Below are 70,952 nucleotides of genomic sequence, written 5' to 3' on the forward strand. Positions count from 1 at the left end.
AATTAAAAAGAGGTACCCGAGGACAGGAGCGGGGAGGCGGGGGAGGCAGCCGGCCTCTGGGCCGGGGGGGCTGCAATAGCATCGCTCCCCGTAGCCATAGCGTGGGATGAACTTCACCGAGCACGTGCTTTACCTGTGGGGGAAAACTGCCAGACATTGTAGATTAGAGGAAGAAAAGTAAGGGAGGGGAGCTGAAAGTGAATAGAAAACAGCAAGGACAGGCTCGTTTTGGTGAAAGTAAATGCATTTTGCAACAAAAAAATTTACAATCTGAAACATAAATGCAGTGGCAGGGGGAATTCTAGGCAACTAGCACTGATGAAGACGAAGCGATAACGGTTAGAAAATTAGGTACGGCTGTGTTTTATGTCATGAGAAACAGCTGACAAGGCGAATTGTCTCTGCGTTCATACCTGACAGGGTGTGCAGGTGGCAGGGGCGCCGGGAGGAGGGGCGGGTGGGGGTAAAGCATTACGGGGAATCACCGGGGCACAGCAAAAGGAGAAAACACAATCAGCTTGGTGCGAGGAAAGCGGAAGGGGTATCGGGGAAACAACGGCAGCACCAGCTGCTAGAGGGGAACATCAGGTGGGAAAACTTTGTTAGGTTTGCATAAGCTATTACGAAACTTTATTGAACTTATTACAGAAGGGAAATATGAGAAAGCGCCAGAATCATTAGCTGATGCTCTGCCACCACCTTTCCCAGGGTATGCCCTGCTGCTGCCACCCCACACCATGGAGCTACCCAAGTTTTTTCACTTTGCCTCGCTACCTGATTTTTTAAGATCTTTTTCTGTGACTGCTGAAGCCAAACCACAGCAAAGTCTGGTTATTGCTTGTACCACGTACGCGCTCGGTCAGAATTTCCACAAGAGAATTTTACAAAACTGCCTTGAAATCAAACGTTTGAGCTGACATTATTCTCAGCTTCTTCAGCGTGCAGCCTTTGCAAACACACAAGGTCCATGTCCCCAGGTAAGGTAACTGCCCACACGTGGCTGGTGAGGGTTTGGGGATGGCTGTGACCCTCTTAACTCGGGCCCGTGCTGACCTCAATTGCTTTGTCTCTGAACTGGATGGTCCTCTGCTTTTGCTTTTTTTTTTTTAAATTAAAAAATGCCCAGTGGCCAAACATCCACTATACCCTAGATACAATTTCCAGATTTGGGGTCTTTTTTCTCTCTCGGCTTGAAAATATGTACTTGTCTGAATTTTTTCGGTGACTTTTCCCCTCCCCTCCCCGCCCCTAGCCAGGTAGGGGCTGCACTTTGTGTCCCTCTGCTATGCAATTGTGTCCCTCTGCTATGCAAAAGATCTTGCTGCCGTTTTCCCATCCACTCACCTTCCTGTGGCTGCTTCTTTTTGAGCGATGTGTATGAGCACTGGACACGGCATCCCATTTGCACTCATGTAATTGCCAAGTGCAGTGCTAATGACATGTTCTTCATCCCGCTTCTGCTTTGCTTCTGTCTGCAAATACCCGCCACGTGAGAATTTTTCCGATCACAACATAATTTTCACATTTTTCTGCCCAAGTCTTTCTCAGCCCCAGGCTCCCGAGCGGTGAGTACGGTGTGCCTTCATCCCACCGCGCTCACATCCGGCTGTGCTTCACTGCTCTTTGAACCGAAAAAGCAGAGCAGGTTGGTTTTAAAACACTTATTTTCCACAAACCCGAGCCGATGAACCACCACCACCCTGCCCTTTACCCTCTTACAGGGCTGTCCTGCCCATGCCCGTTGCCTGGCACGACGGCTGCCATGGCCTCGGCTGCTCGTTTCAAAGAGATGCTTCTCTTCTGTGCTTCGAAACACTGTTTCAGAGTGATTAAAACCGGCTGTTAGTGACCAAGAAACACTCAAATGCACCAGTTTTAAAAATCCCCTGTGCTAGGTACTGCGGCCAAGCCACCCAACACCCTCTGGGGGTACGGCTGCATCGCCCGGCTTTCCCGCAGACACTTAAAATTTTCAGCCTTCTGTGTATTATTGTTGGCAGTGGGGTTTGCAGAATTTTATTTTTTTATTTTTTGCTCTTACTAACAGGTCTTTTGAGCAGCCTTGCTGGCCGTAGGGCTTCCTGGTCCTTTTTGTTACTCTGCTATTTTTTTTCCGGTCCCCGAGTGCAGCAGGAGGGTTGGGGGGTGGGAAAGCCCTTCCCCTCTGCGGGCTGGGAACCTCGTTCAGCTTCTGCAACCGTAACAAAATAAAAACAAAATGGAAAAATATAAAAGTGCCGGAGTCGGGGTGCCCCACCTTCCCTCAGCCCTCCCGGCCTCCCCTCCGCCGCTCCCGGCAGGTGCCTGGGAGCCGCAGCCCCGTGGCAGAGAGGAGGAGGAGGAGGAGGAGGCGCGCAGGGTGAGGAGGGCGAGCAGCGCACTGAGGGTGCGGAGGGCGCCGGGCGGGCTGGGGCGGTGCGCGGTGCGGGAGGGAGTTGGGCAGAACAGACGCGGAGCGGTGCGCGGGGGGGGGAACCGGAGCGGATGGAGTTGCGCGGGACAGTGCGTGGGGCTGTGTGCGGGGGGGAGTTGCGCGGGGTGCTGCGCAGGGCGGCTGTGTGCAGGGAGCGCTGCGCGGGGCGGAGCGCGGGGATGCGTTGCGCAGGGGTCGCTGCGCGGTGGGCGTGGCATTGCGGCGGGCGGTGTCGCGCGGGGCGCTGCGCGGGGGCCGTGGCGTTACGCGGGGGGGCGTGGCTTTGCGGGGGGCGTTGTGCGGGGGGGCATTACGCGGCGGGGGGCATTACGCAGGGGGCGTTGCGCGGGGCGGAGCGCGGGGGGGGGCTTTGCGCGGGGGGCGTTGCGCGGGGGGCGTTGCGCGGGGCGGAGCTCGGGGCGGAGCGCGGGGCGTGCTCCGCCCTGCCCGGGGCCGCGCCGCCCCTGCCGGCGGCTCCGCGTGGGTGGCGGCCGCGCAGAGCGGTGCCTCCGCGCCCGCAGAGCGGCGGGGCCGGGGCGCGGGGCTGCGCGGGGCTGCGCGGGGCTGCGCGGAGCATGTCGGCGCTGCGGCGGAAGTTGGGGGACGAGTACCAGGTGGTGAGCACCTCGGCCAGCGGCGGGGGGCTGCCCCCCCCCCGGGCCGCCCCGCGGGGGAAGCGGCAGCGCTTCGTGGATAAGAACGGGCGCTGCAACGTGCAGCACGGGAACCTGGGCGGGGAGACCAGTCGGTACCTCTCGGACCTCTTCACCACTCTGGTGGACCTCAAGTGGCGCTGGAACCTCTTCATCTTCATCCTCACCTACACGGTGGCCTGGCTCTTCATGGCTTCCATGTGGTGGGTCATCGCCTACATGCGGGGCGACCTCAACAAGGCGCACGATGACAGCTACACCCCCTGCGTGGCCAACGTCTACAACTTCCCCTCTGCCTTCCTCTTCTTTATAGAGACTGAGGCCACCATCGGCTACGGGTACCGCTACATCACAGACAAATGCCCCGAAGGCATCATCCTCTTCCTCTTCCAGTCCATCCTGGGCTCCATCGTGGACGCCTTCCTCATCGGCTGCATGTTCATCAAGATGTCCCAGCCCAAGAAGAGGGCTGAGACCCTGATGTTCAGCGAGCACGCCGCCATCTCCATGCGGGACGGCAAGCTCACCCTCATGTTCCGGGTGGGCAACCTCCGCAACAGCCACATGGTCTCAGCGCAGATCCGCTGCAAGCTGCTCAAAGTAAGTGCAGAGCTGGGCCCCCCCGAGCACCCTTTTGGCCGGGGAGGGCTTTACCGCCCCTGGCCCCTGGCCCACTGGGGTTGCCCGCATCCCCCCGGGCTCAGCCCTCAGGCACCACGTTTGCCCTTGGCCACCCGATTTCCCGCAGCCTTGCAGGGTAACGGGCACATTCAGGACAGGGTTTACACGCGTATTTATATACCCCTATAAAGGGGCAGGTTTGGCTGACAAGTCGCAGCTTTGTAGCTGGAGCCCCTCGGAGCGTGCTGGCTGCTCGCCTGGCATGTTGCTGCGCTTCGGGGTGACGGCGAGGCCGCTCAGGCAGAACTTTATTTATGCGGTGCATGAACTTGACGGAAGGCAGGATGCTGGGGTTAGACCTTTAAAAATGGTGCTGGTGGCCCTGTAGGGCTTTGGGAAAGTGGGTGTTTATTTGAGGCTTGCTATAAGGGCTGCGTATGTGCTGGGGAGGTGAAATGAGGGTGGAGTGGGTGGAAGGGGATGGCTCGGGTGGTGTTTGACACATGCAGAGCATCCTGCATCTTTCCATGGCTGGCGGGGAATGTGGGTGCCCTGCCCCCAAGGTGGAGCACCTTGGGGGATGGGTGTGCCCTGTCCTCAGGGTGGGTGCTGCGCAAGGTATGTGGGTGCCTTGCCCTTGGGGTGGGCGCTCTGCAGGGGATGGGCGTACCTTGCCCTTGGGCTGGGTGCTTTGCAGGGGATGGGGGTACCTTGCCCTTGGGGTGGGCGCTCTGCAGGGGATGGGGGTACCTTGCCCTTGGGCTGGGTGCTTTGCAGGGGATGGGGGTACCTTGCCCTTGGGGTGGGCACTCTGCAGGGGATGGGGGTACCTTGCCCTTGGGCTGGGTGCTTTGCAGGGGATAGGGGTGCCCTGCTCTCAGGGTGGGTGCCTTGCCCTTGGGGTGGGTGCTCCACTGGGGATATGGGTGTCCTGCCCCCAGGGCAGGTGCTGTGCAAGGTATGTGTGTGCCCAGCCCTTGGGGTGGGTGCTCTGCAGAGGATGGGGGTGCGCTGCCCTTAGGCTGGGTGCTCTGCAGGGGATGGAGGTGCTCTGCCCTTGGGGTGGGTGCTCTGCAGAGGCAGGCAGGGTCCTCCTGCCAGGGGGGCGCCTCACTTGGAGGGCTGCCCTGCTTTTTCCCCCCTCCCCTGGCTTCCTCCCGTGGAGGGATGCTCATCCCCCGCCTGCTGCGCCCAGATCCAGTGAAGCACAAATGCATTTTGCTTCAAGGCTTCTGAAGTTGCCGTGTTTTGGCCCAAATACATGTTTCCGATTGGGGATTTGCAGGCAGGATCGTTGCTGCGTTCGGTGAGGGTTGCAGAACCCCCACGGCCCCCTGAACCATGAGTCCGTGGCCGAAAGGAGGGGTCGTGCTTGCACTTGACAAGCTGGGGGGAAGAGGAATGTAAAGAACCTCCATAATTTCACTTGTCTCCTTCCTGCCGTGCCTGGATGATCGCTGTATCTGGGGACTTACGTCGACGAAGGTGCAGCTGACCTGGAGACATCTGTTCCTGGTCTTTGCTTTTTGAATAATCGGCTGGAATCTCAGTTACGCTTTTCCCTGATAGGAGCTATCCCTGGTTGTTTCCTCCTGTCAGAAGTTTAGATGGGTAAATTGAATGACATGTAATTAGTCTGGTAAGTAATCATCCAGTCTTTAGGGGGCACCACGGTGACCCCTCCATCTGCCTTGTGGGAGGAGGCCATCCTGACTAGGGAGAGTCATATTTAACGTAGCTCTTTAATAGCGTTAAAGAATCAGATTTTGTCATTTCCATTACAAATTTTGAAAATAGCTTTTTGTATCCAGAGATGCCACGGGGGATTTTGAAAAGTTGGAGCTAAAAACTTAGTGTGGCTACAAAAAATTTCCTGAATATTAAATATGCGAAAGAGTGGCTTCACAGCCATCATTTCTTCTGCTTTTGCGAAAGCAGTGCTGGAGTTGGAGGGGTGAAGGTTTTGCAACTGTTTTAAAAATAGCAAGAAACGGAGAGGAGCCCAGGGAGCCCTGCCACAGCAGCGGCTCGGAGCAAGCTGGCCTCACATTGTGGGCTTCGCTTGTCATCGCAAAAGGCCATCCGTGAGGCACAGCAGCGGCGTGGGTACGGGCACTGGTGGCCATGGTGGCACACTGTGCTGCGGGCATCCCTTGCCTGCCAGGCCGAGGGGCTGCCCAGCCCCAGCAGCTCTGTGCAGGGGCAGCGACAAACGCAGAGGGGGAGGCAGGAGAGTAATAAAGGGCTAAAATGTGGCTTTTCTATGGATGCAGTTATAGCTAGCTCTGCGCATCCCCTACCAAACATCTCTGTGCGGTGCATCCTTTTGCTGCTGGGGGGGAGCAGCACTTGGCCAGGCCACAAAAAGGAGGCGAAAAAGGAGAAAGAGAGAAGAGAAAAGGGGGGGGGGGGGGGGGGGGGCGGGGAGGAAAAAGGAGGGGGGAAGGAAAAAAGAGGGAGGAAATAAAGGAAAAAGGAAGGAGGAATAAAAAGGAAAAGGGGGGGGAGGGAAAAAAAAAAAAGAACACCCTCCCCTTCACCCCCCCAGTTGCAGCAGGAAGAGCAGTCTCTCTTCCAGGGGGTGCTGCCACACGCAGACGGTCTTTCTGACTTGCAGGAGCATGAGTGTGGGGTCCTGAGGGGGGTAATTCCTGCTTCAGTGTCTCTGCTTTGCTTTGCATATAACGTTTACTGCAGGTTTATTGCAAAACTGGGAGGGTAGAGTTAATTACTGGGCTGCTCACAGATTTTTCTTGTGAAATGCTACTTTTTTAGTAAGAGGTCATTCTACTTGTAAAACCTATGTGAAGTTGGAAATCCCGATACAGTGGGGTTTTTTGTTTGTTTTCTTTTGTTTGTTTGCTGTTTTTTTTTCCCCTGGTAGGCTTAGATCATACTGGAGAAAAGAATCGAAAGCCTTAGAAGTGGCAAGTTAGTGCAAAGACTCATTCACTGTAAGACTTTTTTTTTTTTTTTTTTTTATGAATCTCCAAGATTGGAAAGAACTTGAATGAAACTTAGAAGCCCTGGACTGTTCTCCCTTACGTTACACTTGAGTCAAAAGAGTTACTCAAGGTCATTTCTTTTGATAAATGTATTGGCTCGAATAGCAAAATAGTCAGTCGTGTGAGTTCTTGCACCCTGCCTTGGGTTGATACTGCCTATACCTCGGGGGTAGTTGTAAAACAGTATTTGGTTTGTCTGTAACATTTTAGCTCTCAATCTTTATCTCGGCTCCCTCGGAGCAGAAGCGATCCCACATTGTGTGTGACTTCAGAGCTGTGCAGCTGTAAAATAGGGTTTTTTTTGTGGCGGAGGTGCTAGATTCCCCGGGAATCCCAGGAGCTCCAGGGTAGGTGGTGGTAGTGTGAGGGTGCCATGGGGGTGGGAGGAGGGTCCCCCCCAGTGGCACAGCAGTGGTTACAGCTCGCGGGCACCCAGGCAGCAGCCTGCCTGCTTTAAACCTTTTCTCCCCATCATTTTCTTTCCACCCCTGTCTGTAGTTCATGCCTGTTTCTCTGGTCTTTGCCGTGTCCCTCAAGTGCTGCATTGTCTTTGTCTTTCACTCTTTTTCATAACTATTTCATCTGTTAAGATGGCCATTATTTAGGACTTTTTTTTCAAAATAATAGTTTATCCCTGCTTCTTCCTCCTCTCCTGTGCATCGATGGGGGGGGGTTGGCTGGTTGGCTTGGACTGGGATTTTGGGGCAAGTATGGCTGGGTGGTCCTTGGGAAGCATCCGTGGAGTAGCGCCACGCAAAGCCAAACATTTCGGACAGCAGTGGTGGTAGCTGAGGACCTAAATAAAGGAGCCAAAGGGGAGAAGTAGCAACGATTTTACAACCAGACCTTTAAAGGGCTTCTCCAAACCATTTGCATTCATAACAAAGCCTGGTGCGTGCGATTCCGAATTGCATTTTGTTGGGTCCGACCCAGGGCCACCGTGTTCCTCTGTCCCAAAGCCAAGCTGAGGGCACAGGTCTGGGTGTCCCCAGCGCGACTGTGTCACCCAGAACCGGGCCAGCCTTTGCCTTCCCTGTGGGTACAACAATATTGTAGGGGTGTGAGATGTCTGATGGGAGCAGATTCCTCCCCAGAGCTGCTCCTTGCCCTGCTTACGGGTGTTACTTGGTGCTTGCTTTGTGTTCTTGTCTTTTTATTGGAAAGTAGACTTCTCTCTAAAGAAAGAACAAACAAAACCCTGCAGGCAGGGTATTTATGCAGATGTGCTCTAGATGTTTCTTGGCTCTGATGTCTTTAGCTAAAACTGCATGGCGTATGCTAGGATGGGGGTAGCAGAGGCAGGTGTGATAAATCTGAATTTTCACACACAAAAGTAAAGCACAACCTCTTAGCCAAAACTTCAGGGCAGTGAAATACACGATTGTTTGTTGGGATTAGATCTCCTTCAAATCCAGCCACCATTCAGGGAAAATTTAAAAAATAGAAACCAAATTCTAAGAGAGGTGCATAATCCGTTTTTGCTCTGTCTGCTGCCTTTTGCTTTTAGGCTCCTGACTGTGGGGGTCTCGGCTGGAGCTGCACCCCCACACCCTTGCTGGGGGCTGTCCCATGCCATGGGGGCACCTGCCATCCTCCCACCCCTGCAGCTGCCACTGTGGGGCTTTTCTACGGGTGGCATGGGACTGGTTTTCTCTGGGAGCTGCTGGTGTCACTGGTAGGAACACTGATGGTCTGGAGGTAACAGCTGTGCTGGTCCCTGCCCGACGGGGCATCCACCCCCCCGCAATTACACACGTAGCGCGGCAGATCTGAATAATGACACAAATGGAAACAGAGGAAAAGTTTATCCTGCAAGCATAATTGTGCTCCCATTTAAAAAAAAATAAAAATCCCATTTCAAGTCAGTACTGTGGCTTAAGATGGGAAGTTTCACATCAGCTCAAAATGTCGGGGATGATGGAAATGCATCTCAGGTGGTGATTTAATGTTTGGGTTTGGCTGTGTGTGGTGACTACAACAGTTCGTAAAACTTCTTTTTAAAATTTCAATAGCAAATAATGGAAAATTCTGTAATAAAAGTAATGACCAGGAAGGGCTATAATGTTCTCTTCGTGCCTATTCATAACAGAGGGAGAAGCAGTAAAAGCCGGAGAGGGGGCGTTGGGGCAGGGCTGTGCTGGTTACAGGGCTCCTGGAGGACTAGGGATGCGAAGCGTGGCTTGCAGCAAGGTGCCGGAGCGCTGAATTTGAGGTTTCAGCTCCAAACGTGACTTTATAGACTTGTTAGGTAGCTCTTTAGTTGGGGTTCCTAGTGTCTTAGCAGGCAGCATCCCCTTCCCCGGGCTTGTTTTATCAAAAAGGCGGTGATCTAAAAACTTCCATGGAGACCTGTGTGCTCAGCTGACACGGGGCTGACGTTAGCTGTCGTTAGTGGGTGGTGGGGAACGCTCTCCTAACGGGAGGAGCCGGCAGTTCATCTAACTGCAGCCTCTTCCCATGAGGAGCTCGTGGAGGGTCCCTCGTAAGAGGGGCCGCAGCTGTGAGCCCTCAGCTGTGGTCGCTGTGGCAGCGTGGGTTTTGTGAGGTTTGGGGTGTCTTGAGGGATGATGTCCCCTCGTTCGGGCACACTGCTCTGGGCATGCTGGTTGTACAAGGGGTGATGCGCAGCGCTGGGTGAAGGGCGGACTGGATGTGCGCCTGCTTTGTCTTCTGGTGGGTGATGCTGTGGGGCAGTGGCTGAGCCATCATCTGTGTCAGTGGCCAGCGTTTCTCCAGGGCTTCTGTATGGTGAGCTACAATTGCAGTAAGATGTGTAGTAGAAATGGTTCAGCCCTGCTCTGCACGGCCAGGCGGGCTTTCCCCCCATTCCATGGCCATGTGGCTGGCCCAAGGGTTTGCCCCCTGTGACGGGTGGTGCCGGGCACTGGGAGGGATGCGGGGTGCCGTCAGGTGCCTCGGTGATGGCTGCTCCAGTGTCACCTCTCTCTCTGTCTCTCTCTGCGCTGCCCATCCAGTCCCGCCAGACCCCAGAGGGTGAGTTCCTCCCGCTCGATCAGCTGGAGCTGGATGTGGGCTTCAGCACAGGGGCTGACCAGCTTTTCCTCGTGTCGCCGCTCACCATCTGCCACGTGATCGATGCCAAGAGCCCCTTCTATGACCTCTCCCAGCGCAGCATGCAAACGGAGCAGTTTGAGATTGTCGTCATCCTGGAGGGAATCGTGGAGACGACGGGTGAGTAGAGAAAGCAAATGCTGCACGAAGCAGATGTCACCCCACAGGTCTTTCCATCCACGTTTGAAAAATAGGGTGCTTCAGCTTGCCGTTTAACCCGACGAGGCGGTCACATTTTGCAAATGCTTCGAGACAGCCGAAGTCATGTTTTCCTACAAAGTGGAAGTGTTTGAGGGATTTTTGGTAATGTGTCTGTTACCAAGGTGATGTACTTCGGTGCTCCCGGCAAGGCGGAGAAACCTCCGTCGTGGCTGCCACCGTGGCTTAGTGGTGCGGGGATGCTGCGGCAGGGTCGGGTGTGCTGCGTGCCCTGCTGCATCGCCCGGCATCGCCCAGCCTGGCCCAAGTTAGATGCTCCCTCGGCCAGCGAGCGCCTCGCTTTGCTTCCCCAGCCGCTGCCTAACATGGGGGAGCACTTAGCAGGGATACTCAGAATATCTTTAATTTTTTTTCTTCAGTCCATATGCTGGTGTCCTGGTGTTGCTGCGCTGTGCTGCTTTTCTAGCACAGGAGGCCACCTCCAAGAGGCTCAGGCTGCGGTATTTCAGTAACTCCGCGTGGTACTCGGGGAAGCTGGGGCTAGCAGGGGTGAATCATCCAGGCTCTCCAAGAGAAACTCCCTGATATTTCAAGGAAAACTCCCTCCTATTAGCATAGCTGGCTCATGTAAAGATTGCAGGGCTGACAGGCAGACCAGAGGACTCCAGGTGGTTTTTTCCTAGCAGAGCTGTTTCAAAACACAAAAGATTGAAGAAAAGGCATTTTGTAAATAACTCATTAGAATTTTAAAACAAAGTGGTGTGCTTGTATACTTTTGAGTTTATTTTCTTACATATTTCAGGCTTAGAAATTATACATGGAACAAAAAAAACCCCAAACAACCAACCAAAGAGACATTTTCTGGAACTGTAAAGCCGAACTCATATAAGCTTGCAAATTTTGTGACCTAGTTAGATGAGATGAGATGGATATTGGGTAAAATAGGGCAAAATGTGCTCTATCTTGATGAAACAGGGAGGGATGAAAGGGTTTTAAAGTAAAAAAAAAATCTTCAAAAATGTGACTAAATGAGAGAGGAGGAGAGTATAGAGCTGGAGGGCAGCTGGACTGGAGGAGAACCAGTATCTGTGATGGCAAGAGCATGTAAATACAAAGATGGAGGTGCTGCAGGTGGTGTTGAGGAGGCAAATTTTGCCTTGCTTTGTGGCAAACACTGGGGGTCAATTATAAGCTGCAGCACTTCTTCACTGATGGTTTCCATTAGGTAATTTTATTTGAGCCTGGCTCAAGAGAGGAAAAGAACAGATGCGAGAACAGGGCAATCTCACCTAAAGGATGTCCTTTTTGTTTGTTGAAGAGAGGAGGTGTGGACACTTAGGTTTACAACTTGCAGAAGGTCAGGACCCATCCTGTCTATCCTCTATATATCTATATATAGAGATATCTCTCTCTCTGTCAAAGGTGCTCTCCCAGCAGATTCTATATTACTGTTTCTGTCCCCAACATCATTCACCTTAAAGCCAAAACACAGCTGGCAGGACTGAGATCTGGCTCTGGGAACATACGTTTCCCTGCGTACACGGGTGGGTGTGATTCGGGTTTATGAATGCATTATAATTCAAGAAAAACGGGAAACGTTTCTTAGGGGTTACATACCTCTGCTAAGGTAAAAAATTCAGAGGTAGTTTTCTGAGAAGTTGGGTGTCATGCTGCAAAGAGTGACTGCTGGAGCAGGGCTGGCTGACGGGCAGGGGACATCAACCTCAGCGTGGATTGTACAGGTTACGCAGAAGAGGTTTCTTCTCCTTATGGGAACAATGTGTTGCAGAAATCTTCCACTTAAGCTATCTTAACTTACGGTTTACATCTGACAGTGACAGTCACCCCAGAACAGAAGTGACAATTTGAAGGGGATTATTAGAAATATTATAATTTGCAGCTTGCTCTGCTGGATGTTTTGTAGATAAAATGGATAGGAGACTTGGTCTGTGCCTCCTTCCTCCTTGGTGTAAGACAGTTTCTTGCCCTCACTGTAGTGTGTCCGTGGTGTCAGAAATGCAGTACAAGTCTGAAATGTCTGTTGGCATTGAAAAAACAGAAATAACTTGCAGTTCTTTGGAAACCAGGGTGCTATTTTTGGTTTGGTGTAAAAATGATGCTCGTTTTGTTTTTTTTATTTTATTTTATTTTTCTTTTTTTTTTGCCTTGGATATTCAGTGAATAGGTCATACATTTGAAAAGGTTTTTCCAATTGATCTCGGTTGCATCTAGCTGGAGATAGAGCAGTGATGGTACTGGTGGGTCTCACAGGGGCTGGGCGAGCCCCATCGATCTGCATGTGGTTCAGGAGAGTCCTGCAGATGATGGATATGTAGCCTGCAGGGTGTAGGTTGGAGGAAGATTAAATAAACTGCGGTTGATTTGCCAATGAGCCAAAGTTACAGCTGAAAGCGTTTGAAACAGAGACTGACTTGTACTGAATGGGAGAGGGAGTTAGGGTTTCTCTTTGTGTCTGGTCCTATCGAGGTCAGAGCCAGGGCTGGATGGAGGGGGAGGCTGGGTTAGGCGTGGGGTGGCTCATGCTGCCAGCATCAGCCCAGCTGGTAGCTTGGGCGGTGCTCCTGCTTCCAGCCCTTCCAGCTTCCCACTCGCTGTGGAAGTCCCTTCTGATGGCTGCCGTCTTAGACCTCGGCTGCGTTGCCTTATTATTTGAGTTTTGAAGTGCAATCACAATGTTCTGCTAATCCTACTGGGAGCGGTATTTAATTTAATTATGAGTGAAACCTGTGCAGATAGGACAGCAGCCTCCGGAGAGCAAGTCTTTTCTACAGTCCTGTTCTTATGATGGGTTTCTTTTGCATCCCAGGAGTAAAATAGGTGTTTACTGCAGAGTGAAGAACTCTTTCAACCCTTTACCGTTGAACCCGTTACCCTCCTATCAATTACTACATGAAAAAAAGTCATCATCATTTTGTATCAATGAATTGAAATGGAATTGGATTTTGAAACACAGAAGGCTAGATTTCAATACTAGAACACAGTGAAGGTGGATGAATTTGTACAGTGGCATTTGGTTTCTTTCCAAAGGCAAGAGGACCAAAAGCCAAACTGAAGTTGGGTAGGGATGCGTGTCCTCTGCCGTGCTGAAGCAGTGACGGCTGTGTCCTGGTGCTGTGGCAGGACAGGGCAGCGTTCTCTGTTAGGGCATCTTCTGGCAGATCCTGCCTGGGGACTGTTTCTTGGGTTTAAAATTGAATTCCAGCTCTAATGTTTCCCTATGAAGATAGTTAATTTCACTCAGATGTCTTCAGCAGTTTCAGGAGACAGTTTCCCCCCACCCTAGATGTGCTGCTTGGCTTCTGTGCCGCGTCTCCTGACCTGACAACCAGTTCAGGGGATCTGATGAAATTGCATGGCTTCTGCACGTAGGCGTTAAGTAACCTTATAATACAGCCAGTTTTCTAAAGCTGATGTGGGTTTTTCTGTTTTGGTTTTTTTTTTGGTAAAATTGACTTGAACAGCATCAATTCCGTGGCTATAGGTTGTTTTCTTCCCTGCCCCAGAAATGCAGAGCGAAGGAGCTGCAGTTTGCTCCCCACTGCCACATCCTGCAGCGTGCAACAGCCGAGCAGCCCCTGCCTGGGCTCTGCACGAGGGTCCTACCCCTGATCTTTGCTCGTGGTAATTTGTAGCATATTTAATAGAAAAAAGCTTTGATATTCATCAAAGTTCTTCAACTCACAGAGTTTAAAGGGGGAGCTAGTGCTTTCAGCCTACACTCCTGGTTGCTTTTTCAAGGAAATTATTTTCGGTGTGAAAAGTGCTGTGGAGCTGCACTCAGCCCTACAGCATCCTTCATAAAAACCCGAGTTGCTCACGCGTTTTCTGGGCCCTATGGACATGTATGTGCTGGCCCCGCTGCCAAGAATTAGACGGCAAGTGAATAATAATAAATAAGAGAGACATTTATTTCATGGTGTCCTCTTAGCACTTCTTTTCTTTTGTTTGTACTGACGTGGCAGAAACAGCCTTTGGTCTGAAACTGAAGGAGGCAGAACTACCTGTAAAAAAACAAATGCAGACTTCTGGTTCAAGAAAAGAAAAATAAGAGAGAATTAAAGTCACTGGAAGGACCAACGGGGTGGATTCAGGGCTCTTGACATGTTTTAAAATGTTTCAACCTTGAACTGTTCTGTAAATCATGATTTCAAAATATATTTAGCAATACTGTCGCATTCCTGTGTTGACGTGTGATCGTACGGTGCCACAGGACATAGCGTCTGGGACGCGTGTCACGCCGCTTAGGTCAAGCCAGGAGAGTGCAATTCGAGGGTAAGTCGTTTGAAGGATCCTCTTTACTTTGCCATTTCCCCTGTTATTCTTGTCCCAGTCCTCAGCTGTCACCATGTGGTGCAGGCCAGGGTGACAGTGCCTTACAAATTGTAAAAGGTATTAGAAGGTACTGAACGTTTCCTGCTCTAATATAGCCCTTGTATTTATAATAAATAGGGATTTAGGCGTCCTAATAGCATTTGGTTTGAGGCAGCTCTGTCTTTTGGTAGGGACTTAGAGCCTCTTGGTTTTCTCTAGCAGGTGCTTATGAAGATTTTTTTTCTTTAACTTTGTTTTCTGCTTTAATCAGTTGACTTTTGATATGCAATGTTACCAAGGGATTTAGAGAATTAGTAAATATATACAATAAATTTTGTTTTGACTGTCTGCAGAGACAGTAAAGACTTTTTGGAGAAGTTTAATGAGTTGTTTAAACAGGATCTTCTTGCTTATAAATCCCACTTGGCTGATTAAAATCACCATTTCCGATGCCTTCTCTCATTAAATCATATAAAAATGATTTCTCATAGATGCCTCCCAACTTGATTAAGTTAATTTACTGCCTCGTCACTGAAATTTTAATTTCTGAAAGTATAAACATTTCTTTATGCCTTCCTTACCCTTCTTAATTACAGCTTTTGGGTTGTTTAGATAACAACAGATGGGGAGTGGGAAGCAGCCCCTGTGCATCCCCAAGGAAGGAAGCCAGGGTCTTCTGACCCCTCCTGGACCTCCCTGGGGGGAGCCGGTCTCCCCTTCCCTTCCCAGAGGAGAGGTGTCCCTTTCCAGCCAGCCATTTCTTTTAGGAAACAGAAGCAAAACATCTCAGTGGACAGATTTTTTTTTTTTTTTTTAGGAGGTCACGGGAGGGGGCATGGCCATGGATTCTTGGTGTAAGTATGGGTGGCTCTGGACCCTCTTCTCTACCTCCTGCATGGCCTGTGGACTAAATGTCGTGCCTGGGGAGTGCTCCAGGGTCATCCCAACAGCAGAGCCCAGGAGCTTTCCCTGGGAATGCTGGAGGATGCTCAGCACCGGCTCTGGAGTTTGGTTTATTTCCCTTTTATTTTGGGGTTGGGTTTTTTTTTTTCCGGCGTGTCAGTCAGCAGTGGGAGAGTTTCACAGCTGAGATGTTCAAATGGCTTTTCAGAATCCAAAGATCATTATGATTCATAAGGGTAATTGCTAAACTTTTAGGATTATTTTTTATATATATTCAACCCCTCCATTATTATGATAACATATAATTTTGAAGAACACTCAAAGCGTTTATTTTCAAAGCCTATTGTCCTGATTTCACATTATTGTGATGGAGAATTTTAAGCTCTGTTGTCAGCGAACCTTCTTGGTGGTGTTCATGGGACAACAAGTTTTGACTTTTACTCTGGCTTCCCCTTCTGGGGCTTTGCCTCTGCATGCGTTCAGGAGTACATCCCCTTTTACAATTGCTGCATTAGCCTGTGACTTACCGATAAGCTGCTGAAACGGCTAAAAAAATTAACAGCTAATAAGAACCTGAAACATACAGAAACCTGGCAGGAATGGCATATGGATCCTTTTTCAAAACTCATTAAATGTTATTTTGGAAACCTTTTAACATCATTTTCTGATTAAAGAAATCAAAAAGCCTGCCAGGCTTTTTAATTAAACAAATAAAGATGGAATCAAAGGCATATTCCACTGGTTTTACTTTAAAAAACATGAATAGCTTGAATTATGAAACTGTGGGCCTCCCCGGGAAGGTTTCTCTCAGAAACAGATACGTGGGAATGATTTCAGAACTGAAACAACTTGAGTGAACAAAGCAATGTAATACAGATCTGAAAACTAAAGTGGTTTAGACAATTTCTACAGCCAATTAAAAATGTCTTTCCTATGAGTTATTCTCAAGATTGCTTAGCTTTAAAGAAACCCCAGTATGAATTTAGCAGCTTTAAAGGCAGAGCATACATTTGTTCGGGTTTTATCTTACCATTCAGATTTGGGTATTTTTGTGCAAAGTGTTGTGGGCAGAGGACAAGGACAGAAGAGAGGGGAAATACTCCAGAGTTCATGGAGGAGCTAACCAAAATCAAAGCATTGCATCACTTGATAGCTGGTAGACTTCATAAATTAAACCTGGTCCATCCCCTCGCTCTCCTTCTTGCCTGTTTCAGAGTAGATTTTGTGGCCAGGTCTTGGTGTTCATAGGGTATCATCGATCTTGTTGAGTTGATGGGGCAGAAACTTGTGCAGAGAGGTAGAGCGAGGAGCTGGAGGTCCGGAGCAGAGGTTGTGCAGCACTGTGACTGCTGGCGTCGCGCTGCCACAGATGGGTCCTTGCTCGCTCTGCGTCTGCCTGTCTGCATGAGCATGGCTGGAGGCCATGGCTAGCTTGGGTCTGGTGGAGTATGGACCTGCACGTGTGCTGTGGACCTGTTCGTCATGGGGTTTGGCAAAGGGTGAGGGAGTCCTTCCTTACCTTCTGCGTTGGTGGGAGGAGATGGGGGTCTTGGGGACCCCAAGCCAGCTTTCACTGAGGAGAACTCAGTGGCTGAATTTGCTTAGAAACCATGTCTCTGAACCACTTCTCTGCAAAATGTCGCAGATTCGCAAATGGTTGAGGTTGGCAGGAGCCTCTGGAGGTCATCTGGTCCAACTACCCTGCTCAAGCAGGGCCACCAGGACCCCTGGCTGCCCAGGACCATGTCTAGATGGCTTCTGAATATGTGCTGAGACATCAGAAAGGTGTGTTAGACGGGAAGGTGACAGGAAAAGAACAATTCAGCAGTTCTACATAATGAAAGTGGCTTTTTTTTCTTTTTTTTTTTTTCAGCATAACCTAAACATGACAAAATAGTTAATTTAAAAATCTTGTGGTCTTAACAGTGCAGCAAATCTTTTTCCAGTGCTGCCATTATATAAAACGTGTTAGTGGAAAAACCAATATTTGTTGGTCATGCAAGCAAAGACATTTGTCACTGTCAAAGCATGGGTGTGCTGAGACTGGGACCTTCATCATCCAGCCTCCCTCTGCCCCTCCTGCAGCTGCAGCACAGCCAAGGGGCTGAGCTGGACCAAAAATGAGGGGGGAAAAAAGTGGGTTTAATCCTAATGAAAAGATTTAAGGTTCTGGGAAAATGTAGCAAAAATGTATGTGTTTGGGTGCTGGTTCTAAGGAGGCACAACTTGGAGAGAAGGTTTGTGGTAACTCCATCCCTTAGGTAACTTGCAGCTGTTGTGTTTTGAGTAGCATATCCCTTCTCCTGAGTACGGCAGCAATTCACCAAGGTACTGAGTTTCACTGCAGAAAGCCTTCGTGGCTCTTTCTCCTTTTTCCCCTTAGATCTCTTCGGAGATACAGCAGAGAAAAATGATAGTTGTTTTTAATCTGGAGCTCTGCAGAAGCTTTCCTTTCACCATATACAATCTGAATAACTGGTGATTCATCAGTAGTCATGTCTTTGCAAAAAATACTTGTTCACGCTTAATCAAACAGAATACATTCTCCTTGAACAAGCCTTCTTGTGCTGATCTTGTGCTGCGTGTGCTGGCACAGACGGACCTTGTACCATCAGTCTACATGTGTACTTCAGTTTTTTCCATGAATAAGTATTGGCGGTCTAAGCACAAGCTGGTAATCTCTGGGTGAGTGACACGTGTGATCATCCAGAAAACTCAGGAGCACTAAAACTTGATCTCTGATACAAATCTGCACCATGCCTCCAGGAAATTGAACATATCTCAGAAGAAAAATAGGCATACCCGGTCCCCGCAAGCGTGCAAGCCGTGTTCCTTCTGCGGCTGGAGCCGCATGGGTTCGCTTGTGGAGGTGCTGGGGGCAGGATCTCCCTGCTGGGGTGGGGGGACAGCGTTAGCACACGCTGAGTCCTGGCAGGTCAGAGATGCTGGCTGGAAACGTGTGGAAATCAAAATGCTTGAGAATTTCTCATGGAGCAAATGCGCTGTGGCTGTGAGGGGTGTTGCTTTCTCGTGTTGCAGTGCTGGGCAGGGAATACTTCGCTCCTGTAAACCCACCAGCAGGCAGGGATGCGGAGATGCTACTTGCTAAATATAGACCCGAATTGCTCCTCTCTGAGAAATTCATGAGCAAATAAAAAAATTCTACAGTGCTCAGATTGTGCTCTTTCTCGCCTATTGTTTTCTCAGCTAATAAGCATAAATTGGAGGTCTTCATTTTATTCTTGTCCTCTTGTCATCACCGCCTCTCCTACTGAGTTGTATAAATGATTTACTGGTTTTTCATATTTCTGGACAGAAAAAAAGTTTTGGCTATAACAGCCCCAGGATTGGAGTCACAAGGATGCTGTTGTGGCTCTGCGAGAAGATGGGATTAAAGACCTGTTCAACTCATGTGCATGTACGGGTTGTGCTGGGATCTGAATTTGAGCCACCATGAATCTGATGGACATTTCATTTGCCGGGATCTGGAAGCAGGGCATGGCATAAGAAGGTTGCTGCCAAATATTTTGAACAAAGAATGAAAATACTCATCTGAAGATGGCTAATTTTTTCTTAATGCAGGAAACATTTTAACTGCTGGTGCAGTTTGAATGCCTGGTTTTGCCACGTCTGTATTTGCTATAATAGCTCTTTCTGTGGTAGCTCTGCTTGGGGTTGTCCCCACATCTCCCCGTGCAGGAGCTTTGCTCAGAGAAGAGCAGCTCCTCCCGGGCTGAGCGTGGGTGGTGGTACCCGAGGAGGAGATGGCTGCTGGCTCAGGAGTTCCTGCCGTTTGCATCAAATGACTTTATTGTTTAACCCTGCCTTAAACGAAGCCCTCAAAAATGACGTTTGCTAATACTGATCTAATTTAAATGCAGTCAGGCCAAGTTGCCTGTGTTTTAGTTGCTGCATTTGTGCAGAACAAGCACATCTGAGCAGCGTCAGGAGCAGCAGTGGGAGATACCAGTGCCTGGGGGTCTGTGGTGCCAACCCCTGGATGGGACTGCCTGAGGGGCTGTGGGGTCCAAAAATACCCCAAATCCCAGGTGTGGCCACTTTAAAGGCTGGAGATGCTCATTTCTGAGCGGCAGTGCTGCAGCAGGGACCACCCTAGAGACCAGGCTGGGGTTCCCAGCAAAGCTATTACCTTAAATAGAATTTAATGGGAAATAAATGGAACATCTATTTTCTTTGGTGCGACAGATGCATTCCTACTTCCAAGAGCCGCACTTTTTAGCTGTTTCCTCATGTACTGCATCTTTCTCATTTTCCCCTCTAGTTTGTTAGTATTATTATAAAATAAATTTTAAAAAAATGTCATCTTGCAGGCAGTCCAGTTCTGTTTGACTCAGCAGCCTCGTTCCTCTGCCTTAGGAGGAAATTAAGTCCATTTGACCTGATTTGCTCTGACAAATCTGTTTTGGCCTTTGCTTGCAACCTTGCTATCTTCTAGCTAATGAAAATTGTTTGATTACTTTGCGTGGTGTTTTTCCGTGATGCGGTTAGCCTGATGGGCTGTAATTACCCATCCCCTGCCTTGCCCACCTCCCATAGTGCAGGCTCTGCCCCTCGCAGGTCTTGAGACCCATGTGCTGCTCCGCTGCTCTTTGCGAACATAAGGGGGGCACGGAGCTGTGGGAGCGAGCCCAGCGGGGGCCACGGAGATGGGCAGGGGCTGGAGCCCCTCTCCTGGGAAGCCGGGCTGGGAGAGCTGGGGCTGTTCAGCCTGGAGAAGAGCAGGCTCCGGGGGGGCCTTAGAGCAGCTCCCAGCACCTGAAGGGGCCGGCAGGAAAGCTGGGGGGGGGCTTCTTACAGGGGCACGTGTGACAGGGCACGGGGGTGGCTTTGAGCGCAGAGAGGGCAGATGCAGGTCAGAGATCAGGAAGAACCTCTCCCCGTGAGGGCGGCGAGGCGGTGGGCCAGGCTGCCCAGAGCAGCTGTGGGTGCCCCATCCCTGGCAGTGCTCCAGGCCAGGCTGGATGGGGCTGGGAGCAGCCTGGGCTGGGGGGGTCCCTGCCCGGGGCAGGGCTGGGAACTGGGGGGGTTTAAGGTCCCTTCCAGCCCAAACCTTCTATGAAATGAAGGGTGGTGGGTGCATCAAGTGCCGCCTGTTTCTGAGGCAGTGGAGGAGCAATGGGGTGGTAAATGAGTAAAAATTTCATAATATGGATTCCATAAGAATGGAAAGTAAAGCTGCAATACTGGTAATGCTGGGAAAAGGCTTGCAGCTGGTAGCCATCTCAGTGAAGCCCTTCTAGCTTTACTTTGGTTTGTAAACCAGGGTTAATTAGTGTTACCTTGATGCAAAACAAGGGGTTAGGGCAGTTTGTACTTTGCTGCGTTCCTTTCTTTCACGTGATCAGAAATATTAATATTTTCTGAATTAATATAATTCCTTGTACCTTTTTGTTACTTGGAAATTCTGGAAGGTCACTGCTGAGCATCAGCATCCTTCAGTCTTCAGATGTTTTTTCTTGCTTTTAATCTTACTTCTTACAAACCCAAGGTTTTACTCTTTTGCCTGAGTATTCAGCTGTGAAGATGTGAAGTGCTCATCATGGAATGATTCCTAGCTAGACCTAGTAATCCAGTCCTAACCCATTCACATAAACAAGCACAAGCACGGGGCTGCCTCTGGAGTGGTCTAATGTAGCAGCAGTGACCAGATGAACCTTTTCATACCTTTTCTGTTCAGATGCTTCTGCTCCTTGTAGATCAAGGCTTGTAATTTGCTGTAACCTTTGCCAGCATAGCTGCTGCTGCTTACGATTTACATCCTTCTGTTTCTCATAGTATGTACACACAAATTTTAAGTAAACAGTCCTAATTCAGGAAGGCATTTACCAGGTGAGGCTGTGCCATGTGCCAGTCCCCAGCCCCTTGGCAGGCAGCTATGCTATTGTATTATTAGTAGGATTTTCCTAAATTCTGCCATTGTACGATGCCGAGGAATGATCTGCCCAGGGATGGCATGGGAGGATTTGTGAGTCTGCATTGCGTGGAGTTTCCTTGGGAGTTTCTCAGCCAAGGAGCACTTTTATCAATCAGGTGGCAGGTTTCTTCTAAGGGGACACGATGGTGGAAAGGGGGAAGGAAGGAGCCTGATTTTCTGACACTTCCTACATTTATCTGATTTCTTGCAGGATTCGGTATGAATTGTTACCGGGAGGAGTGATAGTGCCAATTTTATTTTTAAATTAATGAAAAACTTTAAAAATATTCTTTAGGAGTTTCCAGGATGCTTCTGAGCTGTCAAAGATTTCCATGTGTTCCCAAGAAGTAAATAAGTGGTTATTCTCTGTGTGCTGTGGTTATTAACAAAGGCTTTCCATCCGCCTTACCTTCTGCCTAATCACTAACGTGGACTTTTCAAACTTGTTAAAAGTTGTGTAGGTGTTTTATTCTATACTGAAATTACTGAAGTTACAGTATTTCACAACCCCTCCCAAGACTGTTGATATCAAGGCACTGGGGTGAGCTTCAGCTCTTAGAGAGTCTCTTGCTGCTTTTGTATGTTTATCAGGTCAGTCTTGTTGGCTGATATTGGGCCAGATCATAGGGTGATAATGTAGTATAATAAATATAGTATGTAAATGTATATAAGTAATACGTATAGGTATATAACTATAGCAAATTCAGTCCTGTGGAGGGGTAAATGAGGTGAACATCCCTGGCTGATGTCCAAAGCTGTGATCTGTAGTGTACAGTGTATTTAGTGCGTTTGCTGCTGGCAGGGTGCAAAGGGATGCCATGTCCTAATGGCAGCCTTGTGGCTGCGGGCGGGAGCAAAGAGCATGTGGAGGTGGAGGAGCAAACCTGTATGACCTCTCACCGAAAAGACGCTTTTTTTAATTTATGTCAAGGATGTGAGTTGAAATCTGGAGTGCAGAGGAAACCTGTGCTGTTAAAGATCTCCTGGTTAAGCAGCACAGTGGAAGGGTCTTGTGAAGATCTATTTCTTTCATTAGGTACAGAAATGCATTCTCTTTAATTTCCATTGCTGCAGCCAGGTCTCTGAAAACTTGTTCTGTTTTAAATTTTTTTCCCATAGTGAAACTTCATATTGAAGCTATTCTAACTCACAAAAGTGTTGCAAAAGAGAGAAAAAATGAGATTTTTTTTCCCCTCCTACTTTTTCAGATATTGCACACGTGCCAGTTCTGTCTGCACGTGCACCACGGCATGGGTGGGTGATGTTTCTGCTTGCTAGGACAGGGACTGCTGTTTATCTGGGTGCTTTTGCATCCAGGCAAACCTGGTATTTCTCATAACTGCACCAACAGTCAACATCAGGCAGGGAAGGAATGCCCCCAGGAACCTAAGGACCACCCAGCTACCCGTATTTTCACCATAGGTGGCATGTCTTGTATGACTGGGGAAGTGTCAGATAAAGTTTCAATGCTTTGGAATAACTCATTTGGGTACCATTGCGAATTCAGCTTCCAGGACTAAGTAGGAAAAAGATTTGTGGTACCAACAGAAGACAATTGTGTAGCGGATAGACATGTCTTCGAACTGGTGCGGCCACCCCTCGAACCCTGGGGTCAGTTTTGGCCCCTCACTGCAGGGGGGATGTTGAGGGGCCGGAGCCGGGCAGGGGCAGGGGCACGAGCCTGATGGGGGGCGGCTGGGGGAGCTGGGGGGTTCAGCCTGGAGAGGAGGGGGCTCAGGGGGGCCCTGATCGCTCCCTACAGCTCCCTGGAAGGGGGCTGCAGCCAGGGGGGTCGGGCTCTGCTCCCAGGTAACAAGCGACAGGACCAGAGGGAACGGCCTCAAGTGCACCGGGGCAGGGTCAGACTGGGCACTGGGGAACATTTCTTCAGGGAAAGGGTGGTCAGGCACTGGGACAGGCTGCCCAGGGGGTGGTGGGGTCACCATCCCTGGGGGTATTTAAAAGACATGCAGACGTGGTGCTGAGGGACATGGTTTAGTGCTGGGCTTGGCAGCGCTGGGTTATTGGACTCAACAGTCTTAAAGGTCTTTTCCCACCTCAATGATTCTGTGCTTCTATACCAATAATGTACCTTGTGTAAAACATTCAATGATATGTATATTATCTTAATTTCTGCTTTAGGTAGAGAGAAACAGGTTATTTGGTTGGAAAATACATGGCCAGCATCTAGAGATTGCTTCATCCTGGGGGAAAAATAAGAAATAAGTAGCTGCATTTCACCCTTTTTAAGCCCAGCCTACCCTCCTTCCAGCTTCGGCCGTTGAGTGAAGTGCAGCAAGAAGGGGATATGGGTCTTGCCCTGCAGGGCTGTGGCCTTCCCAGTGGGAAGGATGGAGGGAAGAGTCCTCTGGGATGAGGGAGTCAGGGAGGAAGGGCAGGCAAGCCTGTTTGAGAAGGCAGAAACAATGCAATTATACTTATTAAACTTAGTTAAGATAAAGTGATGTCTGCTGGCTCTCTTGTGGGGCTGCTTTTCATTCATCATGGACTTGCTTGTCTTCATTGCTCTTGAGAGCTCAGTCTGTATAGCCTGGCTTTTCCCTTAATTTGTAGCTGCTGGGCAGCTGCCCAGGAAGGTGATGGAGTTTGGGTCATCCTGAATCCTGTGATGTCTTTGCTGGGACAGTCCCAGTGAGGTGTTTGGGGGGGCAAACCCTGGGTGAGACCACAAACGGATGGCCCATCACCCATTTGTCTCTATCATCAGAGCTGATACGAGTCCCTAGAGCTGCCCTGTTAGAAAAAGAATGTGCTGCTGTTTGGCAGGGAAGTCAGGACCTGCAAGTGAGAAATAAAATCTGCATCCTACACATCCTGTATTGATGTTGGAATTCATTTTTGAAACTGTTTCAGTGTTGGAAATAATGGGCACAGGTCATGAGTCTCATGGAATTAAAAATATGTCTTGGAGATACTTAGCTGGAAAAGGAGAAAAATGAGCCAGGGAGCATTTCCTGATCACTGTTGGGGAATAAGGAGAGATTTACTGTGCCGTCTTAGAATCACAGAATGGTTTGGGCTGGAAGGGACCTTAAAGCCCACCCAGTTCCCAGCCCTGCCCTGGGCAGGGACCCCCCCAGCCCAGGCTGCTCCCAGCCCCATCCAGCCTGGCCTGGAGCACTGCCAGGGATGGGGCACCCACAGCTGCTCTGGGCAGCCTGGCCCACTGCCTCGCCGCCCTCACGGGGGGAGGTTCTTCCTAATATTTAATTTACATTGACTCTCTTCCAGCATAAAGCCACCCCCCCTTGCTCTGTCACAACATTCCCTGTAAGAAGCGCCCCCAGCTTTCCTGTCGGCTCCTTCAGGCACTGGGAGGCTGGTGCACAAAGGGCTTTATCTGCTTACAACTACAAATAGTATTTATGTCAAAGCTTTCCTCGTCAGAAACCAGCATGCTGGATCTATCTTCAGCATAGACATTGCTTGTCAAGCCAAAACTCGTAATCACCGAGCAAAAGGCAAGTTTAGATGAAATCCTACAGCTGCAGTAAGAGAAGCAGTGCTGTCCCAGTTCTGCCGACAATGCAAGCATCCGGATGCGGAGGGATGCAGTGCCTCAGCATCCCTCGCTGGTTCACTGAATGTGGTAGTTTTGCGTGACCGTAGTTTATAGTTGCTTCCTCAAAACCTCCCTGCAGAAGCTTGCTTGCGTGGGGTGCAGCATGGGAAGGTCTCTGAAGGCTTCAGCTGTTTTCTGAGTTGGAAAACTGGTTTAACCCCAGTATTGTGTTCCCAAATTGCTGAAATGGATTTCCCGGTGCAATTAGTGTCATCACTGAGCAGCAGCGCTTGATGTACGTTTCTGAAAAAGGCTTCATTGGCACATAATCCTGTCCTCTTCCTTCTGATTAACTTCTTTGTTTCCTTTGCCATTTGGAAGTTTTTAAACCTGAGGGGCATGCAGAGGGAGCATGCAGGGCGCAGGCTGCGCTGGCCCAAGTGAGGGGCTTTCTGTGCTGGCGGCAGGGCACCAAGCATCCTTACATCCCAGAGCAATCAGGCAAAGCGGCCTTACCATAATCAAAGTCACACCAGCTTCCAACAGCTGCCAGCAATCCGTAACTGGGTTACAAAACCTGGGGGTCCATCTCTAAATGGAAAAACCTCAACAAGGGTTTGTTCTTGTGTCTGCAGGTGGAGGAGCGATTTGCAGCCTGCTGCCACCACTTTGTACTAGCTGCTGGGCTCCCATAGTTTTAGGCGTTGCATAAAGTAGTTGTAATTTCTGTTTAAAACCTTGTTATGTGTCTGGGGTTTGTTTGGTTGTTGTTTTTTGTCAAGGCAAGGTGAGATTCAAGCTGAAGAGGACAGCTGTTTTAGCTGCGTGTGATAACAAAATCAAACCTTCACTGAGTGCTGTGTTTAGCTAACTAATTTACAATAAAATTGTTTGGCAGGAAGAAGGGGGAAAAGCCTGTCGTGGGTATAATGCTATGGTGGTTCAGGAGAGCGCCGGGGAGGGAGTCATCCAAAATGTAATTAGGAGGTCCTGAATTTTAGGGAGGGAAAACCATGCTTGGGCTGAGAACAGCTCCGGGGGGGGGGGGGGAGGGGGGGGGCGGGGGGGAGAGCATCTGCGGGGGGAGAGCATCTGCGGTCTGGGTTTGGGGTGAGAGGAGCAGCCTGCGGGCACTGGCCGTAGGTGGGGAGGCAGCCCTGGGCAGGCTCTAACACCCTCCCTTTCTGGGGCTGCTCCTCCTGCCTGCCTCCCCTGCCTGTCTGAGTTGGCTTTGCGGGCTTTGGAGGGGGCAGCTAGAGGAGCGAGTGGTGAGGAGGGCAGCGTGGGGTGCTGCCACCTGGGCTGTGGGCTGCATCCCTGCGGGCACAGTGCTGCGGGGGGCGGTGGGCTGTAGCCCCTGCCCGCCCCCTCGGGTGCAGCCCGCCTGCTGGCTCTCTGCACGCAGGAGCCATCCTACCTTCCGGAGACAAAGTCCGATAGAGGTATTTCAGACTGACCTGGTATTGGAGGTATCCAATAAAGATTATTATCTCGGCTTGTTATACTGACTTAATCTCAAAGTCAAAAATTAAGCCATTAGCAAATGTGATGGGGATTAAAGCTTTACTGATTCTCCCCCGTGAGGGCGGCGAGGCGGTGGGCCAGGCTGCCCAGAGCAGCTGTGGGTGCCCCATCCCTGGCAGTGCTCCAGGCCAGGCTGGATGGGGCTGGGAGCAGCCTGGGCTGGGGGGGGTCCCTGCCCGGGGCAGGGCTGGGAACTGGGTGGGCTTTAAGGTCCCTCCCAACCCAAACCGTCCTGTGATTCTATGAAAACTTTCCTGTGTGGCTATCTACAATGGCTGCGCACTTTTGATCTGACCTGCTTCTGGTGTGTCACCTTACAATGAGTGAAAGGCTTCAGGGCAGGCTGGATACATGGAGGGGCAAAGAATTTTTTATCTGTATGTCATCACAGCATTGATAGAAGATACTGGGGAACCTAGGAACGGTGTGTCTTCCAATTGCAATATTTATTATAGGTTCATTGTCTTTTTTCCCTCAACCTATTAACTTTCTGTAGCTCTTCAACATATTACTTGTGCAGTAGATTAATAAGTCATGAATCTCACTGCACTGCATAGCAAACTCAGTCCTTCTGGTTTCAGCAGTGGTGTGTAAACCCTTGCAGACTGGGTCTGGGTAGGTTGATGTGGAGGGCAATAGGATGTGGTCACCCAGAGCAAGGCGTTGGGTCAGGGTGTCCAGATGCGTCCGGCGGGTGTGCAGCTGGCTGGGACTGCAAGCACTGACGGAGGTGGGATGGCGGGGTGCTGGTCCCCACCGGTGTCAGACCATCCCACCCACCGGCCGTGGACCTGACAGCGCTGGGTAAGGCACAGCTGCAGGTGGCGAGTGTTAGGCAGCCAGCCCTGCCTTTATGGGGATGGCCGAACCTCGCATGAAGAAGCACATTTCCCCTCTTATTTCAGTAAATTCTCATTTTCTGAATCAAAGTGAGGAACGTTTCTTCTTGTTGGGAGATCTGCGTAGCCACTGGCTGCCCTCCTTCCTGCTAGGGTCAGGACTGTACTTGAGCTGTAATTCTCTGCTTCCAGTTATTTATAACTTTCCAGCCAGTTAACTTCCAAGACTGAAATTCTTTATGCTTGGTCTTTGCTTGGAGGAAAATATATTTTGGCAAGTTGTTAGACAAAAAAATATTTGCCTTTTGTGGATTATGCATTGGTGGTATTACAACTGCACATTCCCTGGCCAGTACAGACAGCTCTCTTGGTAGGCAGGGAGCAGAAATGCAGCAAAAGAGATAGAATTAACTTTGCTAAAATAATTTTGTTCCTTAATTTGACCTGATTTCAGTCTCCTGTCATGTATGACTTGCTAAAAGGTTTCTTAATCACCTGAGGATCCCTAAATACTGATAGGCGTTTCATATCATGAAGCACAATTTCTGATGTATTTCTGTGGAAAAATGTTTAGGAGCTTGTGGAATTCACCTCAGAAGTTCTAGAAAGTTTCAATCTTCTTAAAAAAATAGTTATCTGATATCTAAGAGTTAATTTCTTAGTGAGCATTAGGAAGAACCTTGCTTGTTGTTTGATATTCGGTGTCTACAGTATAGAAGCTTTTTGGTAGGAATTGCTGTTTTGGATTACTTGTGTAAAGAAAATACAAGGCGGCACCTTTGCGTGCGCTGCTTGGGTGCTGGCGCACATTGCTGCTGGCCAATTGTTTATTAAGGGCCTTTATGCAATATATTGAATTTTTGGAGATAAATATGCAGTGTGCTAAGCCATAGCCAAGGTGATGCATGGTTGTAGGGGCTTCAGAGAGGTGTTTGATCATTGTACTGTAACTGCTGTTGCATTCAAAAACATCGATAAATACAGTGATCGGGTAACTGATGTGCCTGGTCTGATTTTTCCAGCTAAATATAAGTGTTAGCAGAGTTATGACGAGCCTTCACTATTGCCTGTCTACCTATGGTGTGGAAGTGAAGTGTCTCGGAGGCCATCTGAGTATAGAGCTTTCTTCTGCACACTCAAGCTCTCCTGTCTCCTTGCCAGCCTCCTTCAATGAGCAGCTGGACCTGAGCCCTGTTGGCATCTGCAGCATCCACCGAATCACCGGTGGCAGTGTGACAGGTCACCAGAAGGGCAACGGTGGTTTATTTTGTAAAGAAGATACAGAACTCAGCCCATTTTTCTGTTCCCTGGGGGAGATGACCAGACATTTTCTGAGAGGGGATAGGTTCTTGGTCTGTGGTGGTACCATGGGAACTGCGTTCGCTGGCAGTGCTGTCGGGCGGCAGCTGGAGGGGAGCAGGGAGCATCTCTGCTCCCGCAGTGCAGGCAGCCCCCGTGCTGCTCAGGGGCAGTTATCACAAAGACATTAAAATGCTTTTGTGGATTATTAGCAAAAGTCAACATTTGTGCTTTATTGGGGCATTTGGGAATTCCGTTTGGATCTGATCATCATGTCATGGTTTAAATACTTCCTTGCATCTATGGCTTAATTAATTGGCAGCTCCTGCATGCTTTTCCAGTGATGCTCCTCACACGCTGTGCCATGCCTTGGGAGCCGGCCGCATGTTCGCCCTGGGGCCATGGCCTTCCTTGAGCCCCAAAATGCGAACTGTGGGAAGTGGGGGGGGATTAATTTCTATCTTGTAGCAGTGGGGCGGCAGTCTGGTTACACACTCCGACTGGAACGGGCATGTCTCCAGCATGGTGATTTGGCACTGAAATATTGCAAGACAGAGAAGAAAAATCAGCATTTTGGGGTTCCCCCAGGCTGTCCTTTCGAGTAGGTCGTATTTGCATTTCTTTCTTTTTATGACCCCTCACAAATGTTGTCCGGAACTCCTTGGCCAGGTCTGTGCTGTGAAGCCTTGGATTGGTGCTACTGAGCTTCTCTATGCAGCGAGTGCCTGCACTTTACACGTAAAACTGTCGTTATCTGTGCCTGGACACAGGATAAGGAGATAACATGGTATTTTGTGTATCAGGGAGCGCTACACTCATGTAAGCACACACAATTCATTGCCAAGGTCTTAGCACCTTCGTCATACAATGGTTCCATGAATCTTTATCATTTGTGACAACACCTGAGCACAAAGAATCCTTCTAGGAGAGGAATGGAATAAATTTCTAACAACAGGAAGAATTTAAACACAATTGGTAGGGCACATGCATAAAGCAAATCCAGAAGCTGAATAAACAACGGATGATTTCCAGCCCAGGACTGCATCATGCCTGCCACGGTCTCACACAGATAACGCGCTGAACCAGCACTAATCCCACAATCAATAAATCTCTGGATAAAGAGACTTTATAGACCTTTTTACTGTCTGGTGGTGGAATTGCTTGTTTCTTTTGGGTTTTTTGTTCTGCCAGCACCATATGTGCTTGCAAAATTTGTGTACTCACAGAAAGTCAACTCCTTGATATACTTAAGGCAAAAAAAAAAAAAAAAAAAAAAAAAAGGAAAGTAAAGAACTTAACATAATATGCATGAAATATCACTAGCAATTACAAGAATGCATGTGCCGGTGACAGAACATTAATCAGGAGGTGTGATGTGTGTACAAAGATGTTTGCAGCCCAGTGTGAGCACAGGGAACAGCTGCAGGGGTGCAGAGCCACTGCCCCCCCTGCCAGTAGCACCCTCAGGGTCCCTGCACACTCACTGGTGGGGCAGTGCAGGGTACGGCAACGTCGGGTCATGCTCAGCAAGGGAGGGGAAATACGCCTATATGTACTGAGGACTAATGGGATGCTGATTAGCAACTCTTACTATTTTTTTAATTTTTTTTTAAATGTATATCATGTGCAGTTGGCTCTGCCCCTGCAGAGCCGGTAGCGCTTCTGCCAGCTTAAAATAAAAATAAAACTAATGACCTATGATTGAGCTAAGCAAACAATATGAAAAGCCTACTTACCTGTTAAAAAGGCAAAGGTTTAAAAAAGTAGTTACCCCCCCAAGCCGTTCACCCTAACGGGCTCCCCCAGCGCCAGCAGCGGCAGTAGCAGTCCCTGGCGAGGAGGTGGTACTGTGACCTGCGGGGAGAGCACGGGGTCAGGGGCGAAGTGCATATGTGTGGGTCCAGTGGGGGCTGTAAAAATACCTGGAAAATGGTTGGAACATCTGGGAGAGGTGAGCGCTGCCCTGCCCGGCTGCTTCCAGCCCGTGCCAGGGGCTGCGGGGAGCAGTGTTGGCATGGGGGGACGCGCGTTTTGGGTAAAGCCGTGAGGAGCAGGGGCTGCGGCTGCACTTGTCGCTACTGCAGTGGGAGTTCGTGTCTGCATCCCTTCCACAGGCGGAGAGTGGGATTTGTAGGAATATCAGTGGGAGTGCTGCTGCGGGGTCCCATGGGTGCTTCGGTGTGAGCTGGGCACCCCAACCCCACTGGGAACCAGCACATGTCTCGTTCGGGCAGGTCTAAGGGAAGAGAACTCAGAAACGCAGAAATAAATGTAGTTAAAAATGAAGTGGCCTCTTGGAGCAACAATTTTTCTAACAAGATTTCCTCTGCTCCTCGTTAAGATATTGATCTGCGTCTGCAGCAGGATAATTCAGGACAAAGCTGAGCGCTCCCATCTCCTGCATAAAGAACCGAGGACACAGCGTGACTAATTGTTTGTGATTAAGGACATGTCTACGCCACCATGTCGGACTAGGCTATGTGGTGTTCAGGTCTTTCAGTCTCTCTTTGATCGATTGCTGTTAGCCATTTCACAGTTTTGCATTGCAAAGTGGCTTCTCCAGCAAACCCAGGAGGCTTTCCCTGCCCCTCGCCGTGTTTTTAACGTGGGGTGGGTGTGGGTTTCTGGCAGATCTGGCTCCCAGAGTGCTTTGGGGACTGGAGTAACTGGGAGCTGGAACAACTTCAGAGTTAAAATTATGACCTCAGAGTACAGGAAGGTGCAAGGGTAGTAAAGAGTTGGCTGGACGGAGCTGGGAATCAGTGAAGTGCTGCTTTCGGTGCTGAATTTAGATTCCTTTCCATGTGGAGAACATCCAGGTGGATGTTCCCAGCCCATTGACTGCCTGGGCGCTTTCTGCTGGTCATCCCCCTTTCACCGCCGCTCCCAGAGCTGTAATTTTAGTTCCCACATTAAAAGCTGTGTTTCCACCAAGTTCACAGCTGTGAAGATAAATGCTGTAACAGCACTGGAAGTGCAAGATCTCTAATTTAGGAATCGTTACCCTAGCTAAGAGGCAGTAAAGAGGCCAAAACTGATCCAGAGGTGATCCAGTGCAGAAAGCATGTGCATCCGCGGCGCACCCGAGAGGCTCTGGCTCCCCACCCCCTCGTCGTGTTTAATGTGCTTTGCCAATAAGAACTTGCGAGTTACCAAAGAAATGCAGAATCACACAGAACTTGACAGAAATGTCAGTAATTAATGAAAAATAGATGCGTGAGAAAAGGTTTGCAAAAAGTAAACTGTTTTTTTTTCTCTGTGTTTTGTTATTCCTATGGCTAAAGTTGACTTTTGTTTCAAATACACCAGTTATTTGGATGTGACTGACCAGCAGCAGAGGGGTGGATGTCCCACTGAATCCTCCCCAGTTACTGCCACATCTTTAGGCAAAAAATATCCGAGGAAGCTGTTGGTTTGCGGGTGGCTTGGGGCCATGGAGCAGTTAATCGTTAGTTAGCTGGTACCTGGCGTCATCCTCTGAATTCCTCTCTCTTGGAGTTTTGCTGCCAGATTGGAGCTTGAATGTGCCAATAAGTATTTTGCTGGTGAAGGAAGGAAATGGCTTAAGAAAAAGAGAGAAAAGAATTAGAAAAATATTTAAAACCAAAAGGAGTGTGGGCAGGAATAATACATAGCAAAAAATATTTTTCTTAATGTAAACGAGACCAATTTTGGTGCTTGAAGAGCATGCAGATTGCAGTGTTCCTAAAGTGGCTCCCTCTGGCATTAAGATTTATTGTTCAAGTCATATTATTACTATTACTCCTAATGGGAAATTATGTTTCCAAGTGGTACTGTTGGTGTTGGGTTCATTTGGATATGAATTTTCTGTTCTCTTATGACAGCCTTTCCTCTAGTTCACCTGTGAAAACACAACTCTTCACCTCCTGTCTTTTCAGGAGAGCAACATAGAGGGACTTTGCCCAAGAAAAGCTGAAACCCATCTGTTGCTTCCTAGAAACACCTGATCAAGGTGATACAGAATAAGCCTTCTGGCACCTGAGGCAGCAGTGCTTTCTAGGAGTGAATATCTATGTCTTTAAAATTTAAAGCCAAAATATTCCAAGTGGATTTTCATGTCTGCCCATGTTTTCAGCTTATGGGTCAGAGTTTGAGCTGGTTCTGCAGGGGTCCGGCTGGGATGGGGTGTGCAGTGGGTAGCAGGGGTTGCTTTGGGCAGGGGTGCACAGGGCGTGTTTTGGAAGCTGAGAAGTGTTAAGGTTATTGGGATCTCCCAAAATACACGGGGTGGGAATAGGCAGGAGAGTCTCTGGTGGCCTTTACTTTGCGGTGGTGTGCAAGTTGGTGTCATTGCCCCCAGGACTGTCCATTTAAATAGCTATTGCCCACAGGGGGAAATACTTGAAATGAGCTTTTAATGTCTAACTATGGCTAGAAGCTTGTGCCTCCATCCCATGGCACGTGTTACTGCCGTATCTTTTCCAACAAGTTGGATGATGCATTGCATGGGAATTAATTCTTCAGCAATCCACGTTCACCAGCAAGTTGCTCTTTGAAATGTTAATTTCCGTGAGTTCCAGTTGTGGAGAGCTGGGCAGAATTGATCGCCTCCCTTATTTTCTGTAACTGGCAAAGAGCCAGGCTGGGGCTGAGTCAGGGACGTGCCTTCTCAATGGTCTGTTAAGAGTTGCTGGAGACATCTTCAGCACACTGAGCTACGATAGCAGTAAACCCGAAAAGCCCCAGTGAGCATCTTCTGAGGTTGGGGGGTTCCTGCCTGGATGTGGGTCCTCACAGCGGTAGCGGTAGCTCAGCTAGGTGTGATAGGGTGATGCTGCGCCGTGTGGGTGCTGTGCCACTGGGTGCCCCTTGCCTGGGCTGGCAGTTTTCTGAAATGGATTTCATCTGCCTTTCCCTTCAGCTCAAGGTGGCTGAACCGTCCGTCTTGTCGTGACATGACCAAGCCTAGTGTATCTCACAGTTTTTGCCTCTCAGCAGGTTCTGCAGCACAATAATTAGGTTGGTTTTTGCTTTTCTTCTTAGTTCCTCGTCTCCATTTTGTCACCTTCCACGTAGCACAGAAATTGCTCCCAAGTGTTTTGCATCTCAGAACGGCAATTTTACCTTTTGGAGATGCTGATGGCTACAGTATAGAAACTTCACTGGAAACATATTGGGGTTATCTACCTTCTCCGGGGCTACCTGGGCATCCTTCCCTTGCACTGGTGTGCCCACGAGCTGGCCCATCATCTTACAGCCATCGGACCTGGAGCTTCATCCCCAGGAGCTGTGCTTTGGCACAGAGGAAGGGGCCATCACTTCCAGCTGATACATGCCTCAGCGCCTGAAAAATATCTCCGGTGGCACTGTCTCGTTACAAGTTGGTTGTACCCCAAGTTGTAATAACATTCATTAAAACCTCAGGTGTTACTAGCAGTGGTGGGGCGATGCATCGCAGTGCAGTGGTTTGCAGGGCGCTCGCTCCATCTGCAGCGACCGAGGGTCCACAGCCCAAGTACCGGATAGAAAGCAGACCCTAGAGCCTCTCTCTAAATATAGCTATCTTCCAAACTACCCTTCAGGGCCCTATTAATTATTCATCCTTTTTTGCCTTTTTATTTTGTAGCATGACACTTCACATACATTAGCTGCAGCCATCTAACGGGATGCAAACCGTAGTGCTAAGCATATTCACAGTATTTCACTGGAGCTCCTTTCGTCTTCCTCATTATGCTGCAGATGCTTTAAATTCACGCGGTACACAGTAATGGGGATGAAATTTCCCACAGTGGAACATTGCTGACTTAATGTTGCGTGATGAAATAGCACAGATTTATATTAATATTTCTTTTCAAGCAGGCATCCCAGTGCAGGATTTTTCTGCTTGTGGCTGTTTCTTACAGGATTGCTCAGCAGCCAGACCTGGGCAGGATTTTAAAGCTGTGGGAAATTCATGTAATGCTTTATACTAAGTACCTCATACATAACAAAAAGCGGAGGGTTTTTTATATATATATATATTTTTTTTTTTTTTTAACCTGGAAGAGCTTAAGACTTTAAAGCCTGCCTGACAAACATGCCTCAAGATGTTGTGTGATCCATGATGCCCGTGAAACCATCCCGTCTTTCCACTTTTAAGTATGTTTGTTGGTGTATATTACTTATGCAAATGTGTCGCTAGCAGTAGCGTTAAGGTAAATAATATTCTCTGGGTGCCGTGGCTCAGGGGACCTCACTCCGAGGGGAGGAGAGGCTCCTGCAGAAGGCTGAGCTCACATTGTAATTAATTCATCAGCAAAACTCACTGGAATTAGAGCTCTGTTCTGAGAGAGGCTTCTTAATTGAGAGTAAATGGCTCATTAGTGTTGAACAGATCAACCTGAGAACATCAGTAAACACAAACAAAATAATTAATGACTTTCAGGTAGTGCAATACGCGATTCTGGCTGCTGCGATTGCTCCTCCTGAACACGGAGGTGGGTCTGGCCCAGGTGCTTTGGAACAGCCGGATTTGGGGGACTCTGGCTGTGCTACTGAAAAAAGTAACTTCCCCGGGGTTTGTGGAAGGTGCTGAGATGGTGATGTGCACCCGGCACTGCACAGAGCGGGTAAGATGCCCCTACTTGGGTGCCTGCAGCACTGCATGAACACCTTCCTCCCTGTGAGACGCAAAACAGGTGTGTGGAAATAACAGGCATGTGTTTTTTTGGAAAAAAAAAAATGTGTAAAACGAGCAGCAGTGCCTGCTATCCAGAAGGTTATAAAAAAATATAAATATGAGATGGTTTGCTGGTGATAGTGAGGTAGGTGGCCATGGTGATGAACCCAGCACAGTGGATGAAGCAGACCTTTGGGCTTTTCCAGTGCTACATGAAATGATGCTCACACCTGTAGTTAGTGCCGTACACTGTCCATGAGGTGCACGTACGTGTTGTGGTTTATGTGAGGGGCTGCAACAGAAAAGCAGCAGCAACCCAGCAGCAGAAGACCCCGTCCCTCTCTTTGGTCTCAGGAACATTGGATCTTTCGGAAGAAGGGTAATAGCTTGAAAATGCACAAAATGGCTTTTCATACCTCAGTGCACAGAGAAGTGAGTAATAGACAAAAAAAAGAAAAAAAAAAGAATGTGGTTTTTTTTTTTTTTTTTGCAAATCGCAAAGAGCAGAAATACACTCTGGAGAGTATCTGGTCACATCATTGGACAGTTCCTGCTAGAAGCCAGGCTTTTTGAGATGCAGTTGGACTTAGTGATTAAAATTAACAACGTTTTAATTCAACTTGTCCCTACACGAGCATCCAGATTGTTGCAAAGCTGAGTATATGAAGTGTAATGTTACTGCTTAAAACTACAGAAACTGAGCAATGGCATTTTTTTGTACTTGAGAAGCTGGGATGTGGGGTTTGTGGAGAAAAACTGCACATGACCCCATGCCTTTGTTGCAGAAAGTGCACAAGGCCATGCAGACAGGAGCTTGTAAACTCATTTATTTTATTTTTTCTGCATTTAATGTATTCCCCACCAAATGAAGCGGTCACTTCTCTGTGCTTCCTGCCACAGCGTGCTGCTTAATCCCGCCGAGGAATAGCTGGGTGAGGGTGCGTGCCTGGGTTCGGGCACAAGCCACACTGCACAGCCGGGTGCAGGCACCGAGCACGGTGTCCCGTGAGGTGGGACCTTGTCCTCTGTGCTGGAGATGGCTCATCTGATACCTGGGAGCTTGAAAAGCAGCAGCATTGGTGCCAAAACAGCCAGCACGCTGAGGGTGCTCGGAGGGGAGGTGTTGCTGCGTTTCTGTGCAGAGGCAGCCAAGGGGAAAGCCCGAGGGGAACACAGCTTTCCGTTTCCTTCTTGGGTATATGATACTATACATATATATTATATATGTTCTACACATTAACACAAGTGGCAAACCAACCCAAGCCTGCAGTTAAGGTGACCACTGCATTTCCTTGTGGGTCATTTTCCCAGGGTTATTTTTCAGTATCTTGTCAGATTATTTTTAATGCTGCAACTCTATTGGCTATGTGCTGTCCGGATCCAGCCTCGGCGTGCCAAGGAGCGTGCCAGCCGGCGCCGGTGCTGGTGGGCTGGGGTGGAGGATGCTCAGGGCACCCGGGTAGCCCACGATGCAGCAGGCGCTTTGGCTCTTGACAAAACACTTTTCCATTTTTTTTCACAGTGCATTTGTGAGGAAAACCTGTGATGGAATATCTCAGCCGTTAAGAGTCGGAATCCCCAGGGGAAAGATGGTGTCTAATGCAAAGCAGTCAGTCTGGGCCGGATTCGTGGTTGCCGGAGTGGCTTTGGGTCTGGAGGGGGGATTTGGCCGCACACCCCTTTCCCATGGCAGCGCAGGAGGGATGTGTCCACTGCACCCAGCAGCGACCAGCAGCCTGGGTAGGACCGTAGTTTTGGGAGAAGGATCCGGCCGTGTGCCGTCCTCCCACTGCCATGGGGGTGATGGTCAGAGGAATATGGGTGCAGGCGTCACCTTCAGGCTCTTCGAACTCCTCTACTTCTTCCCCAAGCCCCTCTTCCTTGTGTTCACTAAAGACCCTCTGAGACTGAAGGTTTGTCCTCAGCAGTTACCAGGGAGAGTGTCAGTCTGGGTATTTGTCCTTGGAATTATATACTTCTTTCTTCTGTTGGCTATACTTTGTGTTTCTAAAGTTGCTGTACATGACTTTTAATACAGGAAAAAATTACAGTAAGGAAGAGGTGGTGAAAAATGGGAGTCGGATCTGCAAGTACCACTTGCTTCATTATCTATCTGGAGACTGATTATTCATTAAAATGCGTATCTTTATTAAACCTGGAAAGTTACGTTTTCCTAACAATAATGCAGCTGCAAATTGGACTAGATAAACAAGTTTATTGGTCTGCTAAAGGCTGTACCTCAGCTGCTGTAGCAGTCCACCTGCATGGCCTGGGTTGTTTGTCCTTGGAGGGATGGAGGAAGAATTGTGTCAAGGGCAACATTATTCACAGTGTTTATTGTCAGAGTTAAGTTTTCCCTACTTCAGCCTCCGGGCTCCAAGCATAAATCCCCAAAATATAGGTAAATCAGATTTATCTTTTCCTGAAGTGAAATCTTGGTTAGCTCTCCAAGCACGGTGCCAGGTTGGAAGCAGCTGCCCTTGGGGGGGGTGTGCATCACGCTCTTTCCTTCCTTCCTCCCGATGCTCAGGATATCACTAGAAAAATGTTCTTGCTGTAACTCAGTCTGGGATTATAAGATCAGCTTTTCTAGTCTGAGGCTAACACTGTGTTTCCTGGCTGCGGCATTTAACCAAAAGGGCAGTTTGCAGTTTTATACGTGCATGGTGCCAGGCTAACAAACAGCGACGTTCTTCTTGGTTCACTTAGCTTTAAATTACTCTTGATAAATGGTGTATTTATTGAATGGTTTTGTTAATTTCTTTCTGGTCTTGTTTTTCACAAAAATCACTGAATTTTGCCATAAAAGTGCTGTGTTCCTTGCCTTGCTAAGGGAAGGAGGTGAGTGCCAGCCCCTCTGTCCTGCTGCCGTGCATGCGGGGAGCGCAGGCACCGCTTGGCGGGCTGTGTAAGAGGGATTAGCTGTGATCTCAGCAGCAGGTCCCCAGCCTTCAAAACTGCAGTGGAGTGTCCATCTTCACTGGCTCCAGCATGCGGAGTTCAAAGTAGGAGAAGAGGCTTCGGTTTTGCTGTAACTCACCCTTTTTCGCCTAATAATTCAGAATATTTACATTGTATTTTTTTTTATAATGTCTCTGTTGGAAATCTGATTCATTTTGGCATAGCATTGCTGCTGCTGCATTGAAAAGCAGTGTCTGGGGGGGCTAATCAATGCCCTGCAAATCTGTGGGTATCAAACGGGCTCTGAGGAAAGACTGGAGCAGCTGGAAGTACGTGGAACGAGGAGAACGACCACGTGCCGCAGTGCTGGCCCAAGGTTGTGGGGCCCCACTTGGACATGGGAGTAGGGCGGTTGTAATTTGGCACATTTGGTTGTGTCGTTCCATGGGTTAAAAAGCTGTATGTCTCAGAAGAAAAATCTATACCACCTTTAAATGACTTTTCTATAGCAAAGAATGATAATTCACACAGTCCTGGCAGTGTTTGTGCCATCTTGAATTTCTGAACACAGTGATATCATGAAAGGGAGAAATTGGGGTGGGGGGTGAAGGAGAGGTGGTTTTCCGTAGAGTGCTTCATGGTGGTGGTGGTTTTCCAGAGCACTTATTGGTGAACTGAGTACTTTCTGGCAGCCTCTCCTCCTCCACATCCTCTCCCACATCCTTCTCCTCCTCTTCCTCCTCCTCTTCCTCCTTCTCCTCCTTCTTCTCTTCTCCTCCATTCTCTTGCCCATCCATCTCGATCTCTTGCCCTTCTCCTCAACCTCTCCATCTCACCCTTGCCCAGACAGGTCTCTCCTGCAGCCGTGGGCAAAGCCAACATGCCGCCTTCCCTTGGTGGCTTGGCAGGTGCTTGTCCCCAAGGAGTCAACCCATTCCACCAGCATATTTTGAGAAATATTTAGCAATTCTTTGAATTGGGAAGAGTCTTCAGCTCTGTCATGCTTGCTAGATTTTAAGTGTACGTCAAAGGTTTTCTTATTACTTTCTTGGATTTACTTCATTTTTCACATTTAACCTAAAGCTGGGCAAGTGCTGGAAACTGGTGAATGCTGGTCTTGAATTTGATCAGGTCTTTGGTGGTGATTGCCACCTAAACAGCTCAAAGCACTTCTTGTTAACTCCTTCGGCTTCGGACTGTATGAATGTGCGGAGGCACCTCTGCCGCCCAACAGGTCTTTTCCTGGAAAGAAAGCCATACACTGGCATTTAGGATTGGAAGTGAAAAAGAATACCATACAAAATTCACAAGGAAATGTCAAAAATACTGACTCACTTTTGAAATTTTCAGAAAGAAAACTCAACGATTTTCCCAGAAATGTCAAAAAGGGCCCAGACTTACAGGATTTTAAACCAGCCTGTTGAGAGTTAATACCAGTGCGATCCGAATGTAAGGAAGAGTGTTTGTATATAAAATTAGAAACTCCTCATAGGCATATGGCTATTTGTACAGTACAGCTTTGAGTTGTGGCTTGTTTATTCTCCTGGGGTGCACATGGAAATAAGGAGTACGCTGCATGACATCACATTGCAATATATATAGTCACTAATTAACCTTCACTGACTGCTGTAATAGTCTCACTCCTGTGCACGCCGCAGGAAATTATTTTCTGCTATATTATCTTCTTGATGCTTTGTATATAAACCATAATGGAAGATGAGGCCATACGAAGAAAATGGCATTCAATAACTCCAAGCCTTATCTGCCTTTCCTGCCTTTGCATCAGGAAATGTTGGCCCTGGTTTATTTTGAGATTTTTATTTTTATTTTAATATGGGAGAGGTTTGATGACGTGGCAAATGAAGGATCTGCTCTGAAATGTTGTGCACCTGGTGATGTGAATGCACCTGTGAAATCTGTAGAGATCAGTCAAATATATTACCAAAGGGGAAGAAAAAAAATGTGGAGTTGCTGAATACATGAAGATGCTTTTTTGGAACTTTGTCCGCAGGGAAGCGTGGGTTTAGCGGAGCAGGAGCTCTGTAGGTAACGCTGAGGTGCCCTGCTCACCGCGTAGGAAGGGGAGACCTTGGGTTGGGAGGCTGATTGTCACATCTCCAGTCTGTGGAAAGACCCACTATTTATTGGTTACGAGTGGTAAGGCTTCTTGACATCTTCTTGACATGTGCCATTGAGACCTTGACCCGGTACATTAATTCAGAGGGAAGAAAGCTGCCAGGTGGTCCCTGTATCTCTTCGGGTCCTTCACCCTACCACCAGTCAGCTTCCACCACGGCTTCTCCAGGAGGACAGAGAAGTTGAAGCTCTGTTAAGGGAAAACTCACCTTTCCAGGGGGCCATGAGGCCTGCATACCCCCGTGGTCCCCAAGGAAGGGGTTATGGGTGGGTCCTGTGGGGAGCTCCATGCAGAGGGTGGGATGGCTGGTACAGGAGGGGATGGAGAAGGACAGACCAGGCATCTCTGGGCAGAAATACTGAAGGTGAGCTGTCCCTTTTAGCTTCTTTTTTTGTCCTAAAACTGTTTATAGAATCAGATAGTTTGGAAAAGCTCATTAAGATCATCGAGTCCAACTGTTAACCCAGTACTGCCAAGCCCACCACTAAACCAGGTCCCTATGCATTGCAGCTGCACATCTTCTGAATACCTCCAGGGATGGTCATGTGTCGAGAGCTCCAGTCTAAGCCTGCCTCCAAACCACCCAGATAAAACACCTCTAACAGCTCATCCTCTGGGACCGCTGGCGCATAGCAGTGGAATGCTCTTCACTGGCTCCTGTGGGGACCGTGGCCAGGACCGTACCTTGTGGTGTCCTCCTGCTCACTCCTCAGGTTAACACTCCCACCGCTACGTCCTTGGGTAAAAGGGGTAGCGGGGTCTCTTGTTTGTAAGGAGGAGCCCAGGGCTGAAGTTGCAGAGCACCCCTGCGTGGGTGGAGGGCCAATCCCACCACTCACCAGCTGGAGGGCTTCAGCCCACCACTCGAGCTCTTCTGGGCTTTCGTCTGAGGCTGCCGAAGCTGTGCCATGGGCATCGGAGACAAGACAATGTTAATCTCTCTGTGCTGGGTCCATTTTAAAATTGTTGTTATTAAGATAACATGGTGCGTGGTTTCACGTCGCCAGCATCTATGTCATCGTAGCTACAAAGCTCTGCACGCTTCTTCTGAGGGGTGAGGGGGAAGTGAAGTAGTTCCATGGTTTTTCCAAGAAAGGCATCTTTTATCTTCCATCCTCTCTGCCTTGAAGTTCACAACGACTCGTTATGAACCCAGGCCAGGGCTTAGCGACTGTCCTTGGGCAGGGACCAGCATGGTGGTGTTCTGCGTCCCTGAAGGCTGGAAGCCCAAGGTGATGGGTGACTGATTTCACTGCTCTTTGTGCGCAGGGACTGCTCAGGTGGGAAGGACAAAACCCAGCTATGTCCCACCGGGTGCCTGGGGCTCAGTCATGGCTCTTGGCAATATCAAAGCCATTACGTTCCCGGTGATTCGTGCTAAAGGACATCCTTTTCTAAATATTAAAATTTAAAATAAAAAATCAAAAAATATTGCCATTTCAACTTTATATTTCAGCAGTGTTCCCACCTGGTCGGGCTGAGCAGAGCATGCATGGCTGATCGCAGAGGCAGGCAGTGGTGTGCGTGGTCGTTTTCGCCTCTTTACACTTAGGTAGAGGGATTTGCGCTGGAAGTACAAGGGAGAACATCGTTTTGCCGCCTCACTAACACCTGAGAGATGTAGCATCTGACTGAAAACAAGAAGTGAAACGTCCTGATCAAAGGGAGCACGGCAGATTTGTGTCAGGTTTGTACGGAACCTGTGGTGAAGCGCGTACGACGCGCCGGGGAGGGAGGGAACCCTGGGGTGAATGTTCATTGCCTCCCAAAATGTAAATCCGTGCTGGGTTAGGTGGATACGCTCATACATATTCCAGGAACTACCTGCAACAATACCATCAAAAAATTACTGCATAAAGATGAGAAAATCCTGATTTGTAAGGTGTTTTCGTGATCATTTTGAAACCTCAGGGGCATTTCTGGACCTATATAGAGATACAGTTGTCGTGAAAACCTGAAATTGCTGTCAGGAAACGAAGCCTAATGAACAACTGTGTGTTTGCAAGGCTATACTGCCTGGTTTCCCACTTGTCTTCACGCAGCTGTGTTTATTTTCTGTGGGAGCTGCCGGGACTAAGAGCACTATTTAAAACTGCGTATTTTGGGGGGGCACCTGGCTGGGCGTTGGCTTCTCCCGCAGAAGCATCCCATTTCTCCCAGCAAAGGCACAGATGCTCTTCTCATGGATCGCCTCTGAAAAGCTGTGCAAATAATGTTGCTCTTGTGGCTCTGCTGTAAATTTAAGTGTAATTCCTGACATGGCAGGACAGTACAGATAATTGGTGCTGGTGGTTGGGTCCCTGTAGCAACCTGGAAGGCTGCTCTCCTGCCAAGGGGCATTCAGCACTATGCTGAAGAGCATAACTTGCTTTCTAAATATATATTGGTATATATGTGTATATATGTGTGTGTGTATATATATATATATGTGTGTGTGTAATTTACATATATATATATATATATATGTAATTTATTTATATATATGGTGCAGCAAGGTGTGTCTGGTTCCCTGAAGAGGCTTTTACAGCCCAGAGTCCAGCCTGACAGTCATTTCCCCCAGCACTGACAGAACTGATGCATCTCTTCCCTAGGAAATTCCGTGTGCCTGACATGTTTGCAAGAAATGTTTGTCAGCTAAACCCGAAGACTGTGCAGCAAATGCTATGTTTAGTTCAAGGGATCTTGTGTTAAGCACTGTTCATATAATTTTAAATACATGACAGAAGCTGTACCAGGCTGGGAGGTGCTGGTGGTGGAGCCTGGAACTGTGAATGTTTCAAGTGCAAGACGGGCGCTCTGGGGTGCAGGTGAAAGAGCTGCAGCTGGGAAAGCTGGTTTAGACACAGCGTCAGAAGTTGCCTGTATCAGAAGGGAACAGAATAGTCCCCAGAAACGGTTTCGGGGTTGCTGGGGTTGCCAGCACTAGGCAGTCCCATTCTCCAGGTATATGCGGTGGGTTTGCCGTAGGCAGCCCCTCTCCCAAAGCGGGAGGTCATCTGTCCCCCATCTCCCCTGTTTGGCAACTGTCCCCTGGTTTCCACCAGCTGAGTACCCCCATCACCCCTGGGTCTAACCCTGAGGCACCTGTGGGGTACATAGGAGTGCCAGGGCAGCTGGTGATCGCTTTTTTAATTAAATTCTATAATATTATTTTTAAATGCTAGTACACCGAGAGAGGGTGGTAGGTGAGATTTCCTCTCTTTCTTGGGAGGCTCACGGTCTGTATGGGGGTGTCTCACCCTGAATTCTCTGTTCGAGGCAGCCACGGGCCAGGAGCAGGAGTCACGGTGGTACAGGAGCAGGTTTGTTTGAAGCAGCTGATGAATTGATTGCCTCGAAATGTTTAGTGTTGCAAAGATACTTGACAGATTAATACATACATTAGACCAGCAACACTAAATAAGGAAAGTTTATTTCCAAACACAGCTCTGTGCCGCATTTCACCCTTCTATTGATACAGTTCATACCAAATGGCACATTATTTTCAGCTTAAAAATTGGCTGCCAGGTTTATGGTGTAATTAAATAAGTCTCTCAGCCATCCCCTGAGAGCCTTTCCCGTGCCGTGGATGCCGGCAGGGGAGCTGGGCAGGAGGAGCCGGTGCTGCAGCAGGTCTCCCTCCTCTCTGCAGGGCAGCAGCTGGGACACATCCATGTAACTCAGAGCCTGAAAATGCCCCGACTGTGGGGCCGTATTGTATTGCACCAGCAAACGGTACTTTTCAGTATGAAGAGAAATAGGTTTTCCATCCCAGAAAGGCAGTCTCTAAAATCTTCAGGCTTTTTTTTTTTTTTTTTTAGGTCTGCCAAAACCCTGAAGATTAAAGTGCTCTATTTTGGTGCTGAGCAGCATATGGCTGGGTGGGTGTTTGGAGAGGCATGGGGCTGCTGGAGAAATCGTGTATTCAAGGGGAAGGGTTGAGGTCTGGGTTTGTGTTTCTTGCCTCATAATTAAAATATTCTCATTCGAAGAGCAGAATTTATTTTAAATGTATTTTTTTTTTCTTCTTCTTTTTTCCTTTTCTAACTGACTGATGGGTAGATTCCTCTCAGGTTTCATGGTAGCCATATGTTCCTGAGGCATCCTCTGACCACAAACAATTTTCTTCTCATTTAACACAACAGTTCTTTCTTCTCGTGTCTCTTCCCCAGCATCTCCAATGGACAGTTACCTTGTGCTGCAAATAAAACCACTGCATTTTGGGCTGTATTTTGGAGCCCAAACTCCATTAATTGCAGAAACCAGCTTTTTAATTCTTACTGAAAAACTGTACTTGCAATTTGAAGAGAAATCCAGCACAGAGGCAGCTACCCTGGGCTCTCCTGTGAGATGGCAAGGAGAGGAGGTGATTCGGGCAGTCTCGGGGTTAAGGGAAATCGCTTCTGATACTAAACAACAATATTCTGATATTAATTCAGGGTAATTGAGAACTTCTTGCTTTTAAATCAAATGGATGGAGCAGACGTGCAGTTACAAGAGAAGAGCTGTGGCTTCATCCCTGCCCTCTGGCATGGCCATGGTTGTGGCCACGGCAGCCGGGGCTTGCCACGAGGCTTCTCCAGATGCCACTTGGGTGGTGGGTCTCCGTGTACATGTGGAAGAGCGCGCTCAGGTTCCACAGCCGTTCACCTCTGCAGCAAAACCCCGTTTAAACTGTCCCTGCGCAGGCTGGTGCTGCAGCACCTGTGGCAGATTAGCCCTGAGCCTGGTGACAAAGGGACTTCGGCATGTAGGACCCGGCACAGTGCTGCTGCCACCAGCGGCCGGGGAGCTGGGTCTGGGGGAGGTCCCAGGGGGGCTGCCTTTCCTTACGGGAAGTCTAATTCATGACAAAATTGTGTTTTGTACGTATTTCTGTCATATTTTCCATACAAGAAAAGTGTCACCACGGTGGGGAAGTTCCATTATCGCATTATGTTGAAACGTGCATTTTCAGGTAAGTGTTCCTTTTTATTTTTAGAAATTATTTCCCCTATGATAGGAGTTACACATAGACTAATGTTAACCGAAACACTTACTTTACAATAACTGGCCAAGCCCAGAGCTGGAAAGAGTTGCAGGATTATTGAAGATGCCCCCTTGCCAGCTGCAGCATGCACGCAGCCGTGCAGAATTTCCCACGTTTATGGGGTGTGTGGTGCCCAGGCTGGGGCTGCGGAGGTGGGTGAGGGCATCCCGACCTCCCGGCACTGCCCCCAGCCACTCAGCTCCCTGGTGAGCCTCCTCTGTCTGCTCCAAGGTTTTGAAAATATTGACAGCTAGTAGCATGAGGAAAGTTATCATAGGACTGTGTTATCAGTAAAAATTACAGAATACTTGAGGCTGGACGGGAGCTCTGGAGAGCATCTGCAGCACTTTGTCAGGGCATGAAGGGGCAGCTCTTTGTCGTAGTACCACTTCATAAACATCCCTAGCTCTGTGTAGGAGCATCCTGGAAACAGCCCCATCCACTGGGAATGGGTGCATTGCCTCTCCCCACTTACTGTTCTCCTTTCTTCCCTCTGTCCCTTTCCCCCTGCCCATGCCCGATGCCAGCAGCGCTCATGATGCACCCTAGCAGAGAGCTGCATGGAGCAGGGAATTAAATGCTTCCATTTTGGTGCTGCGGCTGCTTATTCAATAACATCCCGGTAGGAGGGAAATGATGCAAAACCAGGAATGTGGCAGATGGCTCTGCAAAAAAAATCTGCTCGAAGAAAGGAGCTGAAGGGGCTGGAATCAGCCCTGACGCACTCGTGCACATAGGTAGAAAGGAAAGGATGGGAGTCTTTCAGAATAATATGGGGGTTTGGGTTGGAAAAAAAAGAGAGAGAGAGAATAAAAATACCAGGCCAGATTCTCAGATAGTATAAATTCCTGTCGCTGCATTAAATATGCATTAGGCAGTTTGGTTCAGATAGCTGAACTTCTGGCTCTGTTTTTTTCAAAAGAATGGAAAATACTGCTGCAGAGGTCTGCGGGCTGAGCACAGGAGGGCAGCGCTGAAGGCTGCCTTTTTTTTTTTTTCCCCCTCTCCTTTTCTTTCGTAAGTGGCTAATACAATAGGGGAGGTTAGCTCTCCTGAACAGCAGCCTGTTGCGTTCCTTTACACAGGAACCGTATTAATACATGCAGCGGTGCCTTGCGTTTACATGCTGGTTTTATGACATTTTCAAAACCTGCTGTAATTTGTGCTGATGTTGGGTAGCTGTGGTCCTGGTAAGCATCAAGGCAAACTCTCTGCAAGATGTCAGAAAACTATGTGTGTCTGAGTGATTAAAAATTGCCCTGAGAAGAGGACCGGCTGATAAGAAAAATACCTTTGTTGTCAGCGCTATTTTTTAAGTGTCAAGATAGCTCCTGGGAGAACAGCACAGTCTGAATAAACCAGGAGGTATTTATAGTGCCGGTGCATAAACAACGTGTCTAAATTGAGTAGCAGAGCAGAAGCCTGGGTTCGCTATTCAGTGCAATGAGAAATTAAAACGTTTAGCATAAGACTGATGTCTGACTCTTGCACGGATGTGTGTGTTGCGATCCTTGAGCCGCTCTGCTCTCTTGGTTCCCGTTTGCATGCACATTTTACTTGTTTAATCTCTGGCCTCCTTGTACTGGGGCAATTTCTAGCTCTCAAGGACGTGGCTTTTGTGGAGCTATATGCAGAGGGCCACCACTTTGCTTGGTGTCTCATCCTAGGACCTGGTTGTGCCATGATCTAGGAAACCAGAGGTGAGCATGCAGAGCAAAATGGGCAGCAGATCCGTTGGCTCTTGGGAGTGCAGTGCACTGCCTGCATCCCACCACCTGAAGCATCCCCTCACAGCTGCAGGCAGGGCTTGGAATTCACATACTTACATTTTCCTGGATTCATAGAGCACCTTTTTATAGTTGTTACCTTTAAGACTCTTTTTGTCTCTTGCATTGCAGGAGAAGCTGTATTTTTTTTGCTCTTTAATAAAAGGGATTTTTTTACTGAAACATTACTTTAACAGTAATCAGGCGCATTAAATGGATAGATGCAAGGTAGCTGGCCATCTCCCTTCCACTAAAGAAAGGCAAGCTGCAAAAGCACCGGTGCATTAAAGCAGGCGTTGACAGCAGACAGCGGCAGAGGCTGACAACCACAAATTTGACAGAAAGTTTTATTGCACTTCAAACTATTCAATAAAAAAAAATACCCCCTGAAATTCTGATGGGAAAACGTTAATGCCAAAAATAGCTGTTCTTTCCAAATGGTAAGTGTTAGAGTTTAGACACCACGCTTTCTGTCTGCTTAGAAACTCTTCCATCAGGCTGTACATTTCTCAGCCATGCACAGTACAGCTTGTCATTTTAACTTACATTAAAATATAATGTGGCAGTGAACGTGGAGAGGAGGAGCTTGGGAACATCCATCACTCCGAGTCTGGTTTCTGACCTCCCGTTTCAGGTGCCCATTTTCTGGCTTTTCACAGAACTCGACATCTATTGGCATGTCAGATACCGGCTGGTGCAGGGGCCAGGTGTTAACATCAGGATAGCACGCTGTTACTTAGCTAAATGTGATCAACCCATTCAGCTTCTCTGCCTGTATTTTCTCTACAGTCCTGGAAGAGGAGAGATTTCTGTGGAAATAATGCATCTCCTTTTTTCTACAGCGGTAAATCTTTCCTTAATCCTGCAGGAGTGTGGGATGAGGGTGGTGTGTTTTTATATTGAGTCTCACATCAAGCTTTACTCTTGCCTTCATGGGCCATAGACCACAGTTGTAAATGAGCTTAATTCTTAGTAACTGGTATAACATTGCTGGCTGATCCATTTTTAACATGTGTTTTTGAGGCTTTACAGGTAACCTGCAGGTTTAAGGGAGATCAGCACCCCGCCAACGTGCAGTGAAGTTGGTGAAGGGAAGAGCCACCCGGCTGCGCAGGCAGCTTCTCGGACCCGGCTCAGCTCCAGGCATTGTAACGTGCAGGGCATAAGCTCTGAATAAGTAAAAAGAAAAAAAATCTGACAAAATGCAAACATATTTGTGTATTTTTGCCAATAACTTCTCCTTGAGGATTTCTCTTTGCACCAGTCCTGGTGAGTGGGATGCCAAGATGCCCTTTTTGGTGCTTTTGGGACGATGTGCTGTTGAGTCGTCGTAATGCCAAAATAATTATCTCTGTCCCCAACTGGCTCAGATTAAGTTTTCCATGTTTCCGTGTTAAGAAGGACACCTCCTGGTGTCCCTGCGCCCAGCTCTTGGCCAGCACACTGCAGCCCAGAAGCACAAAAAGATTTAAGGTGAAATCTCTGGCATTCCCTTGGAGAGAGAAGAGAGCCGTGTGACCTTTGTATGCCTAAATTGCTTCCGAAGGCTTTCACAGGGGGGCTGTTAAAAGCTTATTAATGATCTATGATTTGTCAGCTATCAGCCAACTTCTGTAATAAAATGTAAGAGGGCCATATAAATAACAGCACGCTTCTGTTTTTTTCAAGACAGTATATTATGAGTTCTAGAAATCGCCTGAATACAGCCAGCTCCATCTGGGTACTTTAGAAATTTAGAAATAATTTGAGGGTTATTATAGGATAGAATTAGCCAAAGCATTTATTTACAGATTTTTTTGTCCTTCATCTGCCCCCTTATTAATTGGGGGTGGCAGCTCTCAGCTGTGCTGACAGCGAGTCGCAGCACTGGGATGTGCTGTATTGTCATCGTTGGCTGCTTCAGGAGGGACCGTGTACCTGGGTACTTCAGGATCCATCTAGATGTCTAGAGCCAGGACTAACCACAGTGGTGACTGTTTCATGGAATCACAGAACAGTTTGAGCTGGAAGGGACCTTAAAGCCCACCCAGTTCCCACCCCCTGCCCCGGGCAGGGACACCCCCCAGCCCAGGCTGCTCCCAGCCCCATCCAGCCTGTAGCTGAGCTCAGGCTTACAGAGCCCAGCCTGGGGATGAAGGACAGGTTGTCCACATCCAGCTGTGTCAAATAACTTCAGCAGGGTGTGCAGTGCCCATCACAACCCAATCCCAGCGATGGGGACATCGTGGCCAGCATACATGGGACGGGACTTTGGGTGCTGCAAGATGACGCTGGATTTTTGATGGGTTTGGTGGCAACAGCCGTTGCCCTTTGGGATGCCTTCACCTTCCCAGGGAACTGGCCTTTTCTAGTAGCAAAGCTAGAAGCTATTGAGATTGTTAAGTGAATTACTAGAAATTCAGATGCTGGGGAATTCCGACCCCAGCATCATCCCAATGGCACCGAGCCTTCTCAGTGTTACACGTTTATTGAGCGAGCATGCTGGGAGCCCCGGTCCCCGTCAGCTGTGTCTGAGTATTTGCACAACCCTGTTTCTCATTGGTGTTTCCTGGAAATGGGGTGTCGAGTCTAAACCTGCCAGAGACAGAGAAAAACAGAAGCTTAAATAGTCTGCTGCTTGGCTGAGGGTGGGATAATTGCATCCATTTTTTCAGCTCAGCTAGGGCTCTAAAACCTCATTAGAAATACCTCATTAGAAATAACAACTTGTAACTAATAACTTTTGATATGACAGATAGATGCTGCTTTTTTTTCCCCCAGTGATAGCACTTCCTTCAGATAGAGCAGATGCTGAAAGGAGAAGGCATAATTATTAAAAAAAATAAAATTTAAAAGTTATTTTCATATCAAACTTAAGGAGAGAAATGTATCAGTTCAACCTGTGCTCATCCTCCAGAGCTGCTCCACTGCACATTATTTAAGGAGGTTAATGGGAAATTTTCCTAAATATGCATGGCTGGGATTTTCCTGTGTAATGGACTGTGGCATTATGTGCCGGACTCTGCAGAAGGATGCTGGATCACTACAGGTGGCTGTAAATGACTGAGTTTAATCGGTAGCAAAATTTCTAAAAATGTGTAATACTGAAGCTCTCTCTTACACCATTTCAGCCTCTGCCTTTGATGGTCCCAAAACTTTGCTCTTGCCTTTCTTAAAGCTCATTATTCATAATACTTTGGAAACAGAGTCAGCTCCTGGTTCCTGCAGAAGGAATACAATTCCTGGAAACAGCCAGAGACGATCTGGGTAGGGGTGGTCCCAAATGCACAGGAGTGAGTTTTGTGAAAGCAGGGGGTATTCAGACAGAAGAGCATCACTTACCCCCTTGTGAGCAGTGCTCCTGGATGGAAATCGCTTCCCTTGGACATAGGGAATGTTTTTGCAGCCTCTGTTTTTAAATAATAGAGAGGGGTTTATTGGACATTTTCTTTGGGTTTTATGCTGGAATATATGCATCAGCGTACCTCTTTTTCAGGTGTGTTGTTGTGATTTGTATGCAGGCAGAGTTTTGCTAATGTGCCTTGCTGTCACCAGCTATTAACAGCTCTGGAGAGCACGTCGTGATGGAACCATGTGTTAGGAGTGATGAACAAAATGCATGGAAACCTTTTACTTTGACAAATGGATGGCTTTTTAATGATATGCACTGCATACAGTGTGTTTGCTTCCAAACGAGAGTTTAAAATTTATACTGTAAATGAATATTAATAATATAGACAAGTTGGTAAAATTTTAACAGGCTCATTAGCGTGACGAAGGCATCAAAGGATCTGCTGGCTGTGTACCCTGCTGATGGATAACTTCATAGGGAAAGAGAAAAAAAATACAAAAAACCCCAAAAAGCTTTTTGTACCAAGAGAAGGAGAAGACAACTTACTGGCCTGATATTAATGGATATATATAATATATCCTGATATATTATATATATATATACATCCTGATATAATGCTGTGCTAGAGGCTGCTGGGCTGAGCCATGCCCACCGCAGTGTGCTGTCCCACTGTAGGTGTCCATCAGCAGCCCGACCCCGCACCTGCCTGCACCTTGGTGCAGCCCTGCACGGCTGCCAGCTGCCTCCTGCTTTATGCATCTTATTTACAGGTCAGAAAGAAACTACATCTGCATTAAAATAAAAAGCCTGTATTTACCTGGGCATAAATAATTGGAAAATAATCCTGAGGTAGTTTTCAAGAAGGGCTGTCAGTGGTGGCTTGCACCCAGGTACTCCTGTTTTTCCTATGGGAAAATGCAGAAATACCCGTGGATTTTTGGTGTGGTGCTTTCCCGTCCAAGCAGCCTGCTGAAGAGGCAGGTCTTGGTGCAAGCATGGGGCCAGGCGAGCTGTGGGCGATGTGTTTCCCGCGCCATGCTGATGCTGCGCGTGATGTCTGAACCTGCCTCGGCCGTGGTTAGCTTCACCCGTGCTGTGAGAAGCAACGTAACGGGTTATGTATGCCCAAGGGAGATGGGATGCTCCCAGTGCGGGATGTACGCGCTGTTCCTGGGCTGGCTGGCAGCCCCAGGACTGTGCCGGTCTGTGTGCTGCTGCCAGCTGGAAATGCCCTGACTGGGAGCACGAGCCATGTGTAAGGACACTTGCAAAGGGCTGATGCTCGTTCTGCGCAAGGACATGGATAATGGCTCCGGTCATCAAGTGCCTTATGCAACTCTGTTGTTATTGCTGTAATAATACAAAGGAGATGGTTACAGCAGGGGCCGTTGTGAGCTGGCTGCTCGGAGCGTGTAATAGCAGAAAGGCGTTGCAGAGCTTGTAGCTGGGAGTCTGAGGCTTTGCCGAGAAAACGGAAAGGGAAGGAAGAGCCGGGAAATGCAGAAGAGCTGGAAGAAAACCTGAGAATTGATTTCTTGTCTAAGGGCTTATCAGAGCATGTTAGCACCTGTTAGCATCGTCTGCCTGGCATGGCAGGTATTCCCTGTAATGACAAGCATATTAGTTGCTGCTGTTCATCCTGAGAGGCTGTTAAATAATTTGCACCCTCGGGTTTGTTAGTGAGTAAGATAAATTGATTTTAAAGAAAAATTATATACCTGTGAATATTTATCTCTCCAGTGAGCTTACAAAGGGTTACATCAGTGGAAGAAAATGTGAAGCTGATTTTCCTGAGATCCAGCTAATACATTCTTCGATAGGAAGCAGGTATAAAATTCCTCCTTTGAAAGACTACTGGCAGCAGCAGGTTCGGGAAGTAGATCAGGAGGCAGAAACAGCCCTGCAGCCCTGCAGCTGGCAGCAATGTGAGAGCCTGACCTGGCCGGCGGTGGTTCCGTACACAGCACTGCCCTGGCTGTGCAGCATTGGCCATGGGGGCTCCTGCAGGTGCGGATGCAGATGGGGAGGCTGATGGGGATGTGGATGCAGGTTTTGCGCACTGCTCCCCTTCCCCAAGCCCCGGCAGCATTGTTTTTCTCCTCACACCCCTTGTTACACCCCCCCATGGCATTTTGATAGCCACCTTTTATGATAAAGCTTAATTATTATTTTTTTTTGGTGTGTTGCCAATGCAAAGGAAAAGCTGTACAAGGGATTTCCACCCAGCAGCCATCTCCCTGCAGAGCAGCGCTGCCATGGCTGGGGTAGCCACGCCAGCAGTATTCCCATGGGAGCACAGGAGCCCAGTGGTCATGCCAGAGGCGCGGGTCACCCTCCGCAGCAAAGCCTGCGGCGCAGCAAGGTCGACAGCTACCAACTTTCCTGTACAGAGTGATTTGCATTTTAAGCAATTTGTTACCTAAAGCATAGGTCACCGGAGTTAACCAGCCATCTGCTTCACAGGCACTGTAGACCCAATTCCAAACGCAGCTTGCGCTATTTGCATGCATTATTAGATGCATTCGTTCGCTAATGAGGTCGCCCTCAGAGGTCAGGTCTGAAGAAGCAGAGGGGAAAGGTCTGGGCTTTCGCAGCGAAGGTACGAAGGGACGGCGAACGAACAGCTGTAGAGGAAAGGACACAGATGGAAGCAGTACTCACTCTAATTACCATTCTTCTAAAAATTGCAGGTTTTTTTCTAAACCCATTAGGTATGTGATTGCTTCCACTTCACTTAGTAAACACAACTGAAACACATGGTGACCGGCTGAGAGTACATCATAAATGATGAATTTCTGTCCTGGTGAGGCTTGAGATGGTGGTGTTGCGGGGGGGGGTGTTGTGCGGTCCTGAGGTGGGTTGCGTGGTCTCGGGATGGGTTGTGTGGTCTTGAGGTGGGTTGCATGGTCTTGGGATGGATTGCGTGGTCCCGGGGTGTGCTTCTGCAGGTGGGAGCTCAGGAGAGGTGCCTGCCCAGCTGGTGGCAGTGCGGCCAGTGCAGCCAAACCCAGGGTTGTATTCATCTCCTAAGAGAGAAAACAGAAAACTGAGTGTTACGTCTTGTTATACACCCAGCTGTATTAGCAGTGGAAATCGCTATGCAGAACTAAAACTTTGATTCCATAAGCAGTAGCATGAAGTGTAATAAAATTTTAATTTCCCGGCTGTATGTCACCAGGCACATATCCATCCCCCGCTCCCCCTCGCTACAGCCCTGCCATTTTTTTTGTCTTGTGCCTTCCAAGGTTTCTTTTAATTTTCTCTCAACTTAAAGGCGTTCTTGCCAGCTAAGCAGAGGATGTGTTTGCAGAGGTAGATTTGGCTTCCTGAAAACCAAATGTCATATTTCCAGTTTATATACTAGGATAAAATGGCAGGATATTTCTGTTTACAGATTGCTACAGATACCATTAAAAAAAAAAATAGCAGCAGCAGGATTTCTTCTAGAAGCCTCCAGCAATCCACCATCATCATTCCCCTCTGGTTTCCAAGGTCCGATGGGTCACTGGGATGGCCAAGTCTGGGTAATCGGGGGGGAGGACTTTTCTCTGTGGTTGGAGGTGGTGGAGGAAGGGCAGTCTCTTAGTCATATTTCATCTTCCCTGCTAATTTTTTGAAGCTTGGATCTCAGCCTGGAAGCGATGGATCTGTGAGCAGATTGCTGGTGAAGCCTTTAAAAAGGGATAAATGTATTTCGTAGGACATACCTACAGCTCGCTGGTGGGTTGGAATGCATAAAGCGTAGGGGCTGGTTTTGTGCGCATTCGTCAATGTGATGAAAATACAGAATAACTCAGTAATACTTTTAAGATCCTGACAGATCCATCTTTACATTACAATTAGAAGCTCTTGCTAATTTAATACCGGGGTTATCAGTTAGCCCTGTATTTCCCTTTGTCAGCAGAACCTTCAAAAGTGCCCGTAATAGCAGCTGTGAATTATTCAGTTACACTCCTTCCTCTATTGTTGGCTCCTTTCACCTCGAGAATGACAATTTAATAGCTACTGTATGTAAATGGTAGGCATGCAAATGCCTTTTCTTTTATACATTTAAAAACATAGAATATATTTCATTGAAACATTCAAAAAAACCCTTAAGATGTACGTGCATCTGCAGTTGACCCCGCTGGTGAGTTTTTCTCCTTTGCTCATTGCAGGGATGACGTGCCAAGCCAGGACATCCTATACCGAGGATGAGGTGCTCTGGGGTCATCGTTTCTTCCCTGTTATCTCCTTGGAAGAGGGGTTCTTTAAAGTCGATTACTCCCAGTTCCACGCGACGTTTGAGGTCCCCACCCCACCATACAGTGTGAAGGAGCAGGAGGAGATGCTGCTGATGTCCTCTCCTTTGATAGCACCTGCGGTGAGCAACAGCAAAGAAAGGAATAACTCAGTGGAGTGCCTGGATGGTCTCGATGAAGTTGGCACAAAACTACCTTCAAAACTGCAGAAAATAACTGGGAGGGAAGACTTCCCAAAAAAACTCCTCAGGATGAGTTCCACCACCTCTGAGAAGGCCTACAGCATGGGAGATTTGCCCATGAAACTCCAGCGGATCAGCTCGGTCCCTGGGAATTCGGAGGAGAAACTGGTGTCTAAAACCACAAAGATGATGTCAGATCCCATCAGCCAGTCGGTGGCTGACCTGCCGCCCAAGCTTCAGAAGCTGTCGGGCGGCGGCAGGATGGAAGGGAACCTTCCACCCAAACTGAGAAAAATGAATTCTGATCGATTTACATAACCCGCCAGGACTTCTAGCTATCGTTTAGAGCTTGAACTGCTACTGGCAAGGGCAGGGTGGGCAGGAGAGCTGGCCCTCCACCAGCCGTAGGTGTGCTGAACTCTGTGGTCCCCGGTGCGCCGGGAGGCAGGAGCATCCCCTCTGTAGCGGTGGCTGTGCTGTAAGTATGAACAACGGGATGATCGGCGAGCTGATGTTCGTTGGCATGTAGTATCACAACATGCATGCAATAATAGTGTGCAATTTTTGCATATAGTATTATGGCATGACTCCTACTATATTTATACTGTATATTCTGAAAAATATGGAAAGGGGCATTCCTTTCCCTGTATTTCTTAAGAGTAAGTAGTAGGTAAAACATGCAAGTGGGTAACTTTCAGGGTAAGTTATAATTTCATTTGAAAATGTTTTGGGTTTGGGTTTTTTTTCCTGATGTGGATTGTGACGTTTTGTTCAACAAAGTAGTTATGGTGCATGTCTTTTTTCTTAAAAGAAGGTGTATTCGTTAATTCTGAACATCAAATCTGCTAGCCTTAAATTAACTGCTGGTTTCTATTTTGCTTTAGCATTTTCTTGGGGTTTCTTTTCCTGCATCTAGGCTACTGGAAAAAAATCTAAATGTATTTCATAAGGCATTGTTTAGAGAAGAAACTTGTACTAATAAGCCTCGGCAGAACCGTAAATAAAGGAATAAAATTCACACTTTAGATACAGTTAGTAAAAATTTTTAAAAATATTTGTGATTTATAATATATGTGCCAGAAAAACATTATAAATAAGCAGGACGTGCTTGATTTCTCATGTTGATAGAATAGCTAAACATCAAAACAGCTGAATGTCTCCATGAAGCCAAGCAGGCATTTATTCCTGATGAACTGCATCCCAAGGCAGAGTCATCATTCCCCCTAATTCCGCAGTGCCCGGATTTCACTCCCTCTTGCTTTGACGGCCCAGTTGGGCCGGTAGCGATGCAGATGATGGTTGCGTGAGCCATGACCTTGCAGCCGGAGCTGTGCGAAGTTGCGGCAAGTCCCAAGCCTGGGTGGGCACAGGACACACCTGCTGCTGGCTGCGCTGCCGGTGGCATCACTCCTTACTGCTTTTGCTATGGTGAAAATGATGTTTAAAGATGTTCTTAACTGAAGTTGACCCTGTGGGTTTCAAAATGAGTAATACTTTGTATAAATGTTTGGTTTGATATCCTTCTGTGCTTGTGTTTGGGTTTTCCTTTATCCATCTGGTTTTGCTCCAGCGGGGTCGAGCCAGGAGGGCTGGGTGTTGTGCGGGTGCCCCTATCGTCATGGCTTGCGGTGCTGGAGCATCCCGCACTGCTCTGGACCCTCCACAAAAAGCTGGAGGCTGCTGCGATGCCCAGGGACACTTCTAGTCTGGGGTCTGTATTTGGGGGCCAGGTCACGATGGCTTCCCAGAGGCTCCTTCTTGGAGGAGGAGGAGGTCTAGGCGAGATGGAGTGATGAGCAGCATTGACAGAGAGCTGGGTACGAAAGCCACCACCAACAGCGACCAGGAAAAGGACTCTGCATGATATTGTCTGCATGTAAAACCCTTGAGACCACAGCCACGTGGTCCCAGGCATGGACACGTGTGGGTCAGGAGATGCATGCATAGCTTCAGTCATGGATGGGCACTTCTGACTCGTGGGCTCTGGACCATCCTGCAGGAATGTTGGTGCTTGATACGTGACTAATAACAACAGATATGGCAATCTTTGAGGAAAAAAAAATGGTTTTGTTATAAACGCTGGCATGGAATAAGAACTTAGAAACAGCACAGCTGGAGGGTTGGCTCGGACACCGCTGTGGCTCAGGGCTTTCACTGGAAGTTGCAATGTATGACTGGTCAGTTGCACACCCAAGGACTTTATACTAACTTCCAAAGTTTCTTTTCATTGTTTATCATGATTTTTGAGTGGCATTGCATGCTTTTTACACCTTTGTCTATACTTCAATTCTCCGCACGTTATTGTTGAAGGGAAGGTCATGCATTGCTCCCTGTGTGCGCCAATCCAGTGCTCTACACATGCGGTGAGTGGATTGCTGATGTGGCAAGATAAAATCCGGACTTCTTTTCCCCTCTTTGCTAACACTTCCTCAGGTTGTCTTGTAAAATACTGCAGACTTTTGTACCACACGTAACTCTTCTACCAGTCCTTGACTGACAGCAAAAATAGCCATGTACAAGTCAACAGTAAAAATGCCACCAAGTCCAAACCAGAGAGCCAGAACATTAATTGGCGTGGTAAACATTTGGCCAGCGGCACAGCCGAGTGATGAGTCTTGCCAATAGGCTTGAGCAGATTGCTCTGGTTTTGAAAGAATGGTCTCCAGCAGCTTGACCTCTCCTCAAACCTCCTTTGGTTTGTTTGGGGTGGATGGGGGACCACTGCCTCCTCGCCGGGATGCTGCCGGAGTGTGACCCAGCCAACCGGCTGCGCTCTTGTGACACTGTACTTGAACTAGGTGGTCACTGTAGATCCCTTCCAACTGAAAATATCCTCTCCTTCTCCTTTTTCTCCTTCTCCTTCTCCTTCTCTCTCCTCCTTCTTCTTCCCTTTCTCCTTCTCCTTCTCCTCTCCCCTTTCCTCTCCTTTTTCCCTTCCCTTTCCTTTTCTTTCTATTCTGCTGCACTCCATATCTTGCCCTGTGCTGCCTGCATTTTTGTGGCTCTGGTAGGGAAGTGCAGGTGCAAGGTGGGGGTCCCTTGGGGGGTTCCCCATCTTTGCTGAGTTCTCCTGCCATCAGCATGGGGGGTGGCTCATGGTCCTGTTGACTTTTCTTTATGGAAAAGTAAATGTGCCGTGCCCCCAGCCTAGGAGCAATGCTGTTTCACCAGCCGTGCCCTGGGGCCACCAGCATCTTCCCTCCCAAGAGCTGCAGGGAAGGTGCTGGACTTCTCGTGCCTGCGTGGGGCAGGTGGCTGCTCAGCAGCTGCAAAGTCCTGCCTTCGGGAGAGCCAAGTGGCGTTTTTGTTTGGGAAACTTTGGATTGAGTCTGTGTACAAGAGTGAATTAAGTACGAGCAGTGTGAATGTGTTCTACAGATTGAACTTAAAATAGGTGACAGGGCAAAGTGCTGTAGCTGGCAGTCTGAGCAGCTGCAGCTTACTCAGTAGCTTGTATAAAACATGCAAAAGTGTGTGAAACCCTGGAGAAGTAGCCTGGCTTTTATTAAAGTAATGCCATAGAAAATACTAAGTTACGATTAACTGAAAAGTTTGATTTTTTAAAATCAAAATATGCACCCATCCTTGATGGGTGCAAGATTTCTGAGGCTTGTGGCTTGTATTGCGGTGTGTTATATATGTTAAGATGACAATGTATGTGTCTCATTAATAAGAGTGAAAGTACAAATGTGGATGATAACTTCCTTTAGTTATTTATTTTAGGAAGTTACTTCTGGTTAATATTTCATTTTTATTGGTGTGGCCACTTTTTTTCCCCCCTAATTGATATTTTAGCCCAGCCCTAACGCTTGTGCTAAGACAAAGTAACTGATTGCACAGCCGGTCTGTGTTCTCTACTGCTGAATTTATGCTTGAATTATATTGTAAATTGTACATATTCAGATTAGAATAAACTAAATGCATTTTCTGGCATGCAGTCTATAACTGTATAAATGTACAAGTTTATTTGAATTATACAAAATAACAAACTCTTGTATTCATTAATACTGCAAGCTCAGTTTTATCTAAAGCTATATTAAACTTTCAAAAATTGTTTGGTTTAAATGTGTTTGTCTTTTGTCCTGTCCACTTTTTATCACTTTAATAAATGACTTTGTATTCAAGCTGTTTAAGGGCTCCTGATTTCACATTTAGTGTATGCAAATGGCCAAGCTCTTGACTGATCTTAAAAGCAGCAGAAATAAAACCTGAGTTTAGCTGAGCTGCGTTTTCAGGGTCCTTGGAGGTGGTCTGGCCGAGCCCAGCCCAGAAACACCGAGTCAGGAGTCCGCCAGCTCCTTCCTGAAGGACAGCTGAGAGCAGAGCCTGAGGTATGTGCAGAACACCCACGGGCAGCCCCGATGTGCCCATCTCCTGCTGAATTTTTGAACTTTACCTGAATTTATGAAACACTATTTCCTCTGTAGTACAGCAGCTGGGGAGCTCTCCTTCCCCTTGCATAGAGAACTGGGAATTTTTATCATTACCTCCCCAATCCAGCCCCAGGAATTAATTCTCCAGAAATCAATAGAGGCTATCAAATCTCTCCCCATTAGGAGACCAGACCTTCCTCTCTGCTTTTTACTATAAATTGTCCTGTTAGTGGCTGGGCATCACCTCTGAGGGTGAGCAACATATGTTCTGTTCTAACACAATAAAAGGATGACAAAAGGTGTGTGTTGAGAGTTGAGGTTTTAACTTCTTCCCCCCAAGAGGCTGCTGGGTGAAGGTTACTAGAGCATAACCACATTATTTTTTAACCCGTTAACCACTCGCCTTGCTCTGAGTCCTGACCTTATATTGCTGGTCCACCATAAATCGCCCCTGTATTTTTTTTTTCCATACGGTTAGAAGTGATGAGATAGTAAAAGTTGGAGGTTTCTTTGCCTACACACCTGGTTTCTGCTCAGAGTTTTATTCTTGGGGTTATTTCCACATCCCTTGGTACAGCATAACTGGGGTCACCCAGGAATACCTGTATCAGCTAGCGGAGATCCTGGCTTGCAAGGAGCATCCTTGGGGAATTGAGGAGCCATCCTGTTGCTCCCTGTGTTAAAACCGCTGCAAGCTGAGGTGTAATTGGGCTGCAAACTGCGCTTGGTGTAATTGAGTTACCACGTGTGGCAGAATGGAGACACGCCACGTGGGGCTGTATCAGTCACCCCGCAGCATCAGGCGCAGAATGCGTTTGAGCTCATCTCCTCAGCCGTGGCTGAAACAAGTGAGTTTGCGGTATTTACTGGGAGATAGGACAATGAAACTGGAGGTAGGTTTTAAATACCTACCTAGGAAACATGTCTGCCAGGGAGGACGGGTGACAAGGAGAGAGAAGCATCCCTGGTATACGAGCTCAAGAGGAAATACGTTCTCATCCTGTGTCAGGGTAAACGAGGAGAATTTAAAAACCTCTAAATCAAGTGTGAGGGCTTTACGCTGCCACGGCAAGGAAGAATGTGGGGCACATTGCTGGGGAAGTGGGGGAATTTGCTGCCCAGGCAGCCCAGCAGCAGCCCTGGCCCCACCAGTGGTTTGAGCTACGAACCCCAGCACGGGCAGGATTTATGGATCAGGTCACTACTGAAGGCAGCTGCATCCATATATTTTTTTAAAGCATTAGGTGGGGGTGACAGGTGGCTCCTGACGGCGCTGCAGCTCACACCAGCCGCCCTGTGACTGAGCGGGAGCAGGAAGGGCAGTGCGGTATTCACGTGTGATAAATAGTTACACCCCCGACCCCCACCCCCCATGGAATGGAGGTGATTTACAGTTATGATGCTCACATTTCCATGTTACAAAAAGGGGAAGGGGGGAAGGGAAAGAGTGTGGAAGGGAAAAAGAGGGGCACAGACAGAGAGAACTCATCCTTTTATGGCAGCCTAATTTTTCTATGGTTATAAGTGCTATTTAGCCTAAGTGCAATACTGGTTTTGTTAATCTGTTTACACCACTTCCAAGCACTCTCTGATTGCTGCAGAAATCCACTTGAATTATTATTCCCAAGACAAACATCTGTGCCTCATCAATCAGAGGCTGGGAGGCCCTCACTGCTGTGCTCGGCTGTGTATGACCCCCCCAGCCCCCGCCACTGCAGCGTGCTGGGTGATGCCTGGGCACAGCATCGAGCTGCTTCTTTTAACCTCTGGAGCCCAGGTGAGCTGCTTCTGGGAGGGCAAGCAGGTTTGCGGACAGAGCTGGCCCCAAAGCCACAGGGAGAGAGAGGGTGGTCTATCCCAACTGCCTCTGCTGTTGCAGCACCCATGAGTTTTGCTGCTGAGGATGTGGTCTGAGACCCAGCAGGGGATGTGCTCAGTTAGCATCGCGCATGCTGTACAGCCCACCCACCCACCCACGGCTGAGGGACAATGATGGGCTGGTATGGGCTGGGGACTGTCAGGCATCTTGTCACTCCCACCTGGCTGCCCTTCTTTATGAGCAAGGCAGGGAAATAGGGTTCTCCCGTTTCAAAGCTACAGGTGTTTGACTATAGACATCCACTGGCTGAGACTTCTCTGCTTCATCCATCAGGGACCCACACCAGGAATAGACACCTGCATCTCCCTGGGCAGGGCAGACCTGTCTAGACCCAAGTACTGTTACCATGCAGCGTCCCCCCCAAAGCCAACAGGTCTATTCATAATACTCGTGGACGATGGGCATCACCAAATGATGAATGGAGATAACCCCAATGCCATGAGCATTTTCTCGTTACTAAGCCCAGCTTACGGTCATGACAATTGGGCAACTCAATGAAACCACTGAGGCTACCATCACTTTCCTCCTGTCGAATGGGGGACGCTAATAAGAAGCAAGCAGAACATCACACGTGACAACCAGTTATGCCATTCGTCTTTGAAACTGCTTGCCAGCTCAGGTGGCGAGCCCCACCGGCACTTGGCGGTGCATGCAGCATGCAGCCCCATGCAGCAGCTGTGTTCCAGTGCCCATCTCCGCTCATCCCAGTGACTGGCTTTGCCAAGCTGGTGGAGGTCTGAGGAACAGCATGAGCATGACGTGAGGATGAGACATGCTGGTGATTGCAAATGCCGTGGGCTCAGCAGAGCTTGGTCCGTTTATCCAGGTAAGGCAACGTTCAGGTAAGTAAGTACACAGTGTGCACATAATAATTACATATACATTCCTAAGAAAACACATAATCTGTGACATCTGTGTATCTGTGACATCTGTGTATCCATAATACTATAGGTAACAGCAGTCAAGATTACTGTTTGGTAATTCAGATTTATTCTCCATTTTCACTCTCCAAACTTTTACGTGTATTTCTTTCTAAAGTGTTTGTAGGTTTACATAAGCTTTTTGGGCATTGCCTCGGGAATCAGGTCTTTGGACTTGTTCCACACCGACTGCATGCGAAGGAAAACTCATGACAGATGGACGAGTGTGCGAAAGAGAGAAAGCGAGGGAGAGCGCGGGCACGGCATCATCACTCGCTGTTGGAGTAACCTGCGGAGACTTTTCTCTTGGCATCCTCCAAATTTTTCCTGGTAAGGCTCCAGGCATCGTTTCCTTAAGCGTTCTAGGAACCTTTGTCAGTAACAAAGAAAAGAAAAGCCAAATTAACGCATGTCCCAAAATAGGGACAAAATTACATCCTAGGCTGGGATGATGCTCAGGATGAATATAAACATGACCTTATGCCCCACTCCAGGAAGGAGCTATATGAAATATACTGATTGACAATATTGATAAATCCACACTTTATAACAAAATTAATTTAGTTTTTAAATAAATTAGAAAAGCTTCCCTTTGAGATAATAAAACAAAGTATTTTGTTCTTTTGATTAATTCATTATGAATTTATATTTTTCATTTTATGCAAATTGGGTAAAACTCTCAACGTATTTGCTTAATATATTATTTGATAATACCTTGTTCTTTTAGTCACAAAATTCTCCATGCTAATAAGAAAAAAAATGGCAATGCCTGTACATTGAGACAATTTGAAAGCAAGTGTGGAGTGCTAAAGAGTCAATGTAGGTATGTTTTTTTCAGACTATCATTACAGTTTAACCATGCCTTTAGACTCCTGAACCACATTGCTTTAATAGAGCACTGTAAGTGCAATGTTTGCTGCACGCATGCTCTGAACTGGCCGCAGAACGCCCCCAGTCTGCTGACAGAGGCTCCAGGCAGGGTAGCTGCAAGTGAAGGTGACGCAACGCAATGGTTCTGTCACCTCCATGGGACACAGAGGGTAAAAATGGCATCAACATGGCGTGAAGTGTCACAGCAGCAGTACCGGTGCCAAAAGCATCGCAAGAGACGAGTTCAAAACCAAAAAAATCTCATAAACACGTCTGTCTCATCCATCTTTCTACCAAATTTGTTCAAATCTTACAGCCTCAGTAATGAGATTACCCAATCCTAAAATACAAATGTGCATCCAAAGAGCACATAAATATAATTTCCCATTGATCTTTACAGGAATATAGTAATTTATTCTGCTTCAGCCATTCCCAGTGGTATAAGTGAATGAAAAGCTCTAAGTGAAGATAATTGATTTCTCTTTAACTGACTTTTGATGGTATGCAGCAGGGGAGAGCCAGGCAGGGTGCGCGCGTGGAGCAGCAGTTAAACACTGCAAGGCAAGGAAGCAACATTGCACGGGCTCCCTGCAGCTTCAAGTTTACCTGGTTTTCCCTGCTTCCGAAAGTCAAAAAGCAGCACCCTTCAGCTCATTCTCACTAGAGCTCGAGACAGTAAAATAAAAATTTATTATTTTTAATACTGGGCTGTGGCTGGACAACACATGACAAGTAGCTTTACCCCATAAGCTCCCTGGGGATTTGCCGGGAGCTCAGGGGAACTGGGGGCTTTAACGAGGGCTGCTGAAGCTCTTTGGGAGCACGTGGATACTCAGGTATGGAGCATATGGATACTCAGGTCATATGTACTCTAAATGTACACACAAGTGCAAAACCACAGTGCATAAAAGTACCCATTTCATATGGTGGCTAGTATAAATGTAGTTTTTGCTCATTTTCGAAGAAGCTGTCTAGTATAGCCAGCATTGCAATATCACAGATAAAAGCCATCACAAATACTTACCCCCTAGGAAGCGCGGCCACCTCTATGTCCATATACCAAATCTATTTTCGATTACTCTGTTCGACACACAGCTCAAGCACCTTTTACTTCAGGTTCAGTAAAAGTGTCCTAATACCAACAGTTGCATTGCCTTAGTTATCAATATATAGTGATGCCACAAGGGTACAAACACCAGCTGCATTCCTCAAGGAAAGGCTCCCTCCTCCCTTCTTGGGGGGGAACCCATTCTCATTCCCACAGAGGAATGGAGATCTCACCTGGCAGCGCTGGCAGCGCTCAGCTTTGCTCTTCTGGGTTCATGGAAGGGGTATCACTTCATAAGGGACACAAAATACAATTTAAAATGTATGCTGAATGTTATTGATAAACATTCAAAGAACTCAATGGCACCTTCCTAATGCATAATTTATAATTTAATATTAAAAAAGCAAGAAATAACAGTTCCTTCGACAAGACCTATTCTTAATTTTTATATCATATTCCTAAAATATCTGTTATAAAATCAGGGTCTCGTGTCAGCTGCGCTGCAGGTCCTGCATGGTGCAAATATTTTATAAGCAGTCATTTACAATTCTGCACACACACAATATTCGACTAGGCCACGGGGCCTCCATACCGATACCTTAATACTATTGCATAATTTATGTATTTTATATTATATTTTTCCTTGTGCATACATACTTAGTTTACTTAGCCCTCAGGAAATCTATGCTAAGGAAATGGCACACTCTGTAAGAAATGTCAGATACTGCTCCGATACGTCAGTGCCAAAGTTAATGGAGCAGAAAGACAATAGCAGAAGAATGTTCTTAAGTGCTTGTAGGTCTAGGTTTTGTGAAGACAATTTATTGTCTTCTTAAATCTAGACCTCAGAATCTTATCCTATAAATAACTGGATGTGCAAAAAAAGAATGCTGATTTAGCTGTCCGTCCCTGTCCTCTTTACTCAGGCTGCCTTTTCTTTCCAGTAGTAAGTGAGTTGGAAGTGCTCGGGTGCTTTCTGGCATTGCACATCATTCTGCCTTGGGCTTAAAACCCCTGCACGGTAATAAGCTTATAAGCCATTCGCGTCCTTCTGCAGAGGCACATTGGGAATGCCAGTGACTTGAGGCTTTACGGTATTTGGTTATTGAGTGGTTAAAAAGAAAACTATTTGAATAAGTCAGTAAATGAGTTTGTAGTCAAAAAGATAAATCTGAAATTAAAAAAAAAAAAAAAAAAAAAAAAAAAGGAGAGTCCTGGGTAAATGGAATGGCAGGGATCACCCCCAAGGTGAAGGAAGTGCTGACTGCCTGCCAGCTCCAGCTTAAACTGAAAAATACCCTTCTAGTTTTGTTTTAAATGCTGTGCAATCTGCTCATTGATAGCCCTTCGGTTGTTGGAGGGGGGGGGTGTGTGTTGTTCATTTTTTTTGTTTGTTTGGTTTGTTGTTGGGCTTTTTTGGTTTTTTGGGTTTTTTTGCAGGGGTGGTGATGGTGGATTTGCATAAAACTCCTTGCTCTGGGGATTAGCAATTGTCATATTTAAGTGGGAAAAAAAAGATATTTTTACATTTTCCTTGTTACCTCCTTTGACAGTGGAGACACCAGTGCACCAGGTTAGTGTGTTCTAATGGTGGGGTTCAGTTTTGTGGTCTATTTGCCATTGGATTGCGGGTGAGCAATCCCAGGCAGGGTGCAGAGCACAAAATATATTCTATTTCATTAAGACCTTTTTTTTACAATGAAATAAAAAATATTTGCACAGGGTCCATAGGAGGGAAGGATTTAAGCAGCGGTCAGGCCTTCTGCTCTGGCAGGACATGCTGGCATGGGTGTCTCCAGTGAACCGCCTTACTTTTATACAAATAAGCAAATATTAATGCAATTATTGCAATCGTAAAAAGTTCAGTTAGCCTGGTTAGGCCAACTGCCGTTGGGAGTCAGGTTGCTGCTGCTTCCATAAATACTTTATCTTCGTATTAAAATGGAAGGGATTTAAGAGATGGAAACTTGAATTACATTTTGTAGCTCTCTGCTTCAGTGCCTTTTAAGTAGTTTGGAGCATACAGACTGCTTCTAAAGAGTCCAGAAATAAAAGTTATATATATAGGATATTTTTTATGAGAGCTGAACTTTGTTTCCAAGTTTTTAGGAGCTAGTATATAAAAAATCATAGGAAAAATCACAGTTCTTCAGGATGGAGAGGGAGACAACGTTTCCCCAGGCTCTGCCTTGGGGCATGCTGCCCACCCCATCCAGTCTAACCCCAGCCAGGAGCTTTGCTCTTCCAGCCCGAGGTTCCCACAGCTGCTTTGGCATGGAACGAGCACACTACAAGCCATCATTCCAAAATCCCATCAGCCACACTGGAGACGGGGTGTCCTGCAGCCTGGCTGCCACCGTGCAAACCCCTGGTGCTCCTGCAGAGCATCTTTTCTTTCATCTTATTTATTCACTGCAAAATGTTTCTCTAAAGCAGAGGAAAAGATTTTGTAACTTAATTTTGCAACTTCTTCCTGCTTTAGACTTTCCTTTTCTCTTTTTTTTACACTTTTTAATAAGGCTGCAAGCAGCTGTATTACAGGTTAAACAAGACAGTGCAGGCTGCGAAGGTCCCTTCTTCCCTACCCGATGAACTTTCCTCCTGAAGAATGCCTTCTATCAGGCTCCACAGTTTTGCAACATCTGGGTAAAACGTGAGCAAAGCTTTCAGTGACACACCAAGCTCTGGGAAGAGCAGAATGTGCCTGGACCAGGATCTGAACTGGCCCTGGGACATGACAGCCACTCTCCTCCGTGAGTTTCTTGGGTCTCATATGTAGAAAATTCATATACGGGATCATCCCAGGGATTTTCTTTGTCCCTCTTGTCACCAGTGGATAATTAATGGAAGTAAAATCCACCTGGTCCATCACACATCTGGCCTGCCTGGGTGCACACCCTGCATCACCTATACATAGGTGTCAGAGCCAGTTATATGTGTAAACACCTTTTTCCAGACTTTTACCTCTCAGGTGCATTCAACACAGGGTGCGAAACGCTGTTTAATAAGGCAGCCTGCTTACTGCTCCATATTGCAAACTGGTTTTGTAGAAATGGACCATTTGTGGATTATCTGTTTCTATGGTGATAGACTGGAATAAATGTGTTGTGGTCCTGGCTGCCTTCAGCTGCCTGTTTTCGGCAAGGTCTCCGTTATCAATGGTAAAAATGCAGCATCTAATTCCCCGTGGATCATCAGCTGAGACCTATAGACAAGATCACAGGCTTTAGCCCATGAAAAATCACTGTGGCAAAACTGCACAAGAAAGTTACAGGTTGTACCAGCACAGTTAATAATAACCACCAGCCTGATGCCAGCGACATAGGAATTACTTGGGGGGGGAGGGGAAGAAAAAAAGATGTTTTTCAATTTTGGTCTTCTAGAGCCAGAAATATCCTATTGTCACAGGCAGATAGGAAACTGGAAAATCCATAGATGCCCTACATAGTAATAAGAAAGGAAGCCGATGCAGACATGAGTTTTAAAAGCTTTAACATTATTTGGGGGGAGTGGGAGGAGGGGTGGTGTTGAAATTAAAAAAGGCATGCATTTTCTGAAATAGTTCCCTTTCGTCCTTGCATCTGAAATCTGCCATTTCCAGTTTGGCTCCCACATCAATATGCCAAGGCCGGCGCTGCCAGTGGGAGCTGCGCATCCATCCAGAGAGCTTTCTACATTGTGTATGGAGTCAGAAGATTTTAAAATGGAAATACTATTAAATCCTTATACCCCTGTTAAACACCACTGGGAACTGCAGTTGTTCTTAATGTTATCTAAAATCTTGGAATGCAAGTTTTGCTGGTGGAAAAACCGAATTATTATCCTCCTATCCTCTTATGATTCACATCACAACTGGCAGCCACAGCGGATATCATCACACCTCTCCTAAATCTTTAGTATTTCAAATGCATGTTTAGATAATTCTTTCCTGGAAGGAGAAACCTCAGCCTAGCACTCAGGAGGATTGCCCTTTGGATTGAGGTAGAATTGAAATATTTAAATGTGCTACACTTCCAAATGCTAGCTTACCGTTTGCTTCACTTGTAGAAATAAGAAATAAATAATAGAAATGTGAATCATATGATTACTCAGTCCCCAAAGTATTAAAATCATGGAGTGACTGGAAAACTACATTTTTAGGGAGCAGGAGAGCTCACTATTTCAGTGAGGAGTGTCTGTGCTTACCTGGAGTTAGGTACAAAGATGAGCTCCACTTCAAATGGAGTATTTCTCACCAAGGGTATGCTTGCCAAAGAGCCCACATAGAGCAGATGAGAGGCACAGGTTTCTTGGCATGTGTAACATTTAGTCAGTCTTTAAAAGGTACAATTTAATGTTTATTTGTTTCAATGAAGTGCTTTGCTTTGGAAAGTTTTGATGTTAACAGTAAGTATAAATAAGCAACAAGCTGCTGTAATGAGAAATGTCCTATATCTACTCATATATCATAGAACCATAGAATCACTGAGGTCAAAAAAGACCTTTAAGACCATCGAGCCCAACCATCTACGCAGCGCTGCCCAGCCCACCACTGAACCATGTCCCCAAGCGCCACATCTACACGTCTTTTAAATCCCTCCAGGGATGGGGACTCCACCACCCCCTGGGCAGCCTGTGCCAGTGCTGGACAAACCTATTAGTGAAAAATTTTTTCCTAATATCCAATCTAAACCTCCCCCCGACCCCGTGGTGTTGAAGCCGTTACCTCTTGTCCTATATATACACAACAACATCATCATTTATGGAAGTAGAATATAAACACACATGCATGTACGTGCACACACCTATATAATCTGACTTGGGGATGGAAAAAAAATGTTTATTCTGACCAATAGCCTTAACTGTTTTGATCAGACCTTTCTCTGCCTTACCTTTATTATGGTCTGTTTGTGTCTTGCTTGTGTCTTCATGTTTTGGTGGAACAGCCACCAAACTGGGAAGTTTCAAGGGGGCCAGTAGAGAAAAAGCATTGCTAGGCACAGCATCAGTCTGACCCCAGGTATTTAAATTCAGGCTCATCTCTTCTTAATAGAAGCAGGTCTAGGCTCAGTGCAGAGATCGGGGCAGCATTTTCGGCACGTGCTCGGCACCTGATCTCTGAGATCCTTTCCAGGCCCCAAACCTATAGACGTATATTTTTCAGTCATACGTAGATACTTCCAACAACTGTTTTGTTAAGACCTTTTAAGTTAATATTATCATTTACAAATCAAGTATTCAGAACACGTCTGGTAAAAGTAATCAATATGTAATAAACACTAATGAATCCTTATTAGCCTTCCTAAAACCTGTGTACAGTTTTCTTATTTTCATCCTTGCCTGTGTGCTGGGAAAGGGGTAGCAACTATTTCACATTTGATGAAACATTACACGTACTTTAGTTTTTTATGCTCTCAATAAAATTGTTGGGTGCATTGCTATGTGCAGCCAGGCCAATTTGAAATGTTGTCACTATTTGTAAAAGAGCTTTTCCCAGTATTTTGTGTTTCTATGTAGGTGGCTGTGATTAGAGCTGACATTAATTAGAAGAAATGCTAATATACCAGATGGATTTTTTTAAAGGCATAGTGCAGGAGCAATAAGCAATAAGCACAGTACATGTGCTTATGGAAAAGTAGGAGTACAATTCGTTAGCTATGTATGTACGACCTACGCACTACAGCATCTAAGAGACTGGTGTAATGTACTTTATTAATAGTAGAGAATTTTAGCACACATCCCTTATTTATGGATGCGAATTTATCCTCTCACAGCACTGGCACCCTGCCTTTGACAGCATGAAGCGCAGCAATTAGGCACAAACCTTCAACTGGTCCAAAGCAGAAGGGGAAGAAGAGAAATTCAAATGTCAGACCTCGCAGCGGCTTTTAAGGCTTAATTTCCAATTTTTTTTCCAGCTGTGTAACCAGGAGAGGGCTGCCGACTGCATCCCAGCTCCTGCTCGCTGCAAGGCACCGGCCAGGGCTGCATGCCCCCAGCACCAACCCCGCCACGCTCGGGTACCCCAGCAGGTCTGGGGGTGCTGGCCAGCCGTACAGCCATGCAGGGGGCACAGGGGGCTCGGGAGCCCCCAGCAGCGGGCAGGCAGAGACTCTGCCACCTGGAACCTGGAGCTGCCTCCGGCCTTGAGCCACTGCTGAGACAAGCCGCCCGGGTGCTGGCGGCTGCGTGGGAAAGGATGGAGCCAGCCCATCCTGTGGTGCCATGGTAACAGCTCCCCTTTTTATCCCCAGTGTTTTCCATTTTGCGTTTAGAGATTAATTATTCAGCGCAGAGCAGTAACAAAAAGGAGATTACCCGCCCTGGTCCCGCAGGTATCCGTGAATAAAAAGCTTCCCGGGGTTTCCAGGGGAGACCAGGATTAAGGAATGGTTTTTCTGTAACCATTCTTCCAAAACAGTGGTTGGGGGTGCACTCTGAGCACACTAATCATCCCCACTTCCCTGTAAATCCAGAGAATTTTATAACATCACACATCTTATTAAGGATTTGCTACTGCTGTAAAAAATCACCAAAGTGTATTTGTTTTATTGGCACACCCAAGCACCCCTGAATCATGGCTGAGTTCATCTGGGGCTTGGATTTCCAGGTCCCAGGGGTGCCCATAAGGATCCTGCTGCAGCAAGAGCAGCATTGCTGTGGTGTGGCTGCTCTGACTTGCACCTCACCATCTCACTGGAGATTTTGTTCATTTACATTATCATTAGAAACCCTACCTATCGCTGCTGAGCCTGCCAGAGCACCAGCTTGACTGCTGGGATGTGTAAACAGCATTAAGCGTTGGTTTGGTGGGAGGCTTGGGGTGAGGGGCTTTGCTGGCTTTTCTTTATTCTTTCATTTTTCCATTCCTTGACCCATCCTTGAAAATGGCAAGCCAGCCTTTTAAAAACTGTTTTGGGGGGTGGCAGCATGAAAGTCATGTCAAACCTATTTACTGAAACAATTTGGACCCTACAAGATATAAGGTGTATATAGTGTATATCTTTTGAGAAGTATCAAAAGATGAAATTGTATAAAATGTGGGCTTTTGAGAAGTGTATGCAGTCCTTAAAAGACTTAATGTGGAGAACTGAAAGAAACAGCAATCATAATAAACCCCACTGCAGCTCATCAAATTTGACGACCAGCCAAGGCTTCAGCCAGCAGCTTCAACAAGCAGCCCCGAGATGCTGCCACCAGTGCCCTGCACCCAGAGCACTGCAGCGGAGATGGAAGAGGTGGCAGCAGCCACAGAGTCCCCCTGTCCCAGGCATTTGCCTGGGGCATCCTCAGGGGATGCGCAGTGCCTTGGGGAGGGTGAGTGTGGCCTCCAGTCCAGCAGCTCAGCAGCCCACAGAGTATTCCATTGATTTTTTTAAATTTTATTTTTTAAATGACTGGAAAATTTCAACCATGTTGC

The 70,952-nt window shown here is 47.6% G+C and overlaps 1 protein-coding gene across 2 annotated transcripts; it reads left to right on the forward strand.

Annotated features, from left to right (window-relative positions):
* Nucleotides 1–2,867: 2,867 nt before the first annotated feature.
* Nucleotides 2,868–58,587, forward strand: KCNJ3 (potassium inwardly rectifying channel subfamily J member 3). 2 transcript variants are annotated; one of them, XM_056350199.1, is made up of 3 exons: nt 2,868–3,666; nt 9,668–9,884; nt 54,198–58,587. In XM_056350199.1, exons 1-3 carry the CDS (start codon nt 2,989–2,991, stop codon nt 54,779–54,781), a joined length of 1,479 nt encoding a protein of 492 aa, XP_056206174.1. In that variant the 5' UTR covers nt 2,868–2,988; the 3' UTR covers nt 54,782–58,587. The 2 variants fall into 2 exon arrangements, with proteins under 2 accessions (XP_056206174.1, XP_056206175.1); XM_056350200.1 differs by lacking the exon at nt 54,198–58,587 and adding an exon at nt 18,475–19,155.
* Nucleotides 58,588–70,952: the final 12,365 nt, after the last annotated feature.

Source organism: Falco biarmicus, chromosome 8 (genome assembly GCF_023638135.1).
Source record: "Falco biarmicus isolate bFalBia1 chromosome 8, bFalBia1.pri, whole genome shotgun sequence".
NCBI lineage: Eukaryota > Metazoa > Chordata > Aves > Falconiformes > Falconidae > Falco > Falco biarmicus.

What these genes read in the sequence shown, in the direction of transcription:
- KCNJ3 (XM_056350199.1), top strand. Translation starts at nt 2,989, where the DNA reads ATGTCGGCGCTGCGGCGGAAGTTGGGGGACGAGTACCAGGTGGTGAGC. An exon ending in TCCGCTGCAAGCTGCTCAAA is followed by an intron (nt 3,667 to 9,667) that starts GTAAGTGCAGAG and finishes CTGCCCATCCAG; the next exon opens with TCCCGCCAGACCCCAGAGGG. An exon ending in GGGAATCGTGGAGACGACGG is followed by an intron (nt 9,885 to 54,197) that starts GTGAGTAGAGAA and finishes TGCTCATTGCAG; the next exon opens with GGATGACGTGCCAAGCCAGG.